General features: G+C 43.2%; 1 protein-coding gene across 1 annotated transcript; it reads left to right on the forward strand.

Moving 5' to 3' along the window:
• The first annotated feature begins 27,738 nt into the window (after positions 1–27,738).
• Positions 27,739–46,950, forward strand: oprd1a (opioid receptor, delta 1a). Its single transcript, XM_034094565.2, has 3 exons — positions 27,739–28,178; positions 42,662–43,017; positions 44,557–46,950. The coding sequence occupies exons 1-3, from the start codon at positions 27,940–27,942 to the stop codon at positions 45,084–45,086; spliced, it is 1,125 nt and encodes a 374-aa protein (XP_033950456.1). The 5' UTR covers positions 27,739–27,939; the 3' UTR covers positions 45,087–46,950.
• The last annotated feature ends 25,139 nt before the right edge of the window (positions 46,951–72,089 follow it).

Consider the following 72,089-nt stretch of genomic DNA (forward strand, 5'->3'; position numbering starts at 1 on the left):
TGGTTATAGCCATCCATCCATCCATCTTGTCCCGCTTATCCGTGGTCGGGTCTCGGGGTAGCAGTTCCAGCAGAGAGCCCCAAACTTTCTTTTCCCTGGCGACATCAACCAGCTCTGACTGGGGGGTCCCAAGGCGCTCCCAGGCCAGCGAAGAGATATAATCCCTCCACCTGGTCCTAGGTCTACCCCTTGGTCTCTTCCCAGCAGGACGTGCCTGGAACACCTCCCTAGGGAGGCGCCCAGGTGGCATCCTAACTAGGTGCCCGAACCACCTCAACTGGCTCCTTTCGACGTGAAGGAGGAGCGGCTCAACTCCGAGTCCCTCCCTGATGACCGAACTTCTCACCTTATCCCTAAGGGAGACGCCAGCCACCCTGCGGAGAAAACCCATCTCGGCCGCTTGTATCCACAATCTCGTTCCTTCGGTCATGACCCATCCTTCATGACCATAGGTGAGGGTAGGAACGAAAATGGCCCGGTAGACAGAGAGCTTTGCCTTCTGGCTCAGCTCCCTTTTCGTCACAACGGTGCGGTAAAGCGACTGCAGTACCACTCCCGCTGCTCCGATTCTCCGGCCCATCTCACGCTCCATTGTTCCCTCACTCGAGAACAAGACCCCGAGATACTTGAACTCCTTCACTTGGGGTAAGGACTCATTCCCTACTTGGAGTGGACAGTCCATTGGTTATAGCCTTCTTGTAAAATACCATTGAACATACTCACAACTTGATGTATGGAAAGATGATTAGGAGAAGACTCAGTGCCAAACTAATACAACGAGTGTTGATATATAAATAAATAGTGAACAGTTATGTTGAATTGTGTGTGAACGGATGAATTTGTCTGATTGAAAACAAACAAATCTATTTGTACAACGACAGAGGGGAAAAATAGGGAAGGTGGAGAGGATTTGCCATTATTTATTTTTCTGTATCATATTTGTAAAATGAGCACCTGTCTTTGCGCAAAAGTTGGGCAGAAACAAAATGACGAGCTGCTCTTCTTGTTCAGCCAATACGGCGTTAGCATAGCAAGGCTGTGTCCAAAATATATCTCATTTGACATATACAAGACTGTAAACTGATCTATCACTGACAGTGTCGTGTAGTTCTCTGCCTTTTTCGGGGTTCCTAATCATTACAAGTCTTTGTGAATCAACATACTCTAAATAAGTCAATGCTGGGAGAGAGGGAAATAATTAGAGGAGAGTGTGAAGAGGACGTGATTTAAGAAAATTAGCCGTTAAAAATGAAAGCTGGATTAATTATGAGTTGTGAAAATACAATACATATGTCTCTGTTTGAGAGGTGACATTACTTTGTAGAGGTGCAGAGTTCCAAGACCTTCATTTATCATTGCTTGCTTGATACTGCATCAGCAGAATACACATTTACGAGTAATGAAGATACACATACGCCTGCACACACACACCCACACACACACACACACACACACACACACACACACACACACACACACTGGAAACAGAGCCAAAAAATTCATTAACATCACCGATATTAAAAATTACATCCAGGGCTCAATTTTACAAGCGAGATGGCAGCAGAGGAATGACTCAGGATATTGTAAAACCTCGCCCCTCTCTAAATTGATTTGTTCTGCCGCCATCACAACATATACAGAGGTCGTCTGGACTCAAATTACATGGATGAATATGTTTTTTGACAACTAAACAAAATGGAGATCAGAAATTTAAGATTCAACTCCACTGTCTCCGGTGAGGGGAAAGTGAATTTAAGACCTATTTATGAAACCGTTTTGATAGTGTGTGCCATGATTATAAATGAGGAACAAGCACTTTGATGGGTGTGGTGGACATCTATTTTAAATACAGATGTGTATTTAAACGGTTTCAAATTAAAAGTAGATTTTGTAGAGAAGTAATTAGATGGGGAAGAGTCCAGGTTTCTTCTACTGTTCCTGTTAGTGTTTACTTCCTGTCTGTCTTCATCTGTTGTTCCCTTTACTGTTTACTTCCTGTCTGTCTTCTTCTGCTGTTCCCTTTAGTGTTTACTTCCCGTCTGTCTTCTTCTACTGTTCATGTTATTGTTAACTTCCTGTCTGTCTTCTTCTGCTGTTCCCTTTAGTGCAGGGGTGGGGAACCTCCGGCCTCCGGGCCGTATACGGCCCGCGAGACAATTTGGTACGGCCCTCGAGGTAATTTATAAACACACGCAAAAAGAAAAAAAATGTAAGAAATCTAGACCGCAAACAATTAAACAAGCGAGTACCTGTTTTTCCTTGAACACAACACGAGCCTAATGTGTCATCACGTGGTATATGTCTCGTCTGACAGAGGTGCGGTTCTGACGGAGAGCACCAGAAAGCCGCTCCGGCACTTCATAAATTGCAGAACCCATAAGGAGCCGTACACATGCTGCAGTTTCTGCGTGTCTGTGTCTTTAGCTGAAAGCCCAGTGGCGATCTGTTCATCTGTCATACTGATCATACAGTCAATAACTTTGTTATTATTAGCATCTGGTTAGCTAGCTATGCTAATGAATATAAGAAGCTTTTTCTCCAACCAGTGAGGTAAAGGCACATCTTCATATGATCATTATAGTTATAAAACAATAAGAGAATAAAACAATAAGAGAATAAAGTAAACGGTTATAAAATACTATATGACAGTAAAAAAAAGTTGTTATTAATAAAGAAGAATACAGTTTGAAAGGAGAGTGATTTGTCAAATATTCATAAAGAAGAATACATTTGCTTCCAGTTCTGTTTCAAATGGGTGTTGAGAGATGTATCCATAGATCTCTTAATGTTGCTCTCAAAGTGCACCAGATTGATGCTTCTAACTTCAACATTTAAAAAAAGATCTTCCCGGGGGAGCATGCCCCCGGACCCCCCCTAGAGGAGGTTAGGTCCCCCCCCCCCCCCCACTTAAATCATGTTCACATGGATAGGAAACTAAATACATTTGCACACATCTTGTGTCCATATCTTTCTGTTTTGGTGGTCACGCCACACCGTGCACGTGCATGCATGCGCGAGTCATGGTGAGATATCTGGATTAAGAGGTTGCTTTTTCTTTGCACAGAATGAAATGAATGGGCTGTGATTTTAGTTTTTTTTAAGCAGAGGTCAATAATTTGTACGGCCCTCTGAGGATATTGTAAACATTGAAATGGCCCTTGAGAATAAAAAGGTTCCCCACCCCTGCTTTAGTGTTTACTTCCTGTCTGTCTTCTTCTGCTGTTCCCGTTAATCTTTCTTCTTCTTCATCTTCGTTGGAATTGACCGGACTTCCTTCTGCGGATTGATATGACTGCGCATAGTCTCTTGATTCTCCTTAGCAACAGTCTGTTCTCCTTAGCAACAGTCTGTATAGTGAGAAATACAAATCCATGGAATGTCCAAATTGACCAATCAGAATTGAGTATTCCACTAAGCCATGTAATTTGACTTATCTTAATTTTGTCAAGCAATTACATTTCTACTATTATTTTTAACTAGTTACAATGTTTTTGGAATAAAATATTGAAGATTCGAGTCTGCAGTCACAGGTGAGAGATGCAGTGAAAGGAAAGTGAACTAAGGACCAATTTGTGTGGCAGTTTCTGTCCTTGGTGCCATGAAAATGGGCAGCGTCTCATTAGCAGACTGAGTTTGCGTCACGAAAATCCAGAGGGCTGGACCATCAAAGACAGAATCTGCTCTCATTACAGGGAGCTCTCGTTCTTCGTAAAGTACAAGACGCTGCTTCCTGAAACCTTACAAGGACAAGAGGAAAAGTGAGCGGCTCAGAAAAAGTAAAAACACTCAAAGCGAGAAAATGATCGGCAATGAAACTCAGCGTCAGTAGATATTAAATATTAAGTTGCCCTGAGGGGAAACCAGGAGATGACATATTGTGAAGAAAGCTAAATTTGATTTGTGTTAATCGAAAAATGAACTCTATGAATACTGCAGGAGACAACTTTATCAAAGCCTTTTCACGGCGTTATTAACACAAGGAGGAGAAGGAGTCAAAGAAAGGGGAGGTTGTGTAATTAATCTACGGAGAACTGCATACATCTTGAATGTCCTTTTACAAGAGTGCAGACATGAGAAATATAAAACTTCATTTGAACTCTTATGTAATTTATTGCCTCAATAGATTATATTTACAACTTGCCTTTCATTAACAGAGAAAGGGGGCGGAGCTACGTTGCTATAACAGGGCTATTAAAAGCAAACTCAACGTATAAGAAATTGCTTTCAGAATTTCCCTTTGAAAACTAGTGTACAGTCGATCAATCAAATAGGAAGTCAGTATAGGAAACGAGTCCATGGCCATGCCAATTTAACTGTAAAGAAAAAGAGAAACTCCCTCCGAAGGAACACAGAGATGTTAGCCTTTGAGACCATTTACATGCACACAAACTTATAACACACTACAGGTGAGGGAAAACCCCAAAGAGCAAAATAGAGCCATTTTAACTGAATGTTCAAGGTTCAAGGTTCTTTATTGTCAAACTAACATAGCTACAGAGTAATTATGTCGTTAAAAATCTTAGGTCACAGGCTTCTCCAACAATGCAACACAATAATACAGATAAGCAGACAATATTAAAACAATATTAAAATATACTATATTAAAAGTAATACAAAAAGAAAAATAGTTTTAAAAAAGTGAGAGAAAAGAAAAAGTCGAATAGTGCAATACGAGTCTATAGCCTACAAGTTATTGGAATGATATATTAGATAATAGATAAATAATGACTAAGTAGCAGATGAATGTTATGAAATTGTTTCAGCAGTTCAGTTGTTTAACAGTCTTATTGCCTGCGGGATGAAGCTGTTTCTGAGTCTGGTGGTTTTTGTCCAGATGCTGCGGTAACGCCTGCCAGACGGCAGCAGACTGAACAGTTTGTGGCTGGGGTGATGGGGGTTTTTATAATCCTGAGGGCTTTCTTCCTGAGCCGCTGGGAGTAATGGTCCTCCATGGATGGCAGCTCCGTCCTGGTGATGTTCTGTGCAGTTTTCACCATCCTCTGTAAAGCCTTACGATAGAGGGCGGTGCAGCTGCCGTACCAGGCCGTGATGCAGCCAGTCAGGATACTATATGGTGCACCTGTAGAAGGTCCAGAGTATCCTGGAATCCATTTTGTGTAGCTGATAATGCAATATTTCAGCTCTCTACCATTTAGCAGGGAAACATCAGACAATGATTGACATTATTCCTCTGTGCATGGCTTTTGTATCCGTGCAGAGTTAAAAATAAAAAGCCCAGGGAGCAGCTGTGTTTGTGCGATAAGTTTTCTCCTCGGGCGTTTTATTCAATCTCATCGTGGTGTGCCACTGTATATGATAAGCAACGGGGGGGGGATATGGATCCACAGATGGCTATAAACGCACAGTCTGGTGTGTGTTCTGCTGTATAAATGTTTTTATAAATACACACCAAAGCCTCAGTCAATACTGCAGGGTCCACAACATGAACAGTTTTCACCAATGAGGAGTATTGCTGAGAAGAAGGTGCAGCAACCCTTGAGACTTTTAGATCAGGTGGATTTTTAAAGGAGAGAAGATGGATTGGAAATGTAAAATGGTTTGAACCAAAAGACCAATTACCTTTCTTTCTCCGGATCCAGACAGTGTCCTTACAAAAAGAAACCTGACAAGAGAGGAGAAGTTCTCTTTGCATACAGAGTTCTGATTATACTGCAGATTAATTACTGGAATAATCTCTCATCACACTTCATTACAAGTTTATTTATCAGTGTATGATTGAGTGGTGCATCAGGAGAGGTGAGGAGAATCGTATTACTGCTGACAAAGTTTTTACAAGTGTTGCAGAAGTTTGTGATTTGTTTACTTTGGTGGGATATTATAGGGTACATTTACTCAAGTAGTGTCAATTGTAAAGCTTTCAGACCATTTACATGCACAAAAACCTATATAACACTACAGGAAAGGGAACACCCCTAAAAGCACCATACGGGGTGTTTCTCAATGTCGAGGAAAGGCTTGCTTGGTAGCACATGTACCTCCTAGTGAGTTCCTTAAGAAGTGAGGCAAGAATACCTCCTAGCCTCGGAAAACGAAGAATGGAACAGGCTAGCAAGTGTGCAGGTGTGCGTCATATGAGAGGCCCCGCCTTACATTTTCCGCCAAAGATTTTGGAAATTGGTCCGTGCGCAAAGCATTGTGGGGATCTTAAGACCGCGGAGTCCACACATGTGCAGACTTTCCCGCAACGAAGGACGCTGGCCTCGGTAGAATTCCAAGTATCCTGGACATTGGAACAGCGGATCGGCGGAACTCGATGACGTAGCATCCTTGAAATAGTGGCTCTGGAGCAGCCTTCCTCGACATTGAGAAACACCCCCGGTCCCTATAATGCCCCTTTCACACCAAAGTAGCTCCCGTTCTAGCTCCGTGCTTGCCATATTCTGGTTCAGAACCGTTTTTTCTTTTCAGCCCCCGTTTTGTTCACACCGCCCAGAGCCCGAGTGGGGGAGTGGTGTCATTGCGTCACCGTTTCGTCACGACGTAACAGTTTACGTTATGACGTAACCGTTTACGTGCCTGCTTCATAAAGCCAAACCGCGTGGAAATCCCTCATATCGACAACAACAAAAATGATCCCGGTAGTCTTTCTTGAGTTTTTTTAGCCTGTTGCTTATTTGCTCCAGAGTCCGGTGGTATCCAGCAGTGGCCAACTCTCACTGCAGATGCTGGAAAATAGCTTTAGACCGAGTTGTGCCGTCTAACTTCCTCTGTACCTCATTTGTCTCTTCAGCGGTCCACTGCTGCTTACATTTCCTGGCATCCATCCTGGTTCTTAGTTGTGTGTGTTGCTGAACAGAACTTGCGGCACTTTGTTGTTGTTGATCAGATTAATCCCACCCCCCGCCTCCGACGTAAGCGCGACGTATGCGGTTCTTGTTTCTAGACGGAATTTTTTTTTAGAGCTTGGTAAGAACTGGTTTTCGGGGAAAAGAGCCAGCCCCGCAGTGTGAACAGGAAAAAACGGTGCTTATCAGGCTCTAGCTCCGAACCGGCCCAGGAACCGCGTTGGTGTGAAAGTGGCATACGATGTCCTGGATCAGATAAATAATGTTTGAGACAGATGTCTGACAGAAAGGAAGGATTTGCCCCCGGGTTATCCCCCCCCACTTACAGCGACTGAAGTCTGGTCCAAAAAGCTTTGTGTGACTTCTGCTGAGCGGAGGTGGGGGGGGACAGACTGAAGTCAGGCGTGCCAAGTTAGCGACCAAAAGGGCTGGACAAACACTGCCAAGAATTAGACACATCCCTCTTTGACCTTTAAGCAGAGCCAGAAAGAAATGGAATGGATTATCGGGTTTTGCTTAACTATAATTAATAATAATTCCTTACATTTATTATAGCGCTTTTTCAATGACTCAAAGCGCTTTTACATATACACACATTACACATAATTATATCATACATGCAATGGTCAGAAACTGTGGACAATACCCACAGGAGCAAGTTCAGGTGAAGTGTCTTGCCCAAGGACACACAACTATGACTTACTTTATGTTTAAGAGCCTATTAAATCAAGGAGAAACCTTTAAGAAAAGTACTTATTTCCTTCTAAACCCAAAAGCCAGAAGGTTGACTGTAGTAATGGCGTATAAATATACTTTTTCTATTTTAATAACCCAGAATAATGTAGAAAAGGAGGTGGTGAGTGCCGGAGTTCTTCCTTTCAGTCTGCAGCAACTCTCACAAGAGGATAGAGCAGAACATTTGGCGCTTGGGAGGAGAAACGGCGGCACAGAGAGAAATAGAAGTCCCATATAGTATCTGTAAGGAATGGTCATTTTTCTGTATCCTGATTACGTAATACTTTACTACCCAAATCGAACCTGTATTGCAACACTCAAAACAACATATATAAAAAGACCAAAGAAGAAAGGTAGGCTATAGCTTTTAAAACAAACTGTAATCTAATGTGAGAATGCAACAGTGCACATTTCTCCAGCTATAGCATCTGTTTTGAAACAGCATTAGAATGTTCTCCAGGGTGTTAAATGAGTCGATGCGACCGCCATCTTTTTCTTCCTCCAAATCGACTCTTTTGATTCAAACTCGAAAAAAGGGCAAATCAAGAATATGAACGGCTCTTGGAAAGGACTTTTTAAGGTTTAAGGTTTTAGTGTTGATAATGTTTTAACTGAACCAAGGCATCGGGCTAATTGGCTCCATTAGTGATCACAGAGCTGCCTGCTTAATATGGATGCTTGTTTGGCAGAAATCACACACACACACACACACACACACACACACACACACACACACACACACACACACACACACACACACACACACACACACACACACACACACACACACACACACACACACACACACACACACACACACACACACACACACACACACACACACACACACACACACACACACACACACACACACACACGCGCGCGCGCAGCCTCCTCTCTCTGGGTGCTTGTGTTGCCCTCCAGCAGCAGCTGAGTGATATAATGCCACAACATAAATCAAAGCTTTATGTTGTCTGCAGGGGGGAAACAACCGACAGAAATGTGAGCTTTTGTTCATTTGCTGTGTTTCAGAACGGCAAACACACTTCAAAACCCACAACTACATTGCTCGTTGGAGCACAGCGGCGTACTTTGAAGATTGCTGGTGAGCTTGTCTGAAACTCGACCAACAACCAATCACATGAATCTCCCGCCCCGGACACACAAGCACGCGGTTTGATTGGCTAGAGCTTGTACTGGCATAAGATTTGATTGGCTGACGCTTCCACCGAAGCTTCAAAAGTTGAACATTGCTCAACCTTTGAAGCGAGCAACGCGAGCAACCCTCCCACAATGCAGTTCGGCAAAGCGTGACATCACCCCACTCAAAGTGAATGGGCAGAAGCGTTGAAGCTTCAACGCACGCCGCCGTGAACTCTTGTGGAGGGCCGTAAGAGGACACTCGGGGGTGGATACTAACTAAGTGCACATACTCAAGTATTTCACATTTACTCAAAGGTCTGTGTTCAGATTTACTTGAGGAGGATAGGGCCTTATACTGGAAGCTAAACAAATATCGTCTAGCTTGCTAGCACTTCCCGAGTGTGAAAAAAAGCTGTCAATCACAACAGAGCCGGCCAGCTAACCAATCAGAGCAGACTGGGCTCTGGTTTCAGACAGAGGGTGAAAATAGGTGCTGCAGCACAGGCAGTATGAAAAAAATAAGGAGCTTTTTGAACATTAAAGCCTGGAGACATGTCACAGTAGAGACACTACATACTGATATACTCCTGATCATCAGCAGGAGAGGACTCTTTAAAGTAGAGACACTACATACTGATATACACCTGATCATCAGCAGGAGAGGACTCTTTAAAGTAGAGACACTACATACTGATATACACCTGATCATCAGCAGGAGAGGACTCTTTAAAGTAGAGACACTACATACTGATATACACCTGCACATCAGCAGGAGAGGACTCTTTAAAGTAGAGACACTACATACTGATATACACCTGAACATCAGCAGGAGAGGACTCTTTAAAGTAGAGACACTACATACTGATATACACCTGGACATCAGCAGGAGAGGACTCTTTAAAGTAGAGACACTACATACTGATATACACCTGGACATCAGCAGGAGAGGACTCTTTAAAGTAGAGACACTACATAATGATATACACCTGAACATCAGCAGGAGAGGACTCTTTAAAGTAGAGACACTACATACTGATATACACCTGAACATCAGCAGGAGAGGACTCTTTAAAGTAGAGACACTACACACTGATATACACCTGAGAATGAGCAGAGTAGGGCCCCTTTAAGTTTGTAGGCATGCTGCAATATAACATAATGCAACATAATAAGCAGTAATGCGCCTCTCCACTCATACATGGAGCAGACTGAGAGCCCTACAATGTCTTTTTAAAACAAAGATGAATGGAGCTTGGAAATGCTGAAAAACATTGCTTCACCAACTTTCCACATTCTTCTCAGCATTGCATTTTTCTCAAGCTGGTAATATTCTCTTTGTTTTCATGGTGAGAAAAGCCCTTGAAAGGAATGAAAGGCTGACAGATAGATGTGGTGTAAATCCTCAGCATCTCTGTATCCACTGCAGCCTCATTCCACCATCAATCACAACTGTCTGTGTTATTCTCAACTGTTGGAAAGAAAGGAACAGGAACAACATGTCTCTGCGTTTCACATTTATCTTGCTTCTTTTCCGGCCTCTTATTTCTCTCACAGACAGCTTCAGCAGTGGAGGGGCTGCATGAGAGGACTATAGCCGCTTTCACACCAAGTACTTTGCCGTACTTAGTGCCAGCACTTAGTTCCCAGTCTTAGTACCCCCATGGAACCAAGTACAGATCGCGTTCACACCGGAATAAGTTCCCTGAGGGAGGATTACGCAAATGAAGCTGCTGACATCACTTCTTCTTCTTCTTCTTCTTCTTCTTCTTCTTCTTCTTCTTCTTCTTCTTCTTCTTCTTCTTCTTCTTCTTCTTCTTCTTCTTCTTCTTCTTCTTCTTCTTCTTCTTCTTCTTCTTCTTCTTCTTCTTCTTCTTCTTCTTCTTCTTCTTCTTCTTCTTCTGCTTTGGGTTTACTGGCAGGCCGCAAACAACTTCACGGTGTATACTGCCGCGAGTCCCCGGAGTTGGTAAATCGCCAGAACGCCGACACCTTCTCATCACTCCACCGCCCCCATGTTTTTTTTTGTCTTGCCATAAGTTATTCTCTCTCCGTTGGTGCGCGCGGGGCTAATGCTAATGCTAATAATGCTAATGCCAATACAATGGCGGCTTCACAAAACCTTTCAGAGTTTTACGGGGCGTGGTTTGCAATTTGCCCAGCCAATCGAAATTGGTACTTTTTTCTCCCCAGGATAGTCCCACCTCTCTAGCAGGCACTACAAATGGGGGTAAAAGTTCTCGGAACTACACTGAACAAAAATATAAACGCAACACTTTTGTTTTTGCTCCCATTTTTCATGAGATGAACTCAAAGATCTAAAACATTTTCTATAGACACAAAATAACCATTTCTTTCAAATATTGTTCACAAATCTGAAAAAATCTGTGATAGTGAGCACTTCTCCTTTGCCGAGATAATCAATCCCACCTGTGGCATATCAAGATGCTGATTAGACAGCATGATTATTGCACAGGTGTGCCTTAGGCTGGCCACAATAAAAGGCCACTCTGAAACGTGCATTTTTGCTTTATTGGGGGGGTGGTGGGGTCCGAAAACCAGTCAGTATCTGGTGTGAGGGGTAGGGGTAGGGTTAGGTAATGTTGTGAATCGAGTGGCCCATGGTGGTGGTGGGGTTATGGTATGGGCAGGCGTTAGTAATGGACGACGAACACAGGCCACTCGATTCACAACATAACCCTACCCCTAACCCTAACCCTACCCCTACCCCTTAATTTGAGAGAAATGGTTATGTATATAGAACATGTTTTAGATCTTTGAGTTCATCTCTTAAAAAATGGGAGCAAAAACAAAAGTGTTGCGTTTATATTTGTGTTCAGTGTATATCCACCTTAATGATTTAAAGATATTGAGTGATGTTAACTTTTTGGCTAAGAGCCTTTCCTGTTCAAACTGCACTTGCAACCACCTACAGTACATTACATTCCTATCATAACAATATGACTTTTAAACGACCAGCACTTCCTCTGTGACCGTTACTTAAACCCTGCACCGCGTGGAGCACAAACTGAAAAATCACACCAGACCTCCTCTGATGTTTTTCGGTGCTCCAGCGTCATATGTTATGCCAAACAGTTTTGAGAGCAGATGTGAGCTTGGGAACACAATCAATTAAGTGACAACGCCAAAAATCTGTGTGACCATCAAACAGAAAGAGGCCAAAAGCCGAGCAAAGGGAACAGCAGGACACGGAGCTGAACGCTGCCTAATGTTCCTGCAGAGAGACGGTTATGATTTCCTCCGCCTCTCCTAAAAAACCCTGCCTGTTATTCTAACGGCCGACAACTCTCCGATCAGCCATTTACAGGAAATGAAATGTGTGGCGCAGAAATAGCTCGCAGTGAGTGAAATTTGGAGGCACTGCAGAGATTGATGGGCTCTGACAGAGGCCAAGCAACAACAATATAAATATATGTTGACTTATTAAACCGTGAGGAGGCAGAATATGTTAAAAAAAGTCTCTCTCTCGCTATATGAAGTTTTTGTTTCCTTAACTTGACGTGCTTAATAAAACCTGTTATTAAGAGTTTGGACTTTTTCCATCTTATAATGGTTTACACTTATACTCCACTATATTTTGAAAGCCAGTATTGTACTTTTTACTCCGCTACAATTATCTGAAAGCTTCAGTTACTTTACAGATTCAGTTAATTAGCTCAAACGGAATTGAAATCAACTAATAAATGATATATAATTACAAGTAAATGTATCCAGCAGCAGTATATAAAGTAATTAAGGTTAGCACCAGCTGTGATGAACATTAATGCACAATCATGATGCAGTCATTTCATATGATTCTGAAATGGACCATTACTTTTAATGAGTACTTTTATTTTAGATACTTTCAGTATATCGCAATGTCATTTTAGTATTGCTTCTTTTACTATACTGTAGGTAAAGGGTCAATCTTGCATTGTTTTTACTTGTACCTTTGTTGACATATACTAGCCTACTCTGCATTTAAAAGTTAAGCCTTTGAATATTTGAATCTTTACTTCTTCCACCTCTGTTGATAATTGCAAAAAGAAAACGCAGATAAAATGGTTAAAACTTGTTTCGAAGCATAACTCAAGATAGCAGCAGCAGTATTTTTGATAATATCATTTTTAATGCACAAATTGTACTTATTACAGATTATTTTTACATGTTAGTCTTGCCAATTTGACTTAAGTAATAGGTCTAAGTACGTCTTCCTCCAGTTCTGAGATCTCATTTAGTTAATTTGCATAAACAAGACAGATACAACGATTGTTTGGAAGCATATCCGCTCAACTGAACGGTGTGAAATGTGAGTCCTGCAGCATCGACCATATGTTACGGCACTAACCAGATCCAACTGCTCTGACAGGAGTGTGAGGGGAAACCAGGCAGCAGCTAATGTGTCTGGACGTTTCGCTGCTCACCCTCCATCTGCCGCCCGCTGACGAAGAGGCTTCCAGAAAGAAGCTCCATCTGCAGCTGAGAGGAAGAAGAACACCAGGGGGGTATACTACGAAGCAGGATTTTCGCTTAGCCGGCTAAATTCAGGGAAAACTCCGGCTTTCCGGTCCTACGAAGCTGGTTCTCTTTTTAGCAGGCTAGATCTCCATGGTAACTTATGTTTAGCGGCTAACCTGGTCGGGACCAGGTTAGGTTGCAGGCTAGAGCTCAACTCAGTGAAAGCACCGCCTGCTGACCAATCAGAGCTCAGTTTGCGGAGTTTAAAGCGATCAAGTCATATTACAGGAGAAAGGAAATACAGAAAAGCTGCCGTTGCAGGAAAGACGGCCGGCAAAAATCACCGACTGTGTGAACGTGAACATGAATAGAATATCACCTCCCATCTTCAGAGCAATCTGACTATTAGGCCTATAACATTAGCGTTAAGAAAGCTTACTTAAATATCTGCCACGACATAAGTAACCGGATCAGAGTAACATTAAGAACAGTCCACGGCATATCACATCATAATGTATCATATATTTCCTTATCTGAGTCAGCTGAGCCGTATCTGGCCGTGCAACACTCACAGTGTCACATACTGTATGCAGAAGTATTATTTTAAGCAACACATTAAGTTGACGAAACACTCGAGACAAATGTAATTAAAGTCAGATCGTGTTTTAGTCTGGGCAGTGATATCATAAACCTGTTAAAGGTGGGGTAGGTAAGTTTCAGAAACCGGCTCGTGATACACTTTTTGTTATATTCCATGGAATGCTCTTAACATCCCGATAGCAATGAATATCTGAAGTGCTTTGACATGTCATCTGTAGAAGCCGTAATATTGTAAAATAGCCGGGCCGGCTAAACGGATTGAATGGCCTACCTGCCTGTCAGCCTTCCATCGGGGCACAAACTTATCTCGTGCCCTCATTGGTCATGTGCGCGTTCGTGTGTGTTGGAGGAGGGGCTCTATAAGGAAGTGGCAGATTTTCTCCGGTTGTGTATTTTCAAATTCTAGCGATCTCGAGCCGGTTTCTCAAACTTACCTACCGCACCTTTAAAGGAATGGTATGCTCATGACACTCATTTTTAAATAATTAAATTTAAACTGATTATATACCGAAATAACATCAACACGTTTTCCGGACGTGACGTAAACCATGCGTTTGGTTTTCGAAGACACGTTGATCTCCATGTTATTTACTGTAGTTTCTCTATTCAAATATGCCTCACTGTATCGCGAAATATTGCCACAATTCTGATAGGAACAATCCACGGAATGCTCGGTTCCATCTGTTGCCAAAAGGTAAGCGTAAGAAGTACATTCGGAGGCAGTGGCTAGCGAAATGTGGCCGGCCCGAACCGAGAGATTCACAGGCTCATGTATGCAGCGAACATTTCAAATATCCGGACGACTACTCTGAGAGTATGATCAAACATAACATGGGATTTATGGAACAACCATTACTTAATGGAGATGCAGTACCATCGGTCTTTCTGGTGTCATCACCGACCAGGACACCAGTTCGGCCAGTAGAGAAATCGCCCTCTGCAAGTGTGAAGCGACGGAGGAGCAGAAGTAGTGCTCGGAGTAAGAATAAGGTATGTTATAGCGCATTTCCATTGCAGCGGCTAGCCCCGTTTTAACGTCCAGGCCAGGACAGTTTTTGGTGGCCTTTCCATATAGCGTAGTACCGGCTAGTGTGTATTTTACCCCAGTTTTTTCCGGCCCCATAAAATCGTGATTCTATGGCCAGGGACAACGAAGCTGAGTATGCTAAACTAGAGAGGGAATCGCTAGCAAGGGTGGTACTACATGCATACATATAGTATCTTATATCATCTTCCTATTATACACACATGCATTTCCAAACATTTGGACTACCTATGTTGCAAATGTATTATCTTTTCAATTTACACACGGCATCTATTGCACGGCTGTCCATCCTGGGAGAGGGATCCCTCCTCTGCTGCTCTCCCTGAGGTTTCTCCCATGTTCCCTTTAAACTGTGGGTTTTCTTCGGAAGTTTTTCCTTGTACGATGTGAGGGTCTTAGGACAGAGGGTGTCGTATTGTCATACTGATATGTATGGCTGAATTCCCCCATCCAATCTCTTCACATTGGTCAAAACTTGTTCCTCTGCTGACGAGTCCGAACTGAAATACTCCGCCATGTTTCCGTGTGTTGACAAAGTGAACGCATGGATGACGTCACAACCATCACGTGACTACTGAAAATGGCAAACATGGCGGCGGCCAGACGGAATATACAGGTTTTGATAAAAAAGAGCTATAAAATCATTACTTACCGGAGAATATCGCTGATTTCTTCAGGGTATGGTTTAAACATAATGTTTCACTAAATACTGAAGTTTTGATTAATTATCTAATGAGTGGACCATTCCTTTAATGTACGCATTCAAACACTTTTTCTTTTGCCAGCTGTATTCACCTTGCAGGTGCAGCTATGTGGCTTTGATCCTGGATAAAGTGTTTAAGTCATGGATGTTTAAAGTTTAACTTCTTCATATTTGACTAGTATTAAAGTTCACTTTTCATTCAGGAAGTATGACGCTTCAGTACGCTTCTCCATGTTTGTGATTAGTCGAATGCTCCAAATACCACCCCTTTCATGTGAACGCGCACCTAACTAGAAAGGACACGGCTGGCTTGAGCGATCCACTTGATAACCCGCGCCGTAGTACCGTTTAGCGCGAGCGCGTATGTTTTGGATTAGGCCAACCGGCTAACTCAAACATATCCAGGTTAGGTTGAACCAGCTTCGTAGTATAGGCCCTGCTGCAACATGGAGGGAGGGCGCAGAGATCAGGGTTTACATCGAGAGTATTTCATGGAGATAGGAGTAACACCTAGAGGAGATGTGCTCAGAGACGTGCATCCCATAGTGAGACATGCATCCAAAGGCTTTAGTGTCAAATGCAATACAGATTAATTATATGAATTAAAGGTGGGGTAGGTAAATTTGAGAAACCGGCTCGAGATCGCTAGAATTTGAAAATACACTTCCTCACAGAGCCCCTCCTCCAACACACACAAACGCGCACATGACCAATGAGGGCACGAGATAAGTTTGTGCCCCGATGGAAGGCTGACAGGCAGGTAGGCCATCCAATCGGTTTAGCCGGGCCGGCTAAACAGATTGGTTGTACTTTTTACAGTATTACGGCTTCTACAGAGGACATTTTTTTTATGGATTTTTTGTCAAAGCACTTAAGATATTCATTGCTATCAGATGTTAAGAGCATTCTATGGAATATAACAAAAAGTGTATCTCGAGCCGGTTTCTGAAACTCACCTACCCCACCTTTAACCTAATTTATTTTTGTTGTTTTGTCTGTTTGACTGTTTTTGTTTGTTTTACGCCTGTTTCTTGTGTAAAGCGACCTTGGGTCCTTGTAAGACGCTATATAAATCTAAGTTATTATTATTATTATCATTATTATTAAGTGCCTTTAGTCCCAGCCTCCTCCAATAGGATTAATAAAGGTCCATGTTATCTTAGTGCAACATAGAATATACCTTATATAATATTTTTTTTTATATTAGGATAACAATAGGGCTTCTAAAATAAATGGGTCAAACTTAAGACATAATTAAGAAATAAAATATATGAGAAAAATGTAAATAGAAAATATTAATACAGATGTAATTTAATAAGAATAAAGAATAACACTGAACAGGGACATAATGGAGCAGGTCAAATGTGAGTGGTAAAAAGATTAAACTGATTATTAAATGAAATACATTCTGTATTATCTCATTTGATTTTACACCAGGTAACATTAGGTCACAATTGTTGAACCGTAGAGTAACAAACCGTGCCTCATCATATTGATGGTTTTCACAGTGTTTTTATTTAAGTTGTCTGCCAAAAAACACAATAAGTGACATTTAATAAAACCTAATTGTACTTGTCACATGATTATTCAGTATGAAAACAAGTTACTCTTGACTCTAATAAGGTGCAATACAGAAAAACAGCCAACTAGAATCCACTCTTATTATTGGAGGTAATCAGAGTGTTAAACGCAGTGAGAGGCTCCAGTGAGTTTCCTGCAGTGTTTCTGCTTTATAAATCAACATGATGTATACAGTCAACACACATCAGCAGTCACAGTTAGAACAACAGCTCAGCTTTACTGCAGCTACACTAAATTGATTTTAAATGAAGTGCCGAGTACCTGGCAGCGCGACGAGACAGTTAACATCGCATCACAACTCACAAAAAAAAAACTTTTCAGCAGTTTAAAACTTCCAGGGCAGAGGGTGATCATGGATAATGTTTAAAAACGTTATAACAGAAGGAAGCATCAACTCATCGAAAGCAACACTTTTTTTCCGCAGCTGTGATCAGAGTTCTTCCAAACCATTTGTTTCTGGATGGAGGACTCTGGCTTTTCTGTGTTAATGTTGCCCCAAAAAGCTTAGGACACAATGATTCCTCTATCAGGGGTGTCAAACTCAATTTCCTCTCGGGCCACATTAGCATCATGGTTGCACTCAAAGGGCCATTTTTATATATAAGACTATATACAAATACATTTATAAATATTTAATATATATAAAATAATGTGTTATATTACATTATTGCCTCTGCATTGGAGTATTATCGGATAGGGTAATAACTTCATAATTAACTACGTCTGAAAGCAGAAGTCTAGGGCAAATAATTGCAAGTCTCTTCAGTGAGAATGTCACAAAATGATTTAAAAAGAGAAGCCAAATTCTGAGGAAAAAAAAGAGTCAAAATCAAAAAAAGAAGTCAAATTTTGAAAATAAGTGATATTTTGCAAAAAAAAAGTAAAATTCTGAGAAAAAAGGCATATTTGAGATGCATTGTGGGACATGTAGTTTATGGGCAACGTGCCCCCGGGCCTTGAGTTTGACACCCCTGCTCTACATATTATCTTTAAATAATTTGGACAGTATTCTTGTTGGGTGAATGAATGAAACAAATACAATATGGTAATTATACAAGTTTTTTTATTTACTTAACTCTGTTGGTACTAAGTTAAGTGTTTAAGTGCATAAACAAGTTCTTCATGATCAAGTTGGTGCACTAACTGTTTATTGGGGGGGGGGGGGGCGCAGTGGGTTGTGCGTTGGTGTTCGGATCAGGGGGTCGCAGGGTCAAACCCCACTGCAGTCAGCATGTCGTTGTGTGACACTTCACCCCAAGTTGCTCCTGTGGGGATTGTCCACAGTATTGAGTGAGTCGCTTTGGATAAAAGCGTCTAACAAGTAACATGTAATGTAATCGTATTGCCTCTATAATAATAGGATTAATTTTCTTATGCAGACACTTTTTGTGCAGATAGGATAACTTCTTACGAAAAACGTTCAGCCTCAAACTTGAATTGTTAAAATGTTTTGCCTAATCTTAATGAAAAGAATACTTTTACACAAAGTAGCTTGTATTTTTCATTGAGGTTTGAAGTCTACAAGCTGCATGTTTGGCCTCAGGTTTGCAGCTCTCTCTCTCTGACAGAGACAGGGGTTTGTGGGTAAAGACAAACTCAATGCCATGAGGGACGTGATAACCCACCCATGGCATTCAACAGTTCAAGTTTCCTGCAGGACTCAGCGCACTCTGTTCTTATTTGTTTGTTTTTTTCTTGCAGGGGCAACCGAGAAAATGTGGGCGATGAACTTTAACTTTTGCGTTTTGGAGTGCTTTCTTTTCAAATGATGTATGCCTTTTTTCAGCGACTCCATGCTGCACATATTACATTACATTGCATTTAGCTGACGCATTTATCCAAAGCGACTTACAATAAGTGCGTTCGACCAACAAAATACAAACTTGAAGAAAACAGAATCATATAAGTACATCAGGCTTCATGGAGCAAAAACATTTCAAGTGCTACTCAACTGGCTTTAGGTAAGCCAGCCCTTTATTAGTATATAAGTTCTTTGTTAATAGTTCTATCGCTCGAAGTGGAGTCGAAAGAGATGAGTTTTCAGTCTGCGCCGGAAGGTGTGTAAGCTTTCTGCTGTCCTGATGTCAATGGGGAGCTCATTCCACCATTTAGGAGCCAGGATAGCAAACCCACGTGTTTCTGCTGATGGGAACTTGGGTCCCCCTCGCAGCGAGGGTGCAGCGAGTCGTTTGGCTGATGCAGAGCGGAGTGCACGTGCTGGGGTGTACAGTTTAACCATGTCCTGGATGTAGGAAGGGCCAGATCCATTCACAGCATGGTACGCAAGTACCAGTGTCTTGAAGTGGATTCTAGCAGTTACTGGAAGCCAGTGGAGGGAGCGGAGGAGCGGAGTGGTGTGGGAGAATTTAGGAAGGTTGAAGACCAGACGAGCCGCTGCATTCTGGATGAGCTGCAGAGGTCGGATGGCACATGCAGGTAGACCAGCCAGGAGGGAGTTGCAGTAGTCTAGGCGTGAGGTGACGAGAGCCTGGACCAGAACCTGCGTGGCTTTCTGGGTCAGCTGGGGACGCATCCTCCTGATGTTGTAAAGCGTGTATCTGCAGCAGCGGGTTGTAGCAGCGATGTTTGCAGTGAAGGACAGGTTGTTATCTAGGATCACACCCAGATTCCTTGCAGTCTGAGTCGGGGAAACAACAGAGGTGCCGATGTTGATTGTCAGGTCAAGAGTGGGACAATCTTTTCCCGGAAGGAAAAGCAGTTCAGTTTTGTCAAGGTTGAGCTTGAGGTGATGATCAGACATCCACTGAGAGATGTCAGCTGGACAAGCAGAGATGCGAGCGACGACCTGGGTCTCTGAGCGGGGAAAGGACAGACATATTTCAGCCACTTTCTGTCAAAACGTCCCTCCATGCAAAGCAGATGACATGAGCAAAGTCAAGTTGTCCTTTAATCAAGCTAGACAATTATACATTGATTATAAAAATACTCCATTACAAGTACAAGTCCTGATTTTAAGAAGTTATTTAAGTTAACCCTTGTACCAGATACATGGACATACTTGTTGAGCATTAAAGCATGTACATGTGGCAGTAGAGACACTAGATACTAATATGAACCTGAAAAAGAGCAGAATAAAGTCTCTTTAAATACAAACTAACTCCGGCTTGTTCTCCGATTATTATTATCCTATTGTTGTGCAGCTTTTACAGAAAATACATATTGACTAAAATAACGTATGGATTGTCAAACCAAAGTAAAATACAGAGCATAATTAATCAGAGTTTGGAAGACATTTTTCCTCGTAGAAGTAATTGAGCACTGAGGTGGTATATCTTCAGAGGGGCTGCATAAGGAATAAAGGAAATGCAAAATGTACTTCAGAGAGAAACTAAATACATGTCAAAGAGGCTTTCTGGAGAAACAGCAAGTTCAATTACACAATGAGGCGAGGAGAAAGTTATCACACGTGCATAATGCTCTGAGAAGGGAGGTGAAGCGGTGTGTGTGTGTGTGTGTGTGTGTGTGTGTGTGTGTGTGTGTGTGTGTGTGTGTGTGTGTGTGTGTGTGTGTGTGTGTGTGTGTGTGTGTGTGTGTGTGTGTGTGTGTGTGTGTGTGTGTGTGTGTGTGTGTGTGTGTGTGTGGAGGGGTGAGGTGAGGTGATTGATCTGAGGCTCCTAATGACACCTGTGGTTTCAAGCGGAGGAAGTAAATGTCTGCTCAGCATTTCATTTCCCTGGAGGCACTTTGGATACGTGTGGATGAGCTGGTAGAGAACGTTCAGGATCGATTTAGCTTTTGTCCGCCCGAGAGACGATACTCAATTCGCTGCTCCGACTGAACTCCATGCTCACCTTGATAAACCCTCAAGACAGAGAATGAATGAGTGGTGACGTGTTGAGACGCTCTGTTAGCAGCTAATGAGAGACGGCTGGCAAAGGCTGTTTTTAATTGGATGTGCGCTGACGAGAATAAAATGTATGGAAATACGATGATTGTCAAGTAAAGGAGAATCAGTGTTGTTGTATAACTCTCTATTTCTGTTGGTCGTCTTTAAAATGAAAGATGTTTCTGTTTGTTTTGTGTGTTAAATCATCAAAAGGAAAACATGTTAAATAGTATATCACCAATACTGACTTTAAAATGAACTAAAAAAACTTGATATGCTATTCTATTATTCCCAATACATTGGAGTCTGGAATATGTTAGCAAACGCTCTGCACGTGTTGACAGGGTAGTGAAGATGTTTCTTCTAATGTCATCCTTTTCATATATTTCAACCCTTTGAAAAAATAAAGGAATAATAATGACTTTCGTTATTTGTGTTTTTACATTTGCGGTAACCAACCTGCTCTTCTTCACTTTACCGGAGGCTGCTGCTTTGTTGACCCTGTGGCATGAAAACAACATCTCAAGTGTAGTGTCCTCAAAGTCTATGACAACCCCAAACATTTAGCTAATGAGCAAAACTTCCTCGAACACATTCAGAAATGGAAATGTAGCAAAAGAATCCGTTGGAATTTGTCTTAATTAATGTTAAAACTATGTCATTTAGATGGTATAATGCATGGGGAGTTAAGATGAGAACATGTATTTGTCATGGTTTTGGATTGATGTGGTTTTAATTTTCCACCTTTTATTTTGAAATGTTTTCGTCCTTTTGTCTTGTCTGGTCCTACTTCCTGTGTTTGCCTTCCTGTCTTTAGTTTCCCTGGTGTGTCTGATTGTCTGATTGTGTTCACCTGTTGCCCTTGTGTTTCTGCCTCCCCTGCCCATGTGTCTTGTCCTGTGATTACCCTTCTGTGTATTTAGTCTTGTCTTCCCCTGTGCTCCATGTCTGTTCGTCGTCTTTCCATGTCCATGCTACCTTTCGTCTCTCCTCGTCTATGTTACCTGCCCGTCTCTTGATGTCCATGTCACCTGCCTGTTCCCGTCTGTACGTTTGTTCTTGTCGTGCTCCCCGGTTTTGTTTTTGTTAAGTAGTTTCTTGTTTTCCCCTGTCTTCGGCTTTTTTTAAATAAAGCTCGCTTTTTGTTACTTTACCTTTTTTGTCCTTTTACTGCTTTTGGGTCCTATTTTCCCCCAACCCTGACAGTATTAATCCATTGAGATGTGATTCTAAACAATTCTGCACACATTTTCTAACAACATTTAAAATCAATCAACTTAAACATGTAACCTTGGGTTTGTTCGCTCAAATATTGGGTACCTTTCTTTGCTAATATGGGCTTGTTCCCTATTTGTCTCCTGCTGTGTCTTTCCACTAAGACCTGTTGCAGAATCACAAAACCCTGTTCCCTTTGCCCTCTTCTCACACGTGACAAATCAAAACTGCATGATTAATGGAGCTTCTTTGGCTACTTCGCTAACAATGGTGCTGAGAAAGTGTGAATTAAAGGAAGAAATACAACAAAGAGACAGAGGGTAGATAACAAGACCAGATGCATCCTCCAAAGGGGGAAGAAGAACGTGCACATCATGCAGATCTTGTTCAACATGCCCGCACTGATGAACATGAAGGAAATTAAGCAGTGTTCTCATCAACAGACACTGGGTTCACAGACTCAAACTAAATGGGACGCCATGGATAAATGGGGCGAAGCCTGCGAGCTAGTTCAGGCAGTCAACTCGAGCACTTCTGCTGCATTCATACATAATTAACGCCCCCTTGACACTCTACAGCCAACCAAACAGAGTCTCCTTAATATGCCGCTCTATTTAACCTGCCAGATCTCTCTCCATGCTTTGCTTGCTGCTGCTATTGCTGCAGCTACCTCTACGTCGCTGCTGCTTGCTGCCCCACCATCACCCCAGCTTCCACCTGTAGGCTCGGGGGTTAGTTATTTAATCATCACACATCATGCTATGTATATCTATGGAGTGATGATGCCCGAGCCTAGACGCCAAACTCAACTATATGCTGCTTCTAATAAACATGTTAAAGGAACACGTGAGTTGTCTGACTGAACAGATAAAGGTAGAAACCTGCAAACCCATTACTACAGTAGACTTTCTGGGAGATTTGAATCTGAATTCATTTTGTACACACTACAGGTGAATAGGGTAAAACATGTTACTAGCAACTGAGGCATGTTATGGAAATCTTAAGAACAAATACTGCGGAGATATACAAGTTAGAAGTATTAAACAATAAATGGTGAAACAGACAGAGTCGTCTTGGATCTGGTTATTTATTTGAGGCCTCAAAGACACAGGTCTAACAGAACACAAAGTATCCTGAGAGAGTGCGCAACGAGTGAAAGATGCATACAGTTTATATAGCATTTTGTCAGTTCAACAATATTTCATCATACATTGGGGAGGGGCTCTGGCAGGAGAGATACGCTTTCTGTCACAATTCACATGTTATGTCACGTTTGTAGTTTTGTCTGTGTTGGTGTTTTTCTTGTCTTTGGGTTTCCTGTCTTATTGTGTTAAGTGTTCACCCCCGTTTCCTGCCTGTCTGCTTTCTGTCTGTTTCCCTCCCTGATTACCCGATTGTGTTCACCTGTTGTCCTTGTGTTTCTCCTCCCCTGCCCGGCTGTTTCTCGTTGTCATGATTACCCCTTCTTGTATTTAGTCTTGTCTCTGTCCGTGTTCAGTGTTGGGTCATTGTTTGTTGGTGACGGAGTTCACCGGAGAGTGTTCTGTTCTGTATTTGTCTTTATCCTTGAAATAAAGGGTTTCTCAAGAGTTATCTGCATTTGGGTCCTGCTTCCTTCACTCGACCGTGACAGAATGACCCAACCAAGAATGGACCCAGCAGACAGTTTGTACGAGGTGAAGTACAAGTTAACATGCTTGAGGAATGACTTTAGATATGCCTCCAGTACTGAAGAGAGGCAGTCAGTTATTTATGCGGCACGCCAGGAGGTAACCTCAAGGCCCTGGTTGAGGGAGTTGCTCCCAGAGTGGGTGGAGGACTTTTTGGGCAGCGTTGAGGTCAAACCTCTTTCCCGGCCTGCTAGCTCCAGGCAGGCTAGCCCCCTGCCTCCCAATTCTCAACCTGACACCATACGTCTCGGCGTGTTCCGTCTGGAGTCAACCTCTGCTTCTTCCCCAGTTCCTGCTCCTGTCCAGGAGCCGTTCTCGGGAACTCTGGCTTTTGGAGGTCCACGGAGCCTCCAAAAGGCTCCTAAGAGAGGGAGTCGCAAGTCCAGACTAGCAGCCCGAGCCCCAAGAGTCATGGTTCCGGCCCCGGCAGCCATGGTTCCAGCCTCAGTCCTGGCCCCAGCAGCCACGGTTTCGGCCCCAGCAGCCACGGTTCCAGTCCCGGCCCCAGCAGCCATGGTTCCTGCCCCAGTGCAGGCTCCCGCAGCCATGTTTCCGGCTCCGGGCCCGCCCCACAGTCATGATCCGGGCTCCAGAGCTGGATCATACAGCCATGTTTCCGGCTCCAGGGCCGGCCCCAGCGGCTATGGTCCCGGCTCCGGGAGCGCCCTATACGGCCGTGTTTCCGGCGTCGAAGCTGGAGCTTATAGACAGGATTCTGGCTTCAGCAGCCATGTTTCTGGCTTCAATTCCGGTACCTGCAGCCAGGGTTTCGGTCCCAGTTCTGGTCCCAGCAGCCATGGTCCCGACCCCAGCTGCCTTGGTTCCAGACCCAGATCTGGTCCCGGCTGCCACGGTCCCATCTCGGGTTCCCTCCTCTGGTTCCTCCTCTGGTTCCTCCTCGAGTCCCCTCTCTAGTTTCCCTCTCGAGTTCCCTCTCGAGTTCCCTTCTCTAGTTACTCTTCTAGTCCCTCCTCTAGTCTCTCCTCTAGTCCCCTCTTTAGTCTCTGTTCGAGTCCCCTCTCTAGTCTCTGTTCGAGTCCCCTCTCTGTTTCCATCTCAAGTTCCCTCTCCAGTTCCCCCTCGAGTCCCCTCTCGAGTTCCCTCCTTTAGGCCCTCCTCTAGTCCCTCCTCGAGTCCCCTCTCTAGTTCCCCTCTCGAGTTCCCTTCTCTAGTTACTCTTCTAGTCCCTCCTCTAGTCTCTCCTCTAGTCCCCTCTTTAGTCTCTGTTCGAGTCCCCTCTCTGTTTCCATCTCCAGTTCCCCCTCGAGTCCCCTCTCGAGTTCCCTCCTTTAGTCCCTCCTTTAGGCCCTCCTCTAGTCCCTCCTCGAGTCCCCTCTCTAGTTCCCCTCTCGAGTTCCCTTCTCTAGTTTCTCCTCTAGTCCCCTCTGTAGTCCCTTCTCGAGTCCCCTCTCTGTTTCCATCTCCAGTTCCCTCTCGAGTTCCCTCCTTTAGTCCCTCCTCTAGTCCCTCCTCGAGTCCCCTCTCTAGTTTCCCTCTCGAGTTCCCTTCTCTAGTTACTCATCTAGTCCCTCCTCTAGTCTCTCCTCTAGTCCCCTCTTTAGTCTCTGTTCGAGTCCCCTCTCTGTTTCCATCTCAAGTTCCCTCTCCAGTTCCCCCTCGAGTCCCCTCTCGAGTTCCCTCCTTTAGTCCCTCCTTTAGGCCCTCTAGTCCCTCCTCGAGTCCCCTCTCTAGTTCCCCTCTCAAATCCCCTCTCGTGTTCCCTCTCCATTCCCTATTCAAGCCCCTACGCAAGTGTCGTTGGAGGTCCCGCCGTCTACTCCCCTGCCGGGGGTCCTGCCAGCTCTGTGTCCTGTGCCGTTGGAGGTCCCGCCGTCTACTCCCCTGCCGGGGGTCCTGCCAACCCTGTGTCCTGTGTCGTTGGAGGTTCCGCCGTCTGCTCCCCTGCCGGGGGTCCTGCCAACCCTGTGTCCTGTGCCGTTGGAGGTTCCGCCGTCTACTCCCCTGCCGGGGGTCCTGCCAATCCTGTGTCCTGTGTCGTTGGAGGTCCCGCCGTCTACTCCCCTGTCGGGGGTCCTGCCAGCTCTGTGTCCTGTGCCGTTGGAGGTCCCGCCGTCTACTCCCCTGCCGGGGGTCCTGCCAACCTTTTCTCCTGTCCCGTTGGAGGTCCCGCAGAAGACTCTTCTGCCGGGGGTCCTGCCAACCCTATATCCCTTGCCGTTGGAGGTTCTACCAGGGGCCCTGCCAGCCCCATGTCCATCACCGGTCTCGCCGGGGTTCCTGCCAACTCCTGGTCCTTTTCCGTGGGGGATCCTGCCGAAGCCTGTCCGACCGGCTCCGGTTTCTGTCCGGCCGACACCGGGTCCTGCCCGATCTCCGGAACTGGCCCATCAGCGCTTTCCTGCCCGGCCTCCTGATCCTGTCCGGTCGACACCGGCTCGAGCCCGGCCCCCTGAGAGCCGCGGTCTTCGCCCTCGAGCCCGGCCCCCTGAGAGCCGCGGTCTTCGCCCTCGAGCCCGGCCCCCTGAGAGCCGCGGTCTTCGCCCTCGTGCCCGGCCCCCTGAGAGCCGCGGTCTTCGCCCTCGGGCCCGGCCCCCTGACTCTTCCTGCCGCTGCCTTCGGTCCTCCATGGTCCCCACCTTGGACTCTGTTTTGACCCCGGGCCGTCCGCCCAAGACCCCTTCCTGGTTCTCTGCCTTGTCCCCGGGCAGTCCGCCCGAATCCCCCTTTTTGGACTGTACCTTGCCCCCCGGGCCGTCCGCCCGAGACCCCTTCCTGGTCCTCCGCTGTGTTCCTGGGCTGTCAGCCCAAGACCCGTCCTCCGGTAGTTTTGTCTGTGTTGGTGTTTTTCTTGGTGGGTTTCCTGTCTTATTGTGTTAAGTGTTCACCCCCGGTTCCTGCCTGTCTGCTTTCTGTCTGTTTCCCTCCCTGATTACCCGATTGTGTTCACCTGTTGTCCTTGTGTTTCTCCTCCCCTGCCCGGCTGTTTCTCGTTGTCATGATTACCCCTTCTTGTATTTAGTCTTTTCTCTGTCCGTGTTCAGTGTTGGGTCATTGTTTGTTGGTGACGGAGTTCACCGGAGAGTGTTCTGTTCTGTATTTGTCTTTATCCTTGAAATAAAGGGTTTCTCAAGAGTTATCTGCATTTGGGTCCTGCTTCCTTCACTCGACCGTGACACTTTCCAAAGGAACTGAAACTTGTCAATCACTAATGGATCGAACCAGGGCTCACTCACCAAAAAGGGGAAGTGGGGAAACTTGTCCACAACACATGGACAAGAATTGGGGAACTTGATTATAAAAGGAAGGAGGTTAAACAGGAACTTGTCCATTGCCCCATACTTGGCACCTAGCCCCCCTTCTGGAGTACAGACCTTGGGTGACCTTAGATGTCATTCATATAGCAGGCAGAGGACCTAACCCATGCACCCAGACCTTACTTCAGCATTTCTAAGGTCATGGATGTTGAAACATCATTATGGAAACAATAGAAAGTGCTGATAGACAAGTTTCTGAGCTAAAATACATTATTATAGGAACTGCTGCAAGTGCACACAGAGGTTATAAGCAACAACACATAATTCTGGGAACTGTTGCAATTTATGTGCCCATATGAGGTAGAATATAAAGTTTGCACTAATAAGACAATGGTAAACTACCCTAATAGTATAAGTTTACCATTACAGGCATTATTTAAGACATTTTATTTGGGGGGGGGGATTTAGGACTCATCTAAAGCAACACATAGACAAAGTTAGGAAAAGAAACTCCTAAATTGGGATTTTGACGAGATGTAATGGAAGCAGAATACTCTCAAATTTGCATAACAAATGAAACGCGATATTCTTGCATGAAGTCTCTCGCCAGATAAACCCCACTCTAACACTCGCTCGCCATTCCCAATTTGACGCACATAAACGCGCAGCTTTGACGTTGATGCGCAGGTATAAAATGCGGTGGGGGTCTCGGGTAGTATAAGAGGTGAACACACACACACACACACACACACACACTGAACTGACCTGCCTCTCTATCTGGATAGAAACACTGGGAACCATCTCAACCCTTTTTACGCACAGCCTCTCTTCTACAATTGTTTGGGGGGAACTCCTCCACTATTTTCTTGCTTTTTTCGGACCTTCCCTCTTTCCTTTTAATTGTGAAACTAAGTTTTGATCAGCATGGAGCCCTACACGGTCCCCGGGGCGCAGCTCTCCCTGGCCGACCTTTACTCCGTCATCCCCTACAATGTCACCTTCCCGGACGAGGGTTTCCTGCCCAACAACCACACCGATGCTCCGGTTCCCGGGGCTCGCAGCGCCGCGGGGCTGATCATCGCCATCTCCATCACGGCTCTGTACTCCGTGATCTGCGTGGTGGGGCTGATGGGGAACGTGCTGGTGATGTACGGGGTAGTCAGGTAATACACACTGTATGTTAATACAGGCACTGCTTATTTAAAAGCACCAGTATGACTCTGATAAAGCCAGATTTAATTGGAAATGTAACCCACAATAACTCATGTTGGTGTCCTTATGATGCAACTTAGTCACTTTTAGACTTTAGGATGAACATTGTTTGTTTATTGTGTGTGAAGCATAGTGTTTTTTTCAGCCAAAGCCACATTTTAATTGTATGTAAATGTCAGGACATTAAAGTAATTTGAATCGTCCTGGTCATGTACAGGGTGCAAGGTTTGGCATTGAAAGCGTTGAACTTGATTTAAAGCACAGTATGAATATGATGAGCAATATTATATGGGAAATTCACCCAAAAGCACTAGTGTCATAATAGTCTAACTGCCTTAGTCACTTTTGGGAGTTTAAGATGCACATTTGTTTGTGTATGTTGTGCTGGTGAGAAGAGTGCCGAAGACAGGTTTCCATGTTATGTAAAAGTAAGCAATTTGTTGCATTCAAATGTATCTTTGATTTTGAGGTCTATCCACTAATCAGTCGACCAATCAGCTCTGTCTTGACGCCATGAGGAAGTGACATTTTCAACCACCTTTTGCTCAAAGAAATTAGTCTATAAACAAGAATAACAAGAATATGCATTATGTAAAGCCCTAGGATCGGTATGGGGTCTTTCTTAAATGTTGCAATAGCATTAGTTTCCCCATAGACAGCTGGTTGCATGCACATCAGTCTCTATGAGGGTGATGGAGAAGGTGGAGCTGCTTGCAAGCAAACCTGTCTGCATTGTGTGTGAACTGCCTGCATCCCTAAGGTACCCTGCATAAAGCATGAGATTGTTCTTTCATTATTTCTACATGGAGGAACAACATGTGCAAGATTTTTTCTAAAAGGGTTGGTGGCAGTCCCAGAATCAGCTGGGTTTAGAGTGTGTTTGCTTAAAACGACATATTTTAGTGTTTAAATATGTAAATTAAGGTATTTAAGGCCAAAAGGCTGAACGGATGTTGTGCACTAGTGCATGTTTTCAGTATAATAGTCAGCCTGAGGTCACAGTTTCCCCTTCAGCTCTAGAAGCATCACAACTCACATTGACACCAGATAAAACCCACCCTGTCATTACCCCAGAAGCCACCCAGAACTAACTGCTGCTTATCAGGAAAAAAGCCGATTTGCCGGTAGAGGCTCTCATCGTGTTGATTATACTAATCTCAAACTCTCTGTACGTGTTTCCAACCCCAGAATCACCTGAAGCATGCATTGCTGCAGCTGGGCTGGCAAATTAAACACGCAGGTAGTTTCAGAAGGAAAAGCAGAGGGGGATAAACAGCTGACACTACAGGATACATTTCTGCAGTGGCCGACAGGTGCAAATCTGCTACAACGGCCCAACACTCTTCCATTAGGAGAAACGTGCTGCAGCTTCAAAAACGATGCAAATATAAAAACACAAATGTGCCTAAACACAAGACACATCTTCACCAACTTGACCACACATGCAGCATTTAGTAAAAGAGCATAAAGGAAACGCTGCAAGACGCTCCGAACACAACGGAAACCAGGGGACACGAAGGTGACAGTTGGCCAGCTTTATAATCCCCGAACGTCACCAAGTGCTCCGGTCCCAGCTGTGTGCGTCACTTTTTAGTGTCCCCTGGTTTCTGTTGTGTTTTGAGCTTCTTGCAGAGTTATATATCAAACAGTATACAACAGCATGACACTACAGGCTAAAATGTACACGATATAAGATATAAAATCTAAATGGTTCCTTCAATATATGCAATGACATGGAGAAACAGAGAGAGAAGACACAACCGATGGAGCTGAATATTGAAAAAGCCACAAGCAAGCTGGAAGTTCTGGTTATTAAACCAAGAAAAAAGTCATACATATTTACAACACTGCCTATCATTTGCATACAGGAGTTTGGAGTTAAAATAATTGGCCAAACAAGGCGAAAGACAAGTAAAAGAAGGCACTGAGGGAAATAAGAAGGACGCAGAGAGGAAATGGATGGGAGCTCGGGGCGAAGGCATCAAACAGCCGTTCTTCGTGAGGAGAGAAAAGACTGAGAGCATTAACTATCCAAGACAGGATATATAATATAACCTCATGTGGAACATCTGCAAACTCTGAGGGGAGCACACTTAAAGAAACAAGAATCCAGTGCTGGAATCTAGAAAGAAAGCTGTGTAAACGCTTGACTTCATGTCCTCGTTCATTTTTCTGTAGCTTTTTAAAACTTCCTGTGAGGCATGGAACAATAATCTACATAAAGGAGGCTTGTTATCTTTCCCACGGGCCCTATTCTGCTTATGTTCAGGTTCATATTTGTATGTAGTGCCTCAGCTGGGACATGTCTCCATGCGTCAGCTGGGACATGTCTCCATGCGTTAATGTCGAGAATCAGAATCCCTGTATCCGTCCCACAGAGGGGAAATGTGTTTGTTGCAGCAAGAAAAGAGCCAAAGAAACGTAATATTACCTAAGAAGCATGCATTAAGCAAATTATAAAAGCTCTGTATTTTTATCATACAGCACCTCTTTTCACCCTCTGTCTGAAACCAGAGCCATGTCTGCTCTGATTGGTTAGCTGGCCGGCTCTGTTGTGATTGCTCAACCGCTTAGAGATGTCCCGCCCCTTAGCCTATCACGTACAATGTGTTCTAGCCAATAGCAGCATGAGTGTTACATAGTGATGTCACAATGTTCTGGAAGTAAGCAAAGGAGTTCAATGGAGGCGTTTCAGGGGGAGTGTGTGGGGGCTTCCTAATAGAACCCCCTCCCAAAAAAAGAGGTGAGAAATTAATTTAGTTGTTGAAACATGGCTACATTTCCACAAGGCAACTGAGTTATCGGCATGGCAACTGAGCAGACTCCATTTGTCAAGGTAGACTGAGATGTGGTTGATATTGCTGGAGAACTTTGAGTCTAGATGTGTTTTTTCTAGCAACTCTTTCCAATGTCAACAATGACCTAGCAGGCCTGGGTTTCCACAGGGCCGGATTTATACATCATAAATATAACTCAGATAACCTTGTATACATTCAAAGATCCCGTCCTTTAACCATTAATGTTCAGGGATGCAAATAATAACAATAATTAAAACTGCGGTCGCACTTGTGCGCGCAGTGATGAGCGGGCCCTCGCGTCCGTGCGCCTGTCGGGGAGGGCAGCCGGTCGTCCCGGCGTCAAGCAGACGAGTCCTCCGAAATGAGCCGTTTGGCATTTCTATAATTGTTGCATCCCAGGGCCCTTCTCACTTCGGTTAAATGGGTTCCTTGCGTCCCTCACTTGTGTCGTTTCCCTGCGACTAGTCCCTCCCACCAGGGAAGCATGGAGAGACGCAAGGAAACCACGAGAAGCAGGGAAATGAGTTTTAAGAGCAATGGGACGTCCTTTCCTCCGGAGCGTCACGTGAAGCGACGTCCGTTTGTGATGACGCTGCACAGCTGATCGTCTGACAGCTGCTCTGTCCCCGTTATTTCCACACACACCCCCGCCTCTGTTAGTGCACATTTACTGACACTAACATTTGTATCATCTGTTGTAGACCCAAATAAATAAAATAAAATAAGAACTAATTCTCAAAAAAGATAAACGCCATTCTTAAAATGTATAAACGAACATTAGTTGGATTAATATTGATTAGAGTGCACAAAACACGGTATAGACTGAGGAGTGACTCCGTGAGGTTCATGTATTTTCTTCACTCCGCTGGGAAACTGCTCTCATGTCAAGAAGCATCAGATCAGTGCATGCACTGCCTCGTCCAATCAGTGAGCGATACACAGTAAGGGGGCGGGGCGAGTGTCTGAGGATTTCATCGAAGGATGGTCTGGTGGTTCCTCGGTTATAGCTCCTCGCTCCTCGCTCCTCGCTCCTCGCTCCTCGTTCCTCCCGCAAAGATAAGGCCATTGGGACGGTACTCAAGATGGCGCAGACAAATCAACTTCCGGTGAGACCGAGACCGAGGAGCGAGGAAATGAAAAATAAGAGAATCTCAATCTCAATCTTTATTTATTTATATAGCACATTTAAAACAACCTTCGGCTGACCAAAGTGCTGTACAGGGCAGGCAGTAACTACAATAGTGAATAACCCAATGGGAGTACGATAATAAAACAATAATTAAAAACATAATAAAAAGCACAATAACTAGAAACATATAAAAAATAAATAAATAAAAAACACATACAAATATAAAAATGTAATGCTCAACTAGTATTAAAAGCCAGTGCAAAGAGGTGAGAAGTGAGAAGGGCCCCCAGACTCCCAGGTCCTCCGGCAGCGACCCGGAAACCCGATTTCAGCCAACAGTGATGTTTAAAGAGGCGTGACGTATGGCTGGACTTATGTCAACAAAGCACAGCTCTGCAAACTGTTCCCGTTGTGATAATAAGTTGATCAAATGTGCATCAGACTTTCTGCCCTTTACCGTGTGTTTACTCACTAATCACATCTCCCCTGGATGTCAGGCTATTTCTGTTTTTAATACAACTGCTTTCATTGTGAGGCGATGTTTGCAGTGAGAACAGCTGCTGAGGTCAGTGCAGAAAGCAGAACAGTGTGTATAATATAACTGAAATTCTACAATCTAGTATTTGAGACATTATTGCATTTTTATTTGTGGGGCAGATTGCAGAGAAGCAACAGATTTAGGACCTATAAGATCACATGACATTGAATTACGTCCTGTTATATTTTGATTGTGATGGATGGTATATCCGGAAGTCAGCAGGAGTTATGGTGGAATAAATATTATTTCAGATAAACTAAAAGGTGGCTATTTCGAAGCCTACTGTATGAATTCAGACAGGATACTCATACTGTAAATATTCTGTAATTATAATATGATATAAGATAATGCAGTAGAATATAATCATGTAATATTATATTTTGGGGAAGACGGAAGGATACATCTACAGATTGAGTCAACACAGCTTGAGGAAGACATTTTCTTTTTGTCAGGGACTGGGAATTTGGCTGAAAATATCATAGCATTGGGCAGCATGAGAGATGAAGTCTGTCGCTCTCTTCTTCTCTGAGAATAAAAAGTCTCCTCTGAGGAGGCGTCACTAATTCTACCTCTGAGGGGGATTCACTGCAGCGAAGAGTAAAAGCCCTCCGTGGGAGAAATGAGGAAAAAAGTGTCATTATCCCAGAGTACGTGTACATGTAATTGGCAGTTGCTGGTAATGCTTACTCTGGAATTACATAAGGCACTGTGTGTGTGTGTGTGTGTGTGTGTGTGTGTGTGTGTGTGTGTGTGTGTGTGTGTGTGTGTGTGTGTGTGTGTGTGTGTGTGTGTGTGTGTGTGTGTGTGTGGTGTGTGTGTGTGTGTGTGTGTGTGTGTGTGTGTGTGTGTGTGTGTGTGTGTGTGTGTGTGTGTGTGTGTGTGTGTGTGTGTGTGTGTGTGTGTGTGTGTGTGTGTGTGTGTGTGTGTGTGTGTGTGTGTGTGTGTGTGTCAGGCCGTTTATTTCCTGGGCTGAGTGTCTTTTCCATCTCCCCCAGCAGCGTTTCAGAGTGTGTGTGTGTGTGTGTGTGTGTGTGTGTGTGTGTGTGTGTGTGTGTGTGTGTGTGTGTGTGTGTGTGTGTGTGTGTGTGTGTGTGTGTGTGTGTGTGTGTGTGTGTGTGTGTGTGTGTGTTTAGCCTTCAGCCCCGAAAACACTGCAGAGTTAAGCACGACAAAGAAAGGATTGATGTTGTTACACATGGAGGTGTAACATCGAGTGGTGTAGAGAGAAAAGATCAGGACTGATGTCAAAGCTAATCTCTAATCTCTGTAGCTGAGTGTGCATCTGTGTGCTGCTTCACAAATTACAAATAGCAGAACAATTTAAATCAAAAGGTAAAGTATTCACATATTTAAGCTTGTATACAAATCCAACCTATGTACCACTTTAGCTGTAAAAGCTTTTTTAATCGTCCAGCTAACAATACAACAACAGATTAGCTTGCTTGCGCTAATTAGGAGATTTGTGTTTGATTCGTTCGTGCAAAACATGCAATAAATCCTACACAGGCCATCTAGAAAATGTCATGGACAACACAAGTCCATTTGCCTCCATTGTGCTCTGAAAAACACACCATTATTCGTTATTAGGGCCACCAATCAAAGTGTTTACATCTCTTCCTATCCATCACATTTTCTTTTAATTGTTCAACTGTCTGTTTACTTTTAATTATCTTCAGCCAGCTATCTTTGTTGGCTAGCTACTGAGTTGAATACAATGAATGTTACAGAAGTGTACAATAGATACAAAATATACTGTACAGTGGTTGATGTACCTTTATGGTAAAATGTAGCAGGTAGCCAACAGTGATTTCTGTCAAGCACCCTTATTTCCCCTTTCATTCTTTACTTTTGTTAGCTAGCTAGTTATCTTGTCAAGACTTGAATACAAGAATCAGTTTTATTGAATGTATTCATTTCATTGTTAGCCATTGTCTGAACAGATGAACAATCTTACTGGCTCGGCTACAATGCATTTTTAAAAACAGCTCGGTAGGAAAGGAATACATTCACGTCTTTACACACATTGCAATACTTTGACTAACTGATGTATCAGGTATTTTTTGCTGAGTTTTCTTCTTACGTTAACTGCCTTCACAGCTCTATAGATCCATTAGTAAAGCATCTTTTATACCTTTGCTAGTTATATGGGATTTAAAATGTGCCGAGCGAGCATCATCAACGACAAGCTACATGACCAACCGGTAATCAATGGCAATCTGTCTATGGTTTACAGGTAAAACAATCATTGACACGGTCTACAAAACCCAAGAGGTCACAATGGCCAATACTTGCTGCCATAAGTAGACGCTAAACATCACAGCGAGTTTGAGGTCGAGACTTTGGCCCAATTCCAAACCACCCCCTGCGCACTACCCCTATGCACTACCCCTACACACTACTACCTCTACACACCACTACCCCTACACACCACTACCCCTACCCCTACACACCACTACCCCTACACACCACTACCCCTACACACCAGGACTCCCGATCACACGACGACCCCGACACACCACGACCCCGACACACCACGACCCCGACACACCACGACCCGACACACGACCCCGACACACCCACGACCCCGACACACGGACCCCGACACACCACGACCCCGACACACCACGCCCCGACACACCCACGACCCCGACACACCAGACCCCGACACACCAGGACCCCGACACACGACGAAAGACACACCACGACCCCGACAACCACGACCCGACACACGCGAACCCGACACACCAACGACCCCGACCCGACACACCACGACCCCGACACACCACGACCTACGACACACCAGGACCCGACACACACGACCCCGACACACCAGACCCCGACACCACGACCCAACACACGACCAACACACGACCCAACACACGACCCAACACACCACGACACCGACACACCACGACCCCGACACACACGACCCCGACACACCAGGACCCCGACACACGACGACCGCGACACACCAGACCCCGACACCACGACCCCGACACACCACGACCGAACCCCGACACACGACCCCGACACACCACGACCCCGACCCCGACACACGACCCCGACACACCAGGACCCCGACACACCACAGACCCGACACTACCACAACCGACACACGACCCCGACACACCACGACCCCGACCCGACACACCACGACCCGACAACACGGACCCGACAACACACCCACTACCCCTACCCCTACACACTACCCCCTACACACCACTACCCCTACACACCACTACCCCTACACACCACTACCCCTACACACCATTACCCCTACACACTACCCCTACACACCACTACCCCTACCCCTACACACCACTACCCCTACACACCACTACCCCTACACACCATTACCCCTACACACTACCCCTACACACCACTACCCCTACCCCTACACACTACCCCTACACACTACCCCTACACATCACTATCCCTACACACCACTACCCCTACACACTCCCCCTCCGTTTGCACGTTCGCGGAGGGTCTGCCACAAGTGCTGTTCCAAACCAACGAGTGTTGAGGGGGAGTGGGTTATCAAGCCCTCCAACAGTGAGTCTGCATCTACCTGACTAATACTTCAGTGCAAACATTTACTGATAAACTGCACAAGATACACATGTAATATCGTCATACAGATGTTAATAACTTCATGGTTACCTCGTATTGTTTTAACCCAGGATCATATACCTGTGTTTAGTCCAGAAAACGGTAAAAGTGTGCATTTAATTATAAAGTTGTGTATATTTACAGGGACTGTCTCAAAAACTAAGAAGCTTATAAACATCAGATTTTAAAACAAAAAAGAAACACCATTAGTGATTTTTATTTTTGTTATTTTTAATCCAAGAGATACAAAATTATGGCATTTCCTGTTTCTGCCGGAGAGAGGGGAGTTGGTCCCAAAGCCTCCATCTGACAGGAGGGAGCCTCGTTAAGCTGCGAGTGAGACTGCAGACGGAGTTCACTCCATCACGGAGCGGGAGTGGGTAGGGTGTGGTTTGGAATTGGGCCATCATTTCTTCTCATGTCGCACTAAAATACTTGTGTGACGAGGAAAAGATTCGACAGCCATGACATTCTCGTAGCGGGGGTCCACTGCCATGATACAAACATAAACGAAGAAAGTAGACAAGTGTGAAAGCCGTTTTTCACAGCGACAAGAAGAAGGACATTCTTGACAGATAATTGCTTCTCCTAGCCTAGCAAAAAGGGAAGATGTGAATTTCCTGCTTTATCGGAATTGTACACAAAGCAATTAACCATAACATGACCTCGGGACGAGCGATGTGATTGGAGGGGCGAAACAAGTTCTCTTGTCACAGTTTCTATGTTTTTGCAACTGTCACTGCTCGGTGTTAAATTAAAGTCTTGCAATGTGATTGTCACATCCTGAAAAGAGCTACACAGCACAGGTTCCTGCATGATTGGCACTGTAATGGCCAGTCACACAGGGTAAACCAACTAGACTGCACCCTCACCTTCAGTAGTTTTGCTTCAGTGCAGCTGCAATACAATATGCCAATTAACACCACACATTTGATTTAAATGGTATTTATTTGATTGTAATCTGACATTACTTCAAACATTTTAGCACAGCTAACACAAGTATTTGTTTGCATTGATGACTTTCTTTGTCTCTTGAGGTACCGTGGCTGTTGGGGGAGGTTACTTCCTGGTTTAGCAAAGGGCGTGGCTGAGGACTCATAAATACTGCAAGGAGCCAATTGGGACAAACCACCTGCTTCCATGTCAAAGGGGGATTTGGGTTTTGTCAGTGTCCTTTGTGTTTTCTGTTACTATTAATTATCCCTTGGTTTCAACTTGGTTTGGCCAAGCCACTATATAGGTTCCTTGGTTTGTCATTGCAGCAGGTCAGTTTATTGAGGTATCACCTGTTAAGTAGATGCCATGTTTATTTGAGGTATTTTCTGTTGACCTCTTTTAACGGCCTAGTTATTAGAAATTATTGATTGATGATGTTTTCTTTGGACTTTTGGATAAATAAAAAACCCAGTTTATTGAAACCACTCATGTGTCCTGTTGCCTTACTGCTTTGTTGCTGACAGGAACCAAAGAGCCTCCACCTATAGCAATGTTTGCCTTCTTTAGGGCTCACTGGTTATTTGGCATGCTCATAATCCAACAATCTTGATATAATGTCTTGGGGCCATAAAAGCTACACCCACATTTTTCTTTTTCCAATTATATTTGATGATTTACTGTACTCCTATACACAAACAAACCCCTAGAGTAAAATACTGCAGACTTGCATTATTTTTACTCCCCTTCAAACCATTTTATTGATAGTCCCAAGATTGTTACAAAAATGGATGGTGTGAATTGTAGGCTGTAGTGCTATTGCTAAAGGGAGGGATGAAGTTGCAGGGATCATTGTGTGCGAGCCTATATTGTCAGTTCGGATCACGAGAGAGGGTAACAAGATTTCTGTTTGAATCACACTTCAATTATCAAAGTGGTTCTGGCGATAAACACACGTTCGCACATAATCCTCTGCCCATGTCGAAAGCCAGGCTTTCGGTGCTTTAAGGCTTTAATCACAACATAATTCATTTTGTCTCAGAAGACGAAACTCGAACTAAGGCTTTTCATTTTCCTATCTGACTGTCGCATTTTTACATCAACTCAAATCCTTACAGTAATATTATGCTTTCTTGCACAAACAGCGAATACATGAAGCGGATTATGATTAGGCTACGAGGTCAAATGAAAACCAAAGCAATCTGCTGCTGACTTCGGCATTTCCTTTTGCTGGATTTAATAGAAATGAATAGAAAATGAGGCTGAATGTGTACAATATAATCAAGGTCACATGAACGTGTGTTGCAGATTGACTTAACTAGACCTTAGATTTTACTTTGCAGAAAAGCGCAGGTATCATTTATTTATCAAACACCATTTGGACGGATTAACATTACAGGAGGTGATGAATTAAACATTCACAGTGATTCACCATTCATCATTCAAGATGGTATTATTACCATCTAGAAATGACAGAGGTAGACATTCAGCAGGACAAAGCATTAAAGGTGGGGGTGGTAATTTTGGAGAAACCAGCTTGAGTGCGAATCTGAAAATACAAAACCGGGAAAAATCTGCCCCTTCCTCACAGAGCCCCTCCTCCAACACACGAACGCGCACATGACCAATGAGGGCACGAGATACGTTTGTGCACAGATTGAAGGCTGACAGGCAGGTAGGCCATCCAGTTATTTTAGTCGGGCCAGCTAAAATGTTTGGTCGTGCTTTTTACAGCGCTACGGCTTCCACTGATGAACATTTTTCTATGTAGTTATTGTCAAAGCATTTAAGATATTCATTGCTATCGGGATGTTAAGAGCATTCCATGGAATATAACAAAAAGTGTTTCTGAAATAAAAAAAATAAATAAAAAAAATCCTTCAACTTCTGAGTCATATTTACATCAAATACATTACATTACACTTTTATCCAAAGCGACTTACATACATTCAGTACTGTGGACAATCCCCACAGGAGCAATTTGGGGTGAAGTGTCTCAGGGACACAACAACATGCTGACTGCAGTGGGACTCAAACTTGCTACCCCCTAATTCGAAGTCCAGCACTCTATCCACTGAGCCACAGCCTCCCTGAAACACATGTTGGTATATTCTGTGTGACTAACACTTCAGGATGATGTTACTCTATTATTCATCACCCATGAATCTACTCGGTAATCATATAAAAAGAGGCTTCGGAGGTTCTGCATCTTTTTAAGTTTTCTTTTGCATCAAAGTAATTCAGTGATCCATGTACACTGCTAATGGCTAATACATCATACTTTTAATGATGCCAATTGATCAAAAAGTGAACAAATGTTGGCTAAATGAACAGGGCTAAAGAGACAAAAGCAGTACTTTGTTGTAGCCGACAGCACAGCACCACATTTGATTTGCTTCCAAGGGCTCTTGCTCTCCTGACGGCTCAAATTTGATTTCATGCCGGTGTTAGCATGCGTCTATCAGCTTAGTAAAAACAGTAGAAGGACAAGCAGCTTTTCATGCATACAAAACCCCCCCACTGAGATCCAATTTAAAATACAAGCACGTTGCTCCTCGTGGGATTATGTTAAAACAAGGCAAGGCAAGGCAAGGCAAGTTTATTTATATAGCACTTTTCAACACAAGGCAATTCAAAGTGCTTTACAAAAAATGAAAGACATTAAGAAAATTGCATTTAAAATCAGTCATTAAAAAGAAAAGCTAATAAAATAAACATTAAAAGAAAAAATACCCTTACCTTCCTTAGAGAAATAAATCACGTCCGAATGGTGCTTTAGGTCCATTTAGTGTCCCAATAACACAAGTCATATTATGGATTCTGCAGCTCCCTAGGACTCCTAAAGGTATCCAGCCCATAAACGGTGTATTTAACTGCTCCTGTGCTTTTACAGTAAGTGACAGTGAATTATGGTGCAAGCGATGAGTCTTCATCAGCAATCAATGTGATTATATTTTCTGATTCGACTGAAGCCTGCGTTCTCATCACACTCATTTATTATATCATACAAAATGTCAACCCACAGAGTTTAGTCACTAATACATCATCAATGCATCAACTCTCATAATAGAATAGAATATATCTTTATTTTCATCATATAAAGTACAACGACATTTATTTGGCAACTCTCACTGCAGTAAAAAATAGACACAAATAAAAAAATAAGAGTGGTAAAAGCAGAGGTAGTAGGGATGACAGTGCAACGAGATACAATTCAATATCAATGTGCTTACACTCACAGTCTAAAAAACGGTATAAATATAGTATATTGCCAACTGTGTGTTATAGAAACCAAATTGTTAAGGCTGTACAAAGGCGTGGAATCAAATGCACGATACAGACACGGACACAGTATCAAAATAAAGTGTTTTTAATGTAAACAGGTAATACACTGAATACATAAAACAACAAAACAAACACTCAATAAACTGTCTTCCCTATCAAAAAACTACAATATACTAATAAAAAAATACATACTAATCATACCTTACTTAATCTAGCTATCTATGAAAGATTACTGTAGCTATGAAAGATGACAATGACTATGACGCTGGAATGCTTGGAAACGCACAAGACAATCTGGCAACGAGACAGGGGAAGAACTATAAATACTAGACAGACATCACCGGGTGAAGGCAATACGATAATCACAACAGCGGGAAGGCAGGAAAAGTACTTTCGACACATGAGGGGTAGACAAGACTATCAAAATTAATCTAAACGCATAACATGAAACCTTAAGTACAGTAGGGAACAATCCAGAGCCGTCTACACGCACATGAAAGACATTGTTACCCAAGTGTGGCATGAGTAGAGACAGTTTTTCACAAATACAACAACTTGGCACCACAGGGTCACATGAGAACAAGGGAGATACCTCTTATTCATATATGTACAAGCTTTTATTGACTTTGTATTGCTCTATTTCTGAATATACCTCCTGCTTTTTATATTGTAGGTCTTCCATATAGTGCCTTGTTGGCGAATCTGCTTAAACGCTATCCTGATTGCATCAGATGTTCTCAATTCAAGACATGCTACTAATTGTACACAATGTAATGAGCAAGGGTATCGAGACCGAGTCAATAGCAAGACTTTGAGAGGTTGAGAGCAAGTCAATACAAAAACCACAGCAGTGCAAGTCCCACACTGCATTACACACTTACAAATTAATCATGGTAAGCATTGGGATTTCGCAAGTTGATCGGAAACCTCCATAATTCAAAACACCAACAGAAAACAAAAGAGGATTGCCCTTAATTGACCACTTTTGCAGCCCTTTCACCAATGTCCTGCTAAGATATGTAAAAGCCAATGCAGAGGTGATTTGTTTACTATATGGGAATTGTCCTTGTTTCTCACGAGGAAACAAATACAGACAAAACAAGATGGAATCCACTTAACAATCTTTGTTTAGTGTTTTGATTTGAAGCAGGACATTTTACATTCAATCACAACATAATGTACATATGTGCATACGTAAATGGCTTTAGTCACTTCCCTGGAATTGTAGTCTTGACCAGGCAAAACAATTACAAAATATTCCTCATCTTACTGAGGCTGAAGCAAGGTCCAGTAGAAATGCAGTCATTTGCAAAAGGAGACCTTCAAAAAGACTCAGACTAACCTTTGGTATTAACTCTAATCTCTCCAGTGCTCCAACACTGCCAAGTCATACGCATTGAATCCATTCCACCAATGAGATGCATTGTATTAACATAAAAGTCGGCCTCTCTTTAGATGACTTGGCTCCGTTAAAACCGATAACTTTATAGGAAGGTTTGTAAATTCATCGTTAATGCTGAAAAACGTTTCATACACATAAAAAGTGATTATAAGAATATAAACTGTATATGCGTTTGTGCCTATACTGGCTTTGTGAAATATGACCAGAAGAAAAATCTATTCACGTATCCTTTGAGATATTGGACTTTGGGTTTGTTCTAATGAAGTTCATGAACACATCTAGGAGGAGTTTCTGTTGAGAGAAGCCTCAGTGAAATATCCTTATGCCTCAGAGGAACATTTCTGACCTCAATAAGCAAAAGCTGATAGCCATTATTATTTCTTCCAGTCCAAGATAAATCATATCTTCGACTCACACACTGATAGAAAAGCACAGCCCCATGATTAAAGCAGGGTCCAGGACATACAACATACATGAATCTCAGTTTTTCTTTCACAACTCTCTGGTGCTTTAGTAGGCTGCATCTACGGCCAACAAGCCAGCAATTATCTCAAATCACTCAATTAGAAAAAGGACAATCTAGTTGTACGCTGCTGATCTATTGCCCGAGGGAACGAACTAATCCATTAAAATACGTTGAACTTTGAATAACACTTTCAAATCCCACATGCCTTTAACACTCTCATTTTCACCGCTGCTGATTGCAAACACTTGTTCTCCTCTCTCATCACAACCAGATACACCAAGATGAAGACATCCACAAACATCTATATCTTCAACCTGGCCCTCGCAGACGCCTTGGCGACGAGCACGCTGCCGTTCCAGAGCGCCAACTACCTCATGAACAACTGGCCTTTTGGGGAAGTCTTGTGCAAGCTCATCATCGCCATCGACTACTACAACATGTTCACGAGCATCTTCACCCTCACCATGATGAGCGTGGACCGATACGTCGCCGTGTGTCACCCCATCCGGGCGCTCGGGTTTCGAACGCCGGTCAAAGCGAAGATGATAAACGTGCTAATCTGGGGTTTGTCCTCGGCGATTGGGGTGCCCATTATGGTCATGGCTGTGACTAAAGTGAACGATAATGGTGAGATAGTGTTACATTCCCATTATTATTCTTTAAAGGTCCCCTATGTTACTCATCAATATATTATAGCTCTCAGATATATACAGAACATTTCTCTGAAGTGTTTGGCTCCAAACACGAAACAGATCATTGCAGCATTACCCATAATCCCCTCTGTTTCAGCCCTGTTTCCAAAGTGCTGATTCTCTGTCTGTTACTTTAGATGAAAATAAGGAGCCCCTCCCCACGCCCCTCTGAGAGATATTTGGTTACAAAGAACACAATGGTGCTCTAGGAGAAGATTCAGGTGATAAGAGGGGGGGGGGGGTTACCTTGGTTGCTGATTGGCTAATGGTTACCAAGACAACACATCGTTATGACATCATAAAGTGGCCAAAATCTGATCAGCTCATTTTCAGACAGGTTTTTATATAAATGGATCAGGACAAAAAGAGAGAGAATCTTTGTTCCTGAAACTTTCAGAGTCTCTTTTCTTTTCTACATGTTGATGTAGAAGAGACATGAAAAAGTGGATTTTGAAAGTTTTCATATACATTTGAACCGTCCTCCAAGATTAGGTAACCCCTATGAATAACTGAAACTTCACCTTAGTGCTTGAGGACAGCTGTGAATCACCTATGAAAATACCTTCAAGATGTTTTGACCTGTGGGATTAAAATGTATTAGGATATTTATTATTTATTCTAGTCCTTGGGAACTTTATTTGAGTGTGCATGTCAAACAAAGGAGAAGCAAGACTAATTATGTATCCAGTCCGGCCCTTGAATGATTCATCGTTTCAGAGTGAGTGGAAAAACCTTCAAAACGTTAAGTGACCTGAATCCAAAAAACATAATTTAAAACCAAGGAAACTATTGAAATCTCCCGAGGATAGTAGGATCTTTTTTGGCTTCATTTGACAACTTCCCCAGTAAATAATGTTGAAAGATAATCCAAAAGTATTCCAACTGGTCATTGTCTTTGAAATAAAGTCCCCTTTCCTTCAAAAAGTAGTCCTTGAATTGTGGAAATGTAATTGTAAGTAATTTGGTAGGGCAAACAATGGTCTGATTATCAGACTGACTCAAAAATAGCATATTAAACATTTTCATTTACAGTAAATCCCCAAATTAATCATTTCAATCAAGTGTCAATGTTAAGTACCAATGCAGAAATGTTTGCCCTTTATCTGTTTAACACAAAGGAGCCCCAATCTACACTGGATTGAAACACTAGAAGGGCACAAGGTTTCATTCTTGTGAAAGGTACAACTAAATAACATTATGCCGTTGCCCATCGTGATTTAAGAGGTTTGTCCAAATATGATATTAGAGTTATTTTCTGTTTTAATGGTCGTCCGAAGCAATTGCAGAAACACCCGCAGAAATATATTCCTGATTTCTTTCATTTGTAACGCAGGCACAAACACAGTATTTTGGAGGTGTGGCATATATACAGCATATGAAGCTTTTTAAGTGCACAAACCAGTATCTATCAAAACCTGTTAGATACCATAACCTTACATCAACACATTTATAATTATACCTGTACTTTTCCCAGGTAAAACCATGTGCACGTTGAAGTTTCCTGACCCCACCTGGTACTGGGACACGGTGACAAAGATCTGCGTCTTCATCTTCGCCTTCGTGGTTCCCGTGCTGGTCATCACCATCTGTTACGGCCTCATGATCCTGCGTCTGAAGAGCGTCCGGCTGCTCTCCGGCTCCAAGGAAAAGGACCGGAACATGCGGCGAATCACCCGAATGGTCCTGGTGGTGGTTGCCGCCTTCATCATCTGCTGGACGCCCATCCACATCTTCATCATCGTGAAGACTATGGTGAAGATCGACAAAAGGAACCCCTTCGTGATTGCCACCTGGCACCTTTGCATCGCCTTGGGATACACCAACAGCAGCCTCAACCCGGTCCTCTATGCCTTTCTGGATGAGAATTTCAAGCGGTGTTTCAGGGATTTCTGCCTCCCCTGTCGAACCCACGTGGAGCAGCACAGTCAGACCCGAGGACGCAACACTGCCATGGAGCCGGTGTCCGTGTGCGCTCCGTCGAACACTGGGAAGAAGCCGGCATGACTAGGCATGGAGTGGGTCCCTCACAGCTCTCGCTCCAGGAGGATCCAGCAAGATCTGCAATCAGAAGTCACCCAGATCTCCACAACAGAGTTTTGAAAAAATCTTAAAGAGGAAGAAGTCTCAAAGAACTGTCGTGACGCTTATTCTCCCCAATTTGGAAATTGAGCTAAAGAGACAGAAAAAACGATTCGCTCTGATGTTACTGTTCCATTAAAGTTCTAAGAGAATATCCAAATGTAAAAAGGGAAGATTTTGAAACAGAACATCCCCAGCTCACGATTTGTCTGCCCAATGGACCGGAGAAATGACTTTTGATGATGGAAATATGATAGCTGGTTTCTATCTCGGTGAGCAGAGAATGTATTTGTTAAATTGCATTGTTATAAACCAGACGGACTGTTAGGGTAAATAGAGCGCGACAAAAGAAATGTGTATGAACACTGGGCTGTTCAGTTCAAACTTCACATAATTTCTCCCGAAGGAACACAAAAAACAGGTTGGTGATAATGGAGTTTTGACGCTTTTCCATTTGTTTCTTCGACATAAACCCGAAGGAAATTAGCCTTAACACGACTCCACCGACACCCACCGACAGCTGGATGATGAATTGCAGCACAGTTCGTGCACAACAATGCCGACCAATCTGTACATGGTAGAAGTAGAGGAGTCTTATTTGGTATTCTGTTTCTTTCTTTTTATTTATTTATGTTTTACAGCGAGATTTGTGTGTTTCCCGTTAGACTATGCCACCATCAGCTGTGTTTGAAGATACATGCGGGGCACAATGTTCCATGGACTTGAAATGGATCTATGTCAATTTTAATGTTACACCACAATGCTTTGGACAAAAAAATATCAAAGAAAAAGGAAAGACAACGATCCAATGCTTGGAAATGTCTTTCTGCTCTGCTTACAGATGGAAGACAGACATGGAAAGAGACTATAAATATTCACAACTCTGTGCCGTGATACATTCCTGAATATTTTCTTACAACGCCAGTGACCGTTAAAGTGTACTGTATATACTCGCTTTGCTTTAATCAATTGCTACAGGATATCTCTCCCCTGTCCCTGGAAAAATCCACAACGGCCAAAACCAGTGAAGCTTGGATTTCTTCGGTGTTTACTGCTCACCCCTACTTGACTTTCATGAGCGTTGTCAAGCCTGCCGACAGCGTCTCAGTGGATCAGTAAAAGAATAGAGATGCTGCCTCTGAAAAACCTTGTTTGCAGTATTTCCTTCACCTCCTTGATTCACTGTTTGAAATGTGAAGTTGATGGACACCTCCGAACACATACGGAGAGCCTCTTCATCACAGTGTACATGAAGACGCTTAATCTCAAAGCTTCAAGGAGATTATTGATCGCGTTTTAAATTAGCATAAAACGATGTGTCACATGGAATATATGTGGTGCGTTAAGGACTTGTTGAAGGGGGATTTATTCTCTGTGATTTACTCCGATAGATCCTGCCACCAATCAAACTCCGGGCATCGATCAATGGATGCCATTGACGATGATGATTTCAGATTTGCATATACCAGATGATGTGTGTCAGATGTAATAATGAACAGATCATTCAAATGTTCTCTCATGTGGATATATTTTGAAAGCTGAATCTGTAATGACGAGCAACCATGTAAAAAAAACATGACAGAATTATGATTAATGTGGAAGAGATAAAACACCAAATTGAACATGAATAGAAGTTCAGTCAGACAACTCACGTGTTTCCTAATATGTAAATTATAAGCAGCATATAGTTTGAGTTTGGCATCTAGGCTTGGGCCTCATCACTCAGGGCTGGGGTGGAAGCTGGGGTGGAAGCTGGGGTGGAAGCTGGGGTGGAAGCTGGGGTGGAAGCTGAGGTGGAAGCTGGGGTGGAAGCTGGGGTGGAAGCTGGGGTGGAAGCTGAGGTGGAAGCTGGGGTGGAAGCTGGGGTGGAAGCAGGGGTGGAAGCTGGGGTGGAAGCTGGGGTGGAAGCTGAGGTGGAAGCTGGGGTGGAAGCTGAGGTGGTGGTGGGGCAGGCAAGCAGCAGCAGGAACATGAATGCAGCAATAGCAAGTGAACACAGCAGCAGCATTAAGGAGGCAGAGGCAGGAAGACCTGGCAGCTTAAATAGAGCGGCATGTTTAGGAGAATGTGTTTGGTTGGTTGTAAGAGGGACGAGGCGCGTCACGTGTTAATGTATCATTGGTGCTCGAGTTGACTGCCTGAACTAGCTCGCAGGCTTCACCCCATATGATGAGGGGGGGAAAAAGCCCACTTACTGTATATATAAATGAAATGGACTGGCGGATCGAAGGGGAAAAAAGTTAACAATTGTGAATGTGTAGATAATAAAGCTTTTTGGCTTCAGTCCCAGTTAAAATGAGGTGCGTCTGTGATTCTCTATGCTTTCTTTACACTTTTTCAATCTTGAGAAAATGCGTTGAAATGGCTTTCTGTTCCATTGCTACCAAATTCAGCAATTTATCTGTGAGTTGATCCGCAGAGACGGAGAGAAACATATTCTGTGGGAAGATTGCATTTTTTGTGCAGGGTGATATTTTCCTGCATATTTTCTTACAATTACAGTGGTGATTTAAAGTGAAATGTATAGTATTGCTTTGCTTTGTACCAATACTGCAGTATATCTCTCAGCTTACATTGTTTTGCAAATTCAAGGGCACAAGAAATGTAAATAATTACAATAAAGAATAATGACGGTGTCCAGGCTACTATATGTAATCAAATAAACACAAGCAAATTACTCTGAGTACATTTATGGAAGAAAAGAGATGTGCATTCAGGGTATGATCACATTTAGAAGAGTGAGTGCATTTTTCTTTTATCATCCCCTGAGAATTGCCAATTTGCTAAATGTTTCCTGGTGTCATGTTTTCTTCTCACTGTAATGTATGTGCAGAATTATCCTCGTTAAATATACCTTGTCATTCTCTGAGATTACAATTCTAAGTCACAGTTGAATTAAACATGTTTTTAATTGTATTTTTCTCTCTGTAGTTGTGTCGAAAATAAACAATCAGTAATATTTCACCACCTCGTAGCATTGAAACACATTACGGTAGCAGAGGCATCGAGGCGTTGTTGGGCCGTATTTTGACTCATAAATTCAGTTAAGCTCTCCATAGGGTTTCATTGATTGTGTTACAGAAAGTGTTGGCAGCCCATTCCTTAAAACAGAAGCCTCAGATTGCTTATAATAAGTGGAAATATGAAGGGTATATATCAAGCTTGTTATACAAATAAGTTATTGGACTTTTTTTGTATCAACTAAGACTCATTGGAAGATGTTTTCAACTTGAATTAAGTGAATGTATTTGAAAATTGGGTTTATTAACACATGATACTGTGTAATATATTTCTAGATATATTTAAGAAGTACAATATAAGACAAGCACAAGTTTCATGTGTGGGCCATATTCAATTATACTTTTAGAATAAGCTGCGGGCCAATTAGAAATGGACCACGGGCCGCATTTGGCCCCCGGGCCGTAGTTTGGACACCCCTGGTTTACGGTAAAAACAAAAGGACAAATATAACAAGCTTAATAATAATAATTCCTTACATTTATTATAGCGCTTTTCCAGATGCTCAAAGCGCTTTACAGATACACATTACACACATATTTTGTATACATGCAATGGTCACTGTGGACAATACCCACAGGAGCAAGTTCAGGTGAAGTGTCTTGCCCAAGGACACAGCGGCTTTACAGACGCAGCAGCGGCGGGTTTCACCCCTTGATCTGATGATCATTGCACTGCGCCACACCGTCCATCTTCATGCCTCAAAGTCATCGAGGCGCTTTTACAAGTACACATTGATTGCTGTGTGTCATCACCTCTGTCTGCCCCTTTCAACACTGTCAGTTCACTAAAGGCACTGGTAGACCAAAACAAATCTAAAAATCCCTAAAAAAAAAGAAAACTCATGGTCTTGGTGGCAGATTTTCACCAACGTAATGTGCCTTAATTCAGTTTATTTTTACACTGTAGACAACTCTTTTACTTATGTATTTTTTCAACATTACGCCACCAAGGGTTTAGCCCATCTATAGAAAATATTAGAGACAAAAAAATACTGAAAAAAGGCTAAGAAAAAGTCGAAACTACAGATCTGTCGGTACTTGCCGGTGTTCGCTCCTAACAGAGATTGATTGGAGGAAATATACACCAACATTTTTCTTGTAAAAACTCAAATATAGCCCTAAAACAGAAGTTATAAACATCACCCAATGTTATGAGTCACAGGCTTTTACATTTTTATAGTCTATTTATTTGTTCTGCCATCAACTATCAATGGGATTTCTAGCAGAGGCTAACTGCAATCATTAACTGTTAAGGCAGGTTTTTCTGTTCAATTATAGATACAAGACAAGAGTTAAAAATGGGCTGGAAAAAGTCGCCATTACAAATGTGTTTACACCATTTATCTATACACTTCACAGTAAGGCTACTGTTTCAGATCAATGGTGCCACATGTGTACAAACCTGGGTCAGATAAAGGATCGATGTGACAGACTAGACTTACAAATTGAGCAAAACAATCCCTCTGCTGTTGGGGAATGTGGAGAGAGCAGGTTAACAAGGGAAATGCATCATTTTGGTCAACGTGTAAACAAGAGGGATGGAAACCCCCTCTCAAAATTGCCTTTTGTTCCCTCAGCAAAATCACCTAAGACAATTGACCAATCAAAATCTAAGCTGTTCAATAAACATACTTATTTTAAGCCGAAACATGCCCTTATTTCTAAACGTAACCAAGTACGTTGTTGCCTTAACATTACCAAGTATTTCCTTTACACAATTCTAGAAAAGTCAGGTATTTAATACTGCCACAGGGCGCTAGTTTAACATTGTTAATACTATGTAAGGGATAATGTGCTGCGACGCGGTCATTATGGGGAAAAGAACACCGACAGGCTGATCAGGAGCCCGACGCGAAGCGGAGGGATCTAGATCGGCATGAAGGTGTTCTTTTCCCCATAATGACCAAGTCGCTGCACATTATCCCGCTTATTACATGGCCACATTCTCAACAAAGTAACGTTATGACTCCCAATATTAATTGAAATGCTTTTATGGATTTAGAAAATGATTTTATTGATTTAAAAAATAGTTTTATGTATTGATTTAAATTGACATGCATCCGCGAAGAAAAATAGTCCGATGTTACTGTTTGAACTAACGTAGCAACGGCAGGAACTGCTTCGATAGCGTTTTTGAGGAGCTTTCTGATTACAGATTTGAAAACATCGCTGCTTGCTTTAAAAGTAGCACAATTCATTATGTCAAACCTTGGAAAGTATCTCGATATCCCTGCCCTAATGCCAAAGTAACTGCACACTGTATGTTTTGCCATTTGATGTCTATGTCTGGACCGCTGCGTAAAAAGGAGGGTTTCTGCCCGTTACTTCTCCGCTGTTTTCTTGTCCCTCTTGTCTTTTTCTTTTCTTCACTGGGGACTCATCAGCCACTAACCATTACTCCAAATTACTGTGCTCTCCAAATATATTAAAATGAATGTTAAAATCCTCCATGTTGCTATCACACGCCAGCGGAAAACTAAAGACAATCAGACAGTTTGCTTGCTTTTCAAACTGTTACATTTGAAAAACAGTGAGAGCGTCTCTTGTCAGTTTGAAAAGCCAACGGTAGGAACTGCTTGCGTTTTTGAGGAGCTTTTTGATTACAGATTTGAAAACATCGCTCCTTGCTTTAAAAGTAGCACAATTCATGATGTCAAACCTTGGAAAGTATCTAGATATCCCTGCCCTAATGACAAAGTAACTGGCAAGTGAATATGTGTCGCCGTTTGATGTCTATGTCTGGACCGCTGCGTAAAAAGGAGGGTTTGTGCCCCGTTACTTCTCCGCTGTTTTTCTTGTCCCAGTTCGAAAAGCAAACTGCATGCAGTTTGCTTTTCGGCCCAACTGTATACAGTTAAATCGACCGGACTTCTTTCTGAAGATGTGAGCGTCCTTAACAACGGTCAATAAGTCCTTGACAGCGGTCTGTCTGTTCGGTATTAACAACGTGTCACGTGTTCTGAATTGACCAATCAGAATCGAGTATTCAACTAAGCCATGTAATAAAAACATATAATGTTGTTTTTGGGAGTCATTGGAACACCTTCTACAGTATTGTAATGTTTAAGTATAAGGATGTTCCAAAATGCCAAGGTAGAAGTCAACAAAACAGAAAAAGACAGCATAGATGCTTCAGGCGAATGTGCTAGCTTGTGAGCGGTTAGCTTACTAGTTGGCACATTTAACCCAAAATGTCACGAAGGCACTAAAACCAAACAAATTAATTTCACTGCAGTTGCCAGGGCACTCCTACGAGAGATATTGTACGGCTTTTAATGTGAATTTACACCTAAAAGTGTCTTGTAAAAAACAAAAATAAAACACTTTCAGATTTCAGTTTTCTAGACGAAGTTTCAATATTTACTGTAAATGTTGATCACGAGTACAATTGTGTCTGACATCAACCATCAATGTGATTTGTAGCAGAAGCAAGTTTTAGTATTTTAATAACTGGCAGGTTTGTAGTTTTCCGTTATTTATCGTAGCTTTGTAACAAAACTCATTTAAAGAAAATTGGTTGGCTCGTGTACTATCAACGTGGGTGGGGGGGGTGAAGAGCTTGGCGCTCGTGAACTGTCAACAGGAGGGCGTGGAGAGCCTCGCTGCGGGGAAGCAGTGTGTGGATGGACCTGTTTCACCTGTCAGCGCAACTTGATGCCGTCTAAACACATTTAAATAATTGGTTTAAACGGCATAATAATAATGACGACCGTCCGTTTTGTGATTCTCCAGAACACACATATGGCCAGTCCGCCCCTGTGTAGCATATTACTTTCGATGAGAGATGAGCAGATCGCCACTGGGCTTTCAACTAAAGACACAGTCACGCAAAAACTGCGGCATTTGTACAGCTCCTTATGGGTAGCCTACTGCAATTTGTGAAGTGCGGGCTCGCTCCGGCAGCACTACACCCAGTGCTTGAATTGGGCCGGTACTCACCGGTACGCAGTACCGGCACTTCTGATGTTTACCCATGTGGTACTGGCACCTCTTACGGCTGAGTACCGGCATTTTACTGAGTACCGGCACATTGCCGGTACTCAGTAAAAGGCCGGTACTCAGCCGCCGGCTGCTCGCCGCAGCGATAGACTATAGCAGAAAATACATCACATAACGTTAGCATTTCGAAAATGTTAGCATGGCTTAATAATAGTGCGAAAAGACAGCGGTTGTCGGCGGACAAGGATTCCCTCTCTCCTTTCCTGCTGAAAGATGGTGAGTGTACTCAGGGACGAGGAGTCATTTAACCAGCCGCCAGTCATGGTGAAGCTTTCAACGCACGCCTGTGTGGACGGGCCGTCAGGCTTTACTTTCTTTTATATCTATAAAGAAAAAGTATATCTGTTTACAGTTGTTTCATATGGATGTTGAGAGGTATCCATATATCTCTTCATTTTGCTCTCAAAGTGCACCAGATTGATGCATCTAACTTCAATATTTATAAAAAAATATCTTCCCGGGGGAGCAGTGGTCCCCCGGACCCCCCTTGAGGGTGTCAGGTCCATTCCCCATTTATAAAAATAGCACTTTACCACTGCACCCCCTCTAATCTCAGATGCACCCCGAGTCATTTTGTTTAAGTACAGTGAGCCTTTCTAAAACATACAGTAAAGAGACAAACCCACGAGCATTATAGGATATACTATAGACTTTGAGCCAAATACTTGTTTTTGGGCTGTATAAATAAATTTACTTGAAACAGTCGCTGATTTAGAGTACTGGCACACCCCTGATCGTTTCACCATGGAGGAAAGCAGCAGCAAGTCAACTGGAGTTAAAGAGAGCGGGGCTGCGCTGCGTGCATGGCTTCCTTCTGCAGGTAACGGGGAGACGCGCTCTGGAGGCGGTCTCGTTCAGGATCCAAAAAGAAAATTTAAATATTTTGCACACTTATTCCACTTATTCCTAGTGTGCCAATGGTTACGGTGCCGCGTGCCAGGGGTTGCCGACCCCTGCTAGGACATAAGTCAACTTAACAGTGTAAAAGGAATACTGAGGTGCCTGTGTAAATATAAATAACTGAACATGTGTAAGATGCCAATTGCAGTACAGTCTTTACAGTATTTTCAATCTAAAACAAATTATTTTGCAGTTTTCATATGTTCTGGTGCATCTGTTGAATATTTCCAATGCAGCAGCTGTGTTTCAGACCAACTCAAAATGATCAAAATAGAATGAAGCTGGGAGAAAAAGGCTTGAGTAGTCTCTGATTTTGTTTACTGGAAATGAGGGAAATTGGATGGCATAATATTTATAATTATCGGGCACTTAATGGAATAATCCGTCTTGCATGACCATGATTCAATTTGAATTGCGGAGAGTGCTTCAAAAAAATCATCCTTCGTGACACCGGACTGCAAAGTGCATTTCCCTACCGGCTCTCAGATAAAAAAACGAGAGATGAGTCTGCAGCGAGTCTCAGAGTGTGATATCAGAAAATTAAACATCCAACTGCATTGTGAATTTAGACATCTCGCAGTCTCCATGGAAACCTGCAGCAGCCGTACAGTGAAAGAGACGGCAAGTTTCAATTTAATTACAGAGCGTTCCTTCAATGGTGGCCATCCATCCATCCATCTTCTCCCGCTTATCCGTGGTCGGGTCGCGGGGGTAGCAGTTCCAGCAGAGAGCCCCAAACTTTCTTTTCCCTGGCGACATCAACCAGCTCTGACTGGGGGATCCCAAGGCGCTCCCAGGCCAGCGAAGAGATATAATCCCTCCACCTGGTCCTAGGTCTACCCCTTGGTCTCTTCCCAGCTGGACGTGCCTGGAACACCTCCCTAGGGAGGCGCCCAGGTGGCATCCTAACTAGGTGCCCGAACCACCTCAACTGGCTTCTTTCGACGCGAAGGAGGAGCGGCTCAACTCCGAGTCCCTCCCTGATGACCGAACTTCTCACCTTATCTCTAAGGGAGACACCAGCCACCCGGCGGAGGAAACCCATCTCGGCCGCTTGTATCCGCGATCTCGTTCTTTCGGTCATGACCCATCCTTCATGACCATAGGTGAGGGTAGGAACGAAAATGGCCCGGTAGACAGAGAGCTTTGCCTTCCGGCTCAGCTCCCTTTTCGTCACAACGGTGCGGTAAAGCGACTGCAATACCGCTCCCGCTGCTCCGATTCTCCGGCCCATCTCACGCTCCATTGATCCCTCACTCGAGAACAAGACCCCGAGATACTTGAACTCCTTCACTTGGGGTAAGGACTCATTCCCTACTTGGAGTGGACAGTCCATCGGTTTCCTGCTGAGAACCATGGCCTCAGATTTGGAGGTGCTGATCCTCATCCCAGCCGCTTCACACTCGGTTGCGAACCGATCCAGTGAGTGCTGAAGGTCGCAGACCGATGAAGCCATCAGAACCACATCATCTGCAAAAAGCAGTGGTGCAATCCTTAGTCCACCGAACTGCAGACCCCCCCCCCCCACGACTACGCCTCGAAATCCGATCCATGTATATTACAAACAGGATTGGTGACAAAGCGCAGCCCTGGCGGAGGCCAACCCTCACCGGAAATGGGTCCGACTTACTGCCGAGGACCCGGACACAGCTCTCGCTTTGGGAGTACAGAGATTGGATGGCCCTGAGTAGAGACCCCCTCACCCCATACTCCCGCAGCACCTCCCACAGTAACTCCCTGGGAACCCGGTCATACGCCTTCTCCAAGTCTACAAAATACATGTAGACCGGATAAGCGTACTCCCAGGCCCCCTCCAGGATCCTTGCGAGAGTAAAAAGCTGATCCGTCATTCCACGACCAGGACGGAATCCGCATTGTTCCTCCTCAATCTGAGGTTCGACAATCGGCCTGACCCTCCTTTCGAGTACCTTGGAGTAAACTTTCCCGGGGAGGCTGAGTAGTGTGATGCCTCTGTAATTGGCACACACCCTCTGATCCCCCTTTTTGAAAAGGGGGACCACCACCCCGGTCTGCCACTCCTTCGGTACCGTTTCCGACTTCCACGCAACATTGATGAGACGTGTCAACCATGACAGTCCCTCAACACCCAGAGCCTTCAGCATTTCCGGGCGGATCTCATCCACCCCCGGGGCTTTGCCACTGTGGAGTTGTTTGACGACCTCAGTGACCTCCCCCCGGGAGATTGGCGTTGATCCCCCGTCATACTCCAGCTCTGCCTCTAACATAGAGGGCGGAGTTGTCGGGTTCAGGAGTTCCTCAAAGTGTTCCTTCCAACGTCCCAACACTCCATCAGTTGAGGTCAACAACGTCCCATCCTTACTGTACACAGCTTGGATGGTTCCCTGCTTCCCCCTCCTGAGGTGTCGGACAGTTTTCCAGAACAACTTTGGTGCCGCCCCGAAAGTCCTTCTCCATGTCTTCTCCGAACTTCTCCCACACCCGCTGCTTTGCCTCGGCCACGGATGAGGCTGCTGCCCTTCGGGCCTGTCGGTACCTTGCAACTGCCTCGGGAGTCCCCCGGGATAACAAATCCCTGAAGGCCTTCTTCTTCAGTCGGACGGCTTCCCTGACCACCGGTGTCCACCAGGAGGTTCGAGGGTTACCGCCCCTTGAGGCACCTAAGACCTTGAGACCACAGCTCCCCACCGCGGCTTCGGCAATAGAGGCTTTGAACACCGACCACTCTGGTTCAATGTCCCCAACCTCCACAGGAATGCCCGAAAAGCTCCGCTGGAGGTGTGAGTTGAAGGCCTCCTGAACTTGGGCCTCCTCCAGACGTTCCCAGTTCACCCGAACTACACGTTTGGGCTTACCAGGTCTATCCAGAGGCTTCCCCCGCCACTCGACCCAACTCACCACCAGATGGTGATCAGTTGACAACTCCGCCCCTCTCTTTACCCGAGTGTCCAAAACATACGGCCTCAGGTCCGATGATACGATAACGAAATCGATCATGGACCTTCTGCCTAGGGTGCTCTGGTACCACGTACACTTATGAGCATCCTTATGTTCGAACATGGTGTTTGTTATGGCCAATCCATGACTAGCACAGAAGTCCAGTAACAAACCACCACTCCGGTTCAGATCAGGGGGGCCGTTCCTCCCAATCACGCCCCTCCAAGTGTCTCCATCATTGCCCACATGTGCGTTGAAGTCTCCCAGCAAGACTAAGGAGTCCCCTTCAGGAGCCCCATACAGGACTCTTTCCAGGGTCTCCAAGAAGGCCGAATACTCTGAACTGCTGTTGGGTGCATAAGCACACACAACAGTCAGAGTTTTCCCCCCCATAACCCGCAGGCGTAGGGAGGCGACCCTCTCGTCCACTGGGGTAAACTCCAACAACGAAGCACCTAACCGGGGACTTGTGAGTATCCCCACACCCGCCCGGCACCTCACACCTTGAGCAACTCTGGAGAAGAATAGAGTCCAACCCCTATCCAGAAGTAAGGTTCCAGAGCCGACGCTGTGCGTAGAGGTGAGCCCAACCAGATCCAACTGGTACCGCTCCACCTCCCGCACAAGCTCCGGCTCCTTCCCCCCCAGAGAGGTGACGTTCCACGTCCCCAAAGCCAGCTTCTGCCGCCCGGGTCTGGTCCGTCGAGACCCTCCGCTTTCACTGCCACCCGTCTGGCAGCGCACCCGACCCCATCGATGTTTCCCGTAGGTGGTGGGACAGAGAAGCGGAGGTGTTGCCCACGTTGCCTTTTCGGGCTGGGCCCGGCCGGGCTCCGTGGCAAGCCCGGCCACCAGACGCTCGCCGACGAGTCCTCCTTCTGGGCCTGGCTCCAGAAGGGGACCCCGGGCTTCCTCCGGGCCGGGTATCCTCACTTCTTGTTTTTCCTTTCATGAGGTCTTTTGAACCAATCTTAGTCTGGCCCCTTGCCTGAGACCAATTTGCCATGGGAGACCCTACCAGGAACACAAGGTTCCAGACAACACAGCCCCCAGGTTCATCAGGGCACACAAACCTCTCTACCACGGTAAGGTGCTGGTTCTTCAGAGAGGTGGTGGCCTCTCTGGTGGTGGCCACTTATCAATTATCCTAATTGCTCTCTGCACAACAACAAGAGAATCCTCCTTGCAGATTAACCAAGAGCCGGCCACTTGGAGAACCATGGGGCAAAGGCTTGTATCTGTGCAACACACTCTCACTCCCTAAGCGTCCAGGAGCGACGTTTGGTCAGTGTCCGTGGCGTCCAATTGTGACGCTCCTAGGCTCCTTCAGCGCCATAAAGGGACGCAAATAGCTTTCAACTGATTGCAATGTATTCCCATCTGCGTCGGGATTTGACGCTCATGGAAGCACGGCATTCGTTTGTGTCGGCTGCCCTTAAAGGCAATGTGAGCATCCATTCCCATTGGATAACGGAGAATTGTACACCCGGAAGTAAGTATTCCCCTTACTGTCGATTGATTTTACAGTGATATCTGCACTACTCATCGACTAAAAAACACCAGATTATCCTTGTTAATTACACAACATTGATTGGTTTAAATTGTGTGCAATGCTTTTGTATCAGTTGGAGTCTGCACCCCCAAGGTGCGCAATACATTATTGCGCAATCTATGCCTGTGACTGTGTGCGTGCGCGTGCGTGCAGGCGCAGGCATGCGTTAGTTTTAAAGACCCCCATAGAGCTCAGTTTATAACTCGAACCCTGGTCTGCCATGGTTCCATCCCATTTCAAGTGCTGTTCGAGAATTGGCGTAACCCTCGGAGCACACTCTCCAATCACAGAGCTTTAGGACTATCACGGGGTTTGTCAAATAGAGCACATGGTGTAGTCCAAACGATAGCTGGGAATTCTGGGTAGTGTAGTGTCTTCTGCCGTCCTTTACTCAGAAAAAATATTTGTTTCTCCGAATCGAAGGGTAAAAATACGAAAGCATTGCACACAATTTAAACCAATCAATGTTGTGTAATTAACAAGGATAATCTGGTGTTTTTTAGTCGAGGAGTAGTGCAGATATCACTGTAAAATCAATCGACAGTAAGGGGAATACTTACATCCGGGTGTACAATTCTCCGTTATCCAATGGGAATGGACGCTCACATTGCCTTTAAGGGCAGCCGACACAAACGAATGCCGTGCTTCCATGAGCGTCAAATCCCGCCGCAGATGGGAATACATTGCAATCAGTTGAAAGCTATTTGCGTCCCTTTATGACGCTGAAGGAGCCTAGGAGCGTCACAACTGGACGCCACGGACACTGACCAAACGTCGCTCCTGGACGCTTAGGAAGTGAGAGTGTGTTGATCTGTGATATGATTAAATAAAAAGCAGTTTAGTGAATGTAAATACTGTCCTGCTGCTGATGCAACTCCTGAAATCCTAATGAAAAATCATGCCTTTTGGAAATTATGTATAATTTGTTTGTTTGTAGCCTTTATTTAACCAGGTGAAGCCCCTTGAGATCAAAAGATCTCTTTTTCAAGGGTGACCTGCAGGACATTAGTTACACATGTAACATAAAAACAACAGAACAACAATAAGGATGACATACAACATAATGTACAGGGTACAGTTTACAAAACTCTATTTACAGTGACAGGTACCATGAGTATCAAACAGCATGTCACCCAGCCGAGTTTCAAAATAATGCAGGGGAACTAAAGTACTCAGTTTTAAACAGGTTTGCAGACTGTTCCAAGTCAGTGGAGCTGCACATCTAAAAGCTTTCTTCCCTGAGACAGTCCTAGCACTTGGCAACTTTAATAAAACAACATCATGAGATCTCAGGCAATACGTACTTTCAATTCGTCGAGAGATCAGAGAGCAGATATAAAAAGGTAGTTTACCCAACATGGCTTTATAAATGAACATGTACCACAATTACAACTAATTGACAACAGCAATATGAGAAAAATACTTATCTAAGAGAAATCCACCCATGCATTCATGCCATCATTAAAGTTCTCTATGGTTAAGGTCTGCAGCATTACTAGTCAGTGATGAGCATATATTCTCACAGTATCTATTCCATTTCCAGATAATCAACACCTCCCTCAGCTCGGGACAGTTCCCAAAAGCACTAAAAACAGCAGCAATCAAGCCTCTTTAAAAAAAAAAAAACCTAGGCAGCTCAATTATGTAGAACTATAGGCCAATTATAGGGCAATGTCTTACCCAGGGAAACAACGACATTCTGACTGCAGTGGGGTTTGAACCTGTGCTCCCTTGATCCGAACACCAACGCTCCATCCACTGCGCCACCTTACCTTACCTTTGATTTGATAAACGTTAAAGAAAACAATCCATCAAACTTTTGGAGTTGAATACTAAAGCAAGTGGAGAGAAAGCACACAGGGTTATGATGTTTTCCATAAGATATATTTGGAAAACAAAGCAATATACAGTTTCAGTCAGACAACTGATGTGTATTAGAAGCATTAAATGTATTTTCCATTAAATCCTCATTTTGCCTACAAATGTGTATTGTTTTTGTTTGCAAATATCTTTATTTTCTCTTGGGTAAATTGGGCTTTTCTCCAGGCAGTCTCTACCAAAGAACAAAACACACAAGTCTTGTCAAAATACATTTTAAACAATAAATAAGAAATTCTACAAAAGAGAATTGGTTATTGAGAGTCTTTAAACTGTAAAGACTTCGAGCTGAGAAAAATACTATTATATAATATAATACAAGAGCACACAGACGTGTTATGTTTTCATAAACGTTCTCTTGGGTCGATTGCGCTTTCTCCAGGCCAACTCCATTAAAAAACACAAAAGTCTTACATTTTTCAACTCATTGTGGAATTTTAAATAACAAAATTCTTCAATTACAATTTGGTATTGAATGTTTTCCACCCATGTGGACCTCTAGCTGAGTCCAATCACTCTGAGACAGCAAACAGACATGCTTCTTTAAAAACTAATTTGGCAAACCAAAACAATGCAGCAAGTATCATTTCCATGATTTCCAAATGAGACATTAAATGTGTTTTCTCTTGATTATTGAAATATTTTAACTTACCCTTGGGTTAATGATGCTACACTCCAGACAGAGAGTCTGTCTTTGGCTCTGTTCCAGTCGATGTTGAATGTGAAATAACAAATGTACCAAATAATTATTCGGTATCGAGTGTTTTTCACCTGTGAGGACCTTGATACTTGTAAAACAACACACCGACGTGATTTGATGTTTTCTGTAAATAAATATTCTCTTGGGTTATCTGGGCTGATCTCCAGGCAGGCAGCCCTAACAACAAAACACACAAGGCTCGTTCAACTCAATGCAGTATTTGAAATAACCAATTCTCCAAATAATAAATGACTGTTTTTCACCTGTAAGGACCTCGAGCTGAGGCATGTTTTTGTACAACATCACACAGACGTTATTTTTCTGAAAGCAGGTTGATGGGAAATAGGATGCAGCGAGGGTCTTTGAGTCTAAATGCCTTTCAGAGACGTTCATTAGCAACAGTACACACTTCTGACCTTTAAAGAGAAAAAAATAACTGGTGAACAAGCGATCGATAACGTTCAGTGTGGATGACTGTCACGGCTTCTGCCTTCTTGGGTTGCGTTCCAATAGTCCATTTAGCTTAAGAACCTTCCTAACCGAGTGAAATGACCCGGAAGTCCCTCAGTGGCAGCCATGATAAGTGCCGTTCCAATTCTTTAAAGGAAGGGAAAAGAGGTTTCAAACTTCCTTCATAACCCCCTTTAGCTTAGGAACCACTGGACCTCCCTAACCGAAAGGAGAGGAGAAAATGCTGCCCCACAATGCATTGCAGCTGCAGCATTTGCGTCACACAACAGTCAGCCGTTCACGGAAACAAACGATTATGACGGAGAAATTATATCATGAAAGTTACGGTGCTTATTAAGCATTTTAAAACGTATGTGGTAAGTTGCCAAAGTGCTTTTTTCTGAACGTTCATCAGTATTATAATCAAAAAGAGAAATATGAACGTTAGTTTTTACTGAAATGATCAAATAAAGTGAACATTTCACAGTCTTCACTGAGCTGTGTGGAGTTTGTTCAACTTTTAAAAGATGTTTGAATGGTGATATACCCAGTGATAGATGTTAAGGACTAACGTTTATAATAAATACATTTGTATTGATTTTAAGATATTTTCATACAATCATACGTATTGGGATCATTTGTATTAATGTGGACCGGAGGGAGAGGGTGACGAGCATAAGTTTCACTTTCCTTTTTTATTTCAATTCCAACTTTGGTCATGAAGAATATGTTTCTCTGTTGTCCACGTTCATAAAGCATAAAACAACAGCATGAGAGCACGGTGCAGAGTCTCTAGATGAGTCCGTCGTTCTTATTAAACATCCATGTTGTAGTCCGCTGTATAGAAAATTGTAGTTTCCATAGTTTCCCCACAGCAGCAGACACACATTCATGACGTCCGCTGGCGCATCATAAACACGTTGGATAGTGAAAGTGCATTCGGATTCTCTAAAGTACTGCAGTGTCTTCTCCTAAATCCTTTTGAATTCCCCTATCCACTATCCCTTAACCCCGTGACGTTTCACTCAGAGGTCAAGGAATAGGAGATAGGGTTAGAATTTAGGAGCTGATCTTTGGACTATCGGAACGCAACCTTGGTCCTCTTAACTGTGATAATCTGTGTTGTATGTAAATGAGCTGTGTGGTTGCCCTGTCGTGATTGGCTGCCATCTCCTGGTCCGCCCCCTGAAGATTGTGATTGGAGCACGCCGGGCCCGACGCACTCCAATCGCAGCGCACAGCCGGCGCACACCTGCTGGAGATGACTACAAAGCCTGGGGACAATCATCATGTTTACCCGGCTATTTTAAATAAACCCTTTATAATTATACCAATTCCAACTGGTGTGTGTTGCATTTCCTCATCCCTAGTGGGGATGTAACATATATGGGGGCTTGTCCGGGATGAGGAAATGCAATACACACCAGTTGGAATTGTTGCTTGGTTGCGCTGCGATTGGAGTGCGTCGGGCCCGGCGTGCTCCAATCACAATCTTCAGGGGGCGGACCAGGAGATGGCAGCCAATGACGTCAGGGCAACCGCACAGCTCATTTACATATAACACAGATTATCACAGTTAAGAGGACCAAGAAGGCAGCAGCCGTGACCCTCCCCCTCCCTTAAGGCACAAACCCACAGGTTTTGTGAACATAAGCACACTAACGAAACTCCTAATAACACACATTAACATCACAAAACAAACCTACCTAATAACACACATTAACATCACAAAACCAACCTACCTAATAACACACATTAACATCACAAAACCAACCCGGACAAAGCATCGGCCAACACAGAGTGTATGAGTTAGTCCCTGAAGCTTACCGGCAGAAGTTTAGACACCATAGGAAGGGTCCTAATCAAACGCACGTGGAGTTCGCTAGTAAAAAGGGAATGTTGTTCGCTAAGTGGATTGCCTCATGTCATGCTACCGATTATTCTTCTCTGAGGGAATTGATTATGTTGGAGGAGTTTAAGAAATGTTTGCCTGAGCAAATTGTTATGTACGTGAATGAACAAAAGGTATACTCTCTCTCTGCTGCCGCTGTGTTAGCCGACGAATATGTATAAATATATATATAATATAATAATCCTTATATTTATTATAGCGCTTTATCAAAGACTCTCAAAGCGCTTTACAAATACACATTACACATACAGATCATACATGTAATGGTCATCTACTGTGGACAATACCCACAGGAGCAAATTCGGGTGAAGTGTCCAAGGACACAACGGCCTGACGCAGTGGGGCGGGAGCGGGTATATATAAATATATATATATCTACGAAACATTTCAGTGTAGGTGGTGTTACTATTCATATCGGTTTATTTAGTAAAACTAACATTTTGATATTAGTTTAACTTTTGACGACATTTCTCCTACATTTTAAATACAAATATTGTCATTTAAAGATTTTATTTGCAGAAAATTGACAATATATATTCCTCATCTCATCCTACGTTAAACCGTTAATAAAAAAAAAAATATATATATAAAGCGCCTTTGTGCATTATTTGAGGTCTTAAACCAATGCATCTTTTCTGTTTTGTTAGACATCTTCATTTGAATATATTTCTCCCAAATTTGAAAAGGAAATATTTTCATTTAGAGATATTATTTACGGAAAGTGGCAAATATTGAGTCATAGTCTAATCCTAAATAAGACATGCCTAAAAACTGTAAAAACAGATTATCTTGCAGTGTTTTTTACATTTGCATTTTAATGTAATGTGACTTTTTGTGGAGAAAAGGTAAAAACACATCATACGAGCAGCAAATGATGATTCAGGGAAACATGAACAGACAGAAAAGAACGATATGTGATAAAAAAGGATATACATTATTATCTATGTTTGAAATTAGTTATTTACTCCATTCTGCAGTTCTACAAAAGATAATAATCAAACATACAAAGTAGAAAAGAATAAAATACATTAGCAGCAGGCACGTGCACAAGGATTTTATATTTTACAAATCATTGAAATTGTCTCACATAAAGCAAAAAACAAACAGAACCGGTGTCTAATACACATTATCTGAAGCATACGTGTTGCATTTAGAATGTTGTACCTTATTATGAAATGATATGTGAATTATATTGAAGTCATTTGTTTCCATATCTTCTTATTGCCCGTTATTTCTGAGGCATAATCTGAAAGCCTTTACTGAGAAGGTGGTACACTCAATGTATTTGCATGTAGCATTAATGAACAGTCGTATAGCAGCGTTTGAATCATCATCGGACTTAGGGTTGTTTTAAAGGTCACCTATTATTAAAATCCACTTGTTCATGTCTCTTCTACATCAACATGTGTCCCCTCTTCTCCATCTCTCTTCTACATCAACATGTGTCCCCTCTTCTCCATGTCTCTTCTACATCAACATGTGTCCCCTCTTCTTCATGTCTCTTCTACATCAACATGTGTCCCCTCTTCTCCATGTCTCTTCTACATCAACATGTGTCCCCTCTTCTCCATGTCTCTTCTACATCAACATGTGTCCCCTCTTCCTCATGTCTCTTCTACATCAACATGTGTCCTCTCTTCTTCATGTCTCTTCTACATCAACATGTGTCCCCTCTTCTTCATGTCTCTTCTACATCAACATGTGTCCCCTCTTCTTCATGTCTCTTCTCCATCAACATGTGTCCCCTCTTCTTCATGTCTCTTCTACATCAACATGTGTCCCCTCTTCTCCATCTCTCTTCTATATCAACATGTGTCCCCTCTTCTCCATGTCTCTTCTACATCAACATGTGTCCCCTCTTCTTCATGTCTCTTCTACATCAACATGTGTCCCCTCTTCTCCATGTCTCTTCTACATCAACATGTGTCCCCTCTTCTCCATGTCTCTTCTACATCAACATGTGTCCCCTCTTCTCCATGTCTCTTCTACATCAACATGTGTCCCCTCTTCTTCATGTCTCTTCTACATCAACATGTGTCCCCTCTTCTTCATGTCTCTTCTACATCAACATGTGTCCCCTCTTCCTCATGTATCTTCTACATCAACACGTGTCCCCTCTTCTCCATGTCTCTTCTACATCAACATGTGTCCCCTCTGTGGAAAGAGATTCTGAAAGTTTCAGGAAAAAAGATTCTCTCTCTTTTTGATCCATTTCTATAAAAACCTGTCTGAAAATGAGCTGATCAGATTTGGGCCACTTTATGATGTCATAACGATGTGTTGTCTTGTGTAACCATTAGCCAATCAGTAACCAACCCCCCCCCCCTATATTTGAATCATGAGTTGAATACTTTTATTTTCAATAGCCTAGATTAAGTGCACTATTGTGTCAAACTGATTTATGACGTATTTCGGGTTAGAATACACATGTAGAAAGCTAGCTGCTGCATAAGTGTGGCAGTAAAGCTTAGACATCAATGCTAGTGCTCTTAGCCATGTTGGTGCTCAACTCAACAGCTTAGTGAGGATTTAAGATGTTAGCCTTTTTTCTGATCACACAGTCATCACACCTGACAACACCTGCCCTAACGTCTGTTGTGCTTAATATCGTAACTGCTAACTCTAGCTAACACGCTGACAGAGGACAAGTGTTTTTCTACCTGTTGCCTTAAACAAAAAAAGCAACACTGACAATTTAGGGGTGTTTTAAAGAGTGCATAAGCTATGTAGCTTGTAAACTGATGTGAGCAGTGAATGTATGGTTTTGCCACAAGATATATGCTAAGAAGCTGATTTTACATTACATGTCACTTGTTAGACGCTTTTGTCCAAAGCGACTTTCATACTCAATACTGTGGGCAATGCCCACAGGAACAATTTGGGGTGAAGTGTCTCAGGGACACAACGACATGCTGACTGCAGTGGGGTTTGAACCTGTGACCGCAACACCTACGCACTAATCCACTACGCCACACGCCTCCTAACTTGTATCTGAGATTTAAGGTGTTGTTGTGTAAGGTTCGTCTAAAAGCATATTTCTACATGCCTTTCAAACATATTGGACACACCCTTGGTTATAGGTAATTTGTTTAGAAAAAATCAAGTATAACATGCAGTTATTTCAGTTTAAATTCTGCTCAATTGATGCCAATTTCGAGAGTCAAATATCTTCAAAGTTATTAACTCAGTGTTAGGCCAAAAGGGAGCAAAAACAATCCAGATTGTGGATTATGCAAATATATCTGACCAAAAAGACTGCATGTATGTCAATCTAAACTGGATTCACATCCCATGCAGGCTGAGGCAAATTGCTGCCAAGTGCTGCAACAAACCGTATCTAAACTTCAGAGTCTTCATCATGGCCAGAAATGCCTGGACCACCGAGCGCTTTGATCCACGGTGCTAGCATCTGTGAGGGATTGAAATAAAAAACAGGGCCTGATCGTTTACAGCGGACTGCCGGTGGACATCACGATGGGGCTTACCCTGCAGCTTACATTCAGCCGCCGCCTTATCAGCTTCACACAGGGTGATTCTGCGGAGTGTGTGTGGCTGCTGATGCTGATAGAGGCGGCCCACACACACTCTGCATGAAAGGCTGTGAGGACGCTTAGACAAAGAGAAGCTCAGCAGAGGACCGCCTGCCAGTTTGAACCATCTATTGCCTGTCCATCTCTGCATTGTTAGTGCAAACCTCAACACTTTAGTTTCATCCCAAAGTCCCTCCTCTCTCCTCCATAGCTTCTCTTGGACTTAAAATCTCACTGTATATTTTACATTTATTTATTCCGTTTAATATGTAATAGTTCATCTGTCACATACCTATGTATATATAATACCTTGCTTTATATCTTGTTATTGTTCAGTTCTAAATTCAACATTTATATTTTCTACTTTCTTGTTTATTTCTTGTCTTTACATTTTTATTGTATGTCTTTTTATGCTGCTGCAACACAAACATTTCCCACATTGGGATCAATAAAGTACTATCTTATCTTATCTTATCTCTTGACCCTGAAATCAGACAAGACACGCCAATAGTGGTGCAGGAATTAGTCCTAAAACAGAGGGAAAAAAAACGTATAGACTTATTTTACCACCTCTCGTTTCCTCGTCTCAAATGTTAAAAAACGTCTTTTTGGTTGTTAGCCTAAAATAATGTCTGTAGTTAACAGAAGCTAAAGAGTTGTTATCGTTTTGTTCTACAACATCAAATAGGTCAACCCCAATAACCCAAACTAATTTATTTTGGACTAAAGCCCGTTCATCTGCACATTATCCCTGTTTCAGTCGCCCTTTGCTACAGAAATATCATTATCCCTGGAAAGAAAATCATGGGTACATGGACAGTTGTTTTGCAAAATGTCATCATTATCTTAAAGGAGCTCTATTTTTCCTTTACTGTTCTATAGGTTTGTAAATAGTCTGCAAAGGCTAAAATCCCTGTGTTCCCTCCAGGGTGCTTTTCACCAAACAACAACATCAGATTATCTTTAAAACTTGCCTACGACGGACAGAAATGCCAACAAACTGCCCCGCCGAAAGTTCATACACATATTTCATCTATACGAGTCAGTAAAGCTGTCTCTCACACCCACGCTATAAAAAAGCATGAACAAATTTGCAGCAGTCAGCGTTAGACATCAGAGAGCAAAAAAAGCATTTGGTTCCGGCGGCTGCTGACAAATTGAAGACACACACACACACACACACACATACCATGTATACATCACTTCAGGGGACATTACATTGACTTACATGCATTTACTGGAGACTTATCCTAACCTTAACCATAACCAACACATGCCTAACCCTAACCCTTACCCTAACCCTAACCCTAAACCTAACCAAGTCTTCACCCTAAAATTAATGATTCCCCTCATGGGGACCTCCATTTTGTCCCCATAAGGAAAGCCAGTCCCCACACGTGACTATGTAAACAGATTTAGGTCCCCACAAGTATAGTAATGCTAGACCGCACACACACACACACACACACACACACACACACACACACACACACACACACACACACACAGTGCATTATGTAATTCCAGTTGGTGAATATATCATTGATTTCCTCTGAAAGTATTCAGTCAGCCTGATTTTTGCAGAGTAAGCATTACCAGCAACTGCCAATTACATGTACACGTACTCTGAGATAATGACACTTTTTTCCTCATTTCTCCCACGGAGGGCTTTTACTCTTCGCTGCAGTGAATCCCCCTCAGAGGTAGAATTAGTGACGCCTCCTCAGAGGAGACTTTTTATTCTCAGAGAAGAAGAGAGCGACAGACTTCATCTCTCATGCTGCCCAAAAGATGACAGGAATAATTGGAAGACACAACTATCTTACATTTTTAAAACCTTGATATAAAAAGATAGATTTTCCAACATATTTGAGCAAAGTCTCAACAGTGAAACCTCAAAGTATTCAACCAATTCCACACTTACAAAGATGTTTGCTTAATGTGTTTGCTTTATCATCTCTCGGTGTTCCTTTTCAAGCGCACATTTTATTCTGGGTTTTCCAGTTAGCCGCCGCACAAAAGCTGCCAATTGACGGTTATATTAACGATGGGTTCTATGCAGAAGACAGACTCCTGTTATCAATCAATACTATTTTATATAAAAAGGTCCAGTATCACAAATTAAACATTCGTCTCAGGGGGAATACCATCTGTCCTTAGGCTCTTGCAGCACACAAGGAAACATGTACCCTAAAGAAACCTTATCAAAGACCAACACAATTGAAAACTTGAGGAAAAGAAACAGAGGATCAATCTCCAAGGCGGACAATAGATGAAACATTAAAAATTACAACACAGATAATCAAAATTACAAGAAATGTAACGCATTTAAAATGAAGGATCCAGGAGGATTTTAAAAGTTTCTGGCAGAAAAGGAACGTGAAAAATACACACTTAATTAAAACTGAGAATGTTATGTCATAAGAAAGTCCCTCAAACATGTTTTAAACACTTTTAAATTCAGCCTTTCACAATTAACAAGTGATGAAAAGCTGAAGCTGAAGATCACAGAGAATTCATTCAGTGACACTTTTCTCTTTTGTGTTCCCAAATGAACAGCTAATATGAATCCTGCTTAAGATGCAAGTTAACTTCAAAGTTAACTTCAAAGCCTGAAAGCTTTTCATTTTCCCTACATCATTTTAGACTTTGGCTAGCCTGATTATTCTTTTATATTCCCAAAAAAGACAACTTAATGGATCCCTTTAAGGACTCACAAAAGGACCAGTTAATTAAATGCGTAGCCCCATTTGCATTTTAATATTTATCTTTTGCAAATGTTCCTTTTTTAGCTAGTTTCTCCATTGCGATTAATAACGATCACCAAGTGGATCTCACTCCTTTATGTCGCTCGCACATGAGAAAGGAAGATATTCAAAGTCACAGCATCCAAGGAAATACATTTATACTTTCAAACTACATGTGAGGAGAAAAACATCCATTTTATTTCATATGTAACAGACAGAATAATGAATCAAAACACAAAAAAGATACGAGCAGTTCCTCCAAAAGGAGAGCAACGTCTCTTAAGGTATGAAGTATAGTAAACATTATTAAATACATAGTTTGAAACGTTCACTCTTATTTGCCGAATTAGATGTTGTTTCTGAGGAGTCACCGGTTGTGTCCTTAATTGATTTGATTACATGTGTGTTTGCCTCTTATTTACAATTTATTATAGCATACTTATTTCATTTGTGGTTTGTATCGGCTCTGTTCCTTTCTGCTGGATCAATCTGAATGTCCTGCTGTGGGTCGAACAAAAGACATCTTACTTTATCTGAAAGAAGAGAGCAAGGGGAGTGGGCTCTTCATGGCCATTGAAAAAACAAAACATAAAAGCTGATAGTGTGGGGGAAACTTCGGTAGCAATGGAGGAGTCAGGACTCAAAGGAGACACGAGGAGAGCTGGAGCTTTGATGTCAAACACTGATGGTTTATTTGGAGTATCGGCCGGAGAATTCACAAAACAAGTCAAGAGCCAGAGGTCTGACGACACGGGAGCTGCCACAATCAATTCTGAAGAAACTTCCTTTGCATGATTTAGTTTGAACTAGTTTGGAGGGTTGTAATCAACATTCTTCACTAGATAGCCTAAACAGCTGGGGACACTGAAGTACTTGCAACCGACGCTTATGGCCTCAATGATTTCACACCTTGGAGTCAACAAGCCCCGAGAAGGAAGCGTTCCATTTGTCCCCATAACAACTATGTTTGGCCGAAAGGTGCCCGGTCATAAACTGGCAACAACAACAACATATGGCTGAAGCAGCCCGCACCTTAAAGGGGAAAGGAAACACCAATTACAGTTATAATATTCCGGTAGTTTATTCATTTTACAATGGATATTGATCGTAATATTTATTGTATATGATATTACTCGCCAAAAGAAAATTAATTATCCGCCGGCCGGGTGGGGAATTCCGGGACCAGGCCGCCGCCATTAGGGGAGTCCCAAATGGTGACGTCACTGGCTGTGTTTTCGCTCCACCTGAAGTCAACACAACGTAGCAGATATGGCAGCGATGGAGGAATTTTGTAATGAGATCGACGTTTTGAACGATGAATTTGACTATTCGTCGGGAGATGACATTGATGTGGAAGCATCTACAGTTACCAGGCATCCCATGGCCTATGCTTATGAACCGATTCGGTCGAATAGAGTGGCATACGATCCGGAATAAAAAAATTTAAAAAACACAATGCTAACAGTGAGCCTCTGAATTAGCCCCGAGCGAAAATGCTAACCTATTACTGCACCGATAGCTCCCTTATTACTTATCCTAGCCGCACATCCAACACATCGTTTATGATCGCAAGGAGACACAGAATCTAACGGTGCCCACCTCAACACTGAAAGATACAAACTCGCGAGGTTATCCACAAAAACGTACATCAAAACAAGTGGCGCTAGGTACTAACATACGCCAGGCTAACGGCTTACCTTCCTCATTGTCTGGTCTAAACTGGTCTTCAATGGCATTACAACGATAAAAACGATGATGTAGTTAATCCATAGGTTAATATACAATGGGGCTGTGTCCCCTTTGAAATGTTCTGATAATCTATAAGCAATACAACTGCAATTCCGTTATCTGCTGTCCGCTCTGTGCTCTGTGCGCTCTGGGTCCTGCAATACCATCCATCAATAGCAATACTAGCCTTTTTAGGGCTGTTTTCGACAGATGAGCGTGTGTATGCCAGTTTAATTAGTTGAGCTATAGAACACCCCCAATTCTCTATTGTACGTCATAATAGCTACCATTTAGTTTGGACGCGATTGCGTTAATTAATAAGGTCACACTGTGTCAGTAAATACATGTGTGAGCTAGTAATCTGGTAGTGCTGCAATATTTACCTCTCTCTCGGCAGCTGAAGCAACTCGTTTGGTGGCTCGAACTTCACGTTTGTTGACACTGTCATTGTCTTGCGCGGCCGACGTGCTGGGACGGTCGGTGTTCCCGACTGCATACGTTGAGAAATCGAATATTGTGGGAACAGATCCTGGCTTCAAATCCAATGTTTTGTATTGAACCAGGCATCCAGACTGGACTTTGAGCAGCTTCTCCTCCTTTAGTGGCAGCCTATGGAAATGTACTTCTTCCTTCTTTGTATAAAATCCATTTGTGCAGCCTGGGGCAATACAATAAACTCCTGACGACGACCGTTTTCTTGTAATGTAAACTACTGGTGCATTGCACGCCATGTTGTTTGTTATTGAGCTTTGGCCCAGGAAGCCGTACCCAATCAGTGACGTCACTGGAAAAGTCCCGGAGCAATGGAAGCGCCCATGGTCATTAGGCACGTATTTCAAAAAGTAAATTCGCGTATCTCGATCGTTTACATTGGAAATAGACTAGATAAATACATTTCCTAATGGTAATATTGTCGCATGGAAAGCAGTTTGAAAAGTGTTTCCATTTCCCTTTAAGGGGGATAACAGAAGAAGAAAAGAACGAGGAAACTGATTTGAGAAACCAAAAGATAATCTAAATAAAGAGGGCCAATTTACAAAACGAACTTAAGACAAACAAAGAACGACTTTCTTATAAAAGAAAGTCATAAAAGTAAACAATGTAGAGAGACAAAATGGAGCACATCTCCAAACTCCAGCAAACAGCACAACTAGTTCCCACAAATCACACACTGCACACACGAATCACACACTGCACACACGGCACACATGGCACACACGGCACACACGGCACACACGGCACACACTTTAATTAAGTCCTAAATCCAAAATGTTACTTAAGTAGAAGTATTATCTAAATGACCTCATACAAGAGAGCACTTTTCAGTTCACAGACTGATTGTTACATTATTCTATATTATACTAACAACATGTAAAGGCGTTTTAGTGTAGCTCGTCAATGTAGAGCCACTTTAAGATACTCTTCAAAATACAGGGTAGATTGGTATTGCATTATATCATTCCAGCGCATCATTAGTCTTTATTTGTAAGATAATTACTTTGAATTAGTGTTCACTACATGGAGGAGAGTGAAAAGTTCAACATTTCCGTCTGAGGTGTAGTGGAGATTAAGTATTGACAGCATACAATGGAAATA

Source organism: Pseudochaenichthys georgianus, chromosome 11 (genome assembly GCF_902827115.2).
Source record: "Pseudochaenichthys georgianus chromosome 11, fPseGeo1.2, whole genome shotgun sequence".
NCBI lineage: Eukaryota > Metazoa > Chordata > Actinopteri > Perciformes > Channichthyidae > Pseudochaenichthys > Pseudochaenichthys georgianus.

Excerpts from the sequence above, each read along its gene's own strand:
- oprd1a (XM_034094565.2), top strand. The coding sequence starts at position 27,940 with ATGGAGCCCTACACGGTCCCCGGGGCGCAGCTCTCCCTGGCCGACCTT. Across the intron at positions 28,179-42,661 it reads GTGATGTACGGGGTAGTCAG|ATACACCAAGATGAAGACAT; the intron begins GTAATACACACT and ends CATCACAACCAG. Across the intron at positions 43,018-44,556 it reads GACTAAAGTGAACGATAATG|GTAAAACCATGTGCACGTTG; the intron begins GTGAGATAGTGT and ends TACTTTTCCCAG.